This window comes from Numenius arquata, chromosome 27 (genome assembly GCF_964106895.1).
Source record: "Numenius arquata chromosome 27, bNumArq3.hap1.1, whole genome shotgun sequence".
NCBI lineage: Eukaryota > Metazoa > Chordata > Aves > Charadriiformes > Scolopacidae > Numenius > Numenius arquata.
Window position 1 is genome coordinate 1290496 of NC_133602.1, and position 69697 is coordinate 1360192.

General features: G+C 48.3%; 7 protein-coding genes across 8 annotated transcripts; 2 read left to right on the forward strand and 5 right to left on the reverse strand.

Moving 5' to 3' along the window:
• Positions 1-20045: 20045 nt before the first annotated feature.
• Positions 20046-20411, reverse strand: LOC141475964 (feather keratin 4-like). The gene has a single exon (XM_074164549.1). It carries the CDS (start codon positions 20409-20411, stop codon positions 20046-20048), a length of 366 nt encoding a protein of 121 aa, XP_074020650.1.
• A 1169-nt stretch (positions 20412-21580) lies between these two features.
• LOC141475986 (scale keratin-like) lies at positions 21581-31849 on the forward strand. 2 transcript variants are annotated; one of them, XM_074164572.1, is made up of 3 exons: positions 22083-22326; positions 31629-31716; positions 31780-31849. In XM_074164572.1, the coding sequence occupies exons 1-3, from the start codon at positions 22083-22085 to the stop codon at positions 31847-31849; spliced, it is 402 nt and encodes a 133-aa protein (XP_074020673.1). The 2 variants fall into 2 exon arrangements, with proteins under 2 accessions (XP_074020674.1, XP_074020673.1); XM_074164573.1 differs by lacking the exons at positions 31629-31716; positions 31780-31849 and adding an exon at positions 21581-21643 and having other exon boundaries at positions 22062-22448.
• LOC141475987 (scale keratin-like) lies at positions 26511-27044 on the reverse strand. Its single transcript, XM_074164574.1, has one exon. The coding sequence runs from the start codon at positions 27042-27044 to the stop codon at positions 26511-26513; it is 534 nt and encodes a 177-aa protein (XP_074020675.1).
• Positions 31850-34421: 2572 nt separating the features above from the next.
• LOC141475937 (scale keratin-like) lies at positions 34422-34862 on the reverse strand. Its single transcript, XM_074164513.1, has one exon. It carries the CDS (start codon positions 34860-34862, stop codon positions 34422-34424), a length of 441 nt encoding a protein of 146 aa, XP_074020614.1.
• Positions 34863-40315: 5453 nt separating this feature from the next.
• LOC141475930 (scale keratin-like) lies at positions 40316-40756 on the forward strand. Its single transcript, XM_074164502.1, has one exon. It carries the CDS (start codon positions 40316-40318, stop codon positions 40754-40756), a length of 441 nt encoding a protein of 146 aa, XP_074020603.1.
• Positions 40757-52592: 11836 nt separating this feature from the next.
• On the reverse strand, positions 52593-52949 carry LOC141475996 (feather keratin 4-like). Its single transcript, XM_074164584.1, has one exon. The coding sequence runs from the start codon at positions 52947-52949 to the stop codon at positions 52593-52595; it is 357 nt and encodes a 118-aa protein (XP_074020685.1).
• A 5708-nt stretch (positions 52950-58657) lies between these two features.
• Positions 58658-58993, reverse strand: LOC141475855 (feather keratin 4-like). The gene has a single exon (XM_074164400.1). It carries the CDS (start codon positions 58991-58993, stop codon positions 58658-58660), a length of 336 nt encoding a protein of 111 aa, XP_074020501.1.
• Positions 58994-69697: the final 10704 nt, after the last annotated feature.

A 69697-nucleotide genomic window follows, 5' to 3' on the forward strand; every position in this document is an offset into this window, starting at 1 on the left:
AGATCGTTGCAGCTCTCAGCGATGGGCTGAGGGACGGCCACGCTGGTCTTTGGTGGGCACAGGTCGTAGCAAGACATCTTTGTGTGAGAGAGCTGAGCCTGAAAGACAAGGACACAAGGAATGGTGTCATGAGCATGGAGGAGGTGCCCCAGCTGAGCAGCGTCCTGTTCCCAGAGCTGCCCTGGAGCTGGAGGGGCCAGAGCCACAGCCTTGCATGTACTGTTCACTGCTTGCCCTTTGCCCAGCCAGCCCTACGCAGTGCCCTGCTCTCTACACCCCTCCCCTTGCCCTTTCTCTACACACAGAGGCCACACAAGCCGTCCCCAAGAGCCTGTGCAGAGCCTGACTCTCGGTGCCACGGCCACGGGGCTCCTTCCTCTTCCCGCTGTGCATCAGCCTGCGCTGGCCATCCATGGCTGTTGCCAGCACGGCCACTGCTGTCAGAGCTCTCCTGGCCAAGGAGGCCCTACGCTGGCCCCTGCCACAGGAGGCACAGACCCACAGGCACCCACCTACCCTTTTCCTGAGCAGAGCGAGGCAGGAGCAGTGGATGTCAGTGCTCAGCGAGGCCACTGCTTTTATGCTGGTCCAGCGAGCGTGGGGAGGAGCTGGCCACGCTGGGGGCACGTGGCCCACGCCAGCCGAGCCCCTGCCTCCTCCCTGGGTCACACAGGGCTCTTTTGCTGATGCTGTTTCCTCAGCAGCCCCAACCCGCTCTATCAGCCCCTGCAATTACCCTGCTCGGGCGCTTGCCAGCTGCCACCTCATGGGCCAAATGAGCCCCACTCTCTTCTCATTTTCTGGCTGCGTAAGAGGGCACGCAGTGTGACAAAGGTTGACTGCAAGCGTCCTGCGTGCCATAGCTCTTTGCCAAGGGCTTGGTGTTAGGGTGGACCCGGGCCTTCTTTGCAGAGATACAGGGAAGTCCAGGGTCATGACGCTAGCCAAGAAGATGGCCTCCTGCATGACGTACGTTGTGTGGCTATTCTCTGCTGAGATGCAAGGTTACGAAATACCAAATGAAAGGCACTCCTCTCGGGCACTGCCTGCTCAGCACAATGCATCACTCGCTAGTCCAACATAACCGGCCTTTATGTGCCTGCAGGCATTGCCAATTGCCCTCTGCAAGTCTGGAGAAAGACCCCTTGTGCTCTTCCCCAAGGTGCATGGTGCAAGGAACACAGACCCGGACACTGCAACATGTTTCACAGGCTCTTGCCAAGCCCTCGCAAGTGTCCCTGCAGCCCCATTTCTGGGGCATGATGCTGGCCACGGTCATCCCTTCAGGTGCTGAGGACATGGGATCTCCATCTGATGCCTCAACAGCAACACCCCACCATGGTGCTGCCCGCTCTCATTTATCCCACAAAGCAAACAGTTGTGGAAAGACTGGGAAGCGGGATGTGCTGGTGTGGAGACGGGATGCTGACTCAGGGAGGGGCAGGAGAAGGACAGCCCCATCTTCCTCAGCAGGAGGGAGTGTCACCTCTGCAGATTGGCCCAGGTGGTGCTGAGCAAGGGCTGGGACAGTATAAAAGCTCTGCCTCTGCTAGGCTCTCCCAACCACTGCTCTGGCTGCCTTCTCCTTGAGGAACAAGGTAAGTCTGAGACTCTCCTCCTTCCTGCTTTCTGCAGCCCTGGCTCGTCTGCCTCGGGCACTCCCCTCTGCTGATCTCTTACCATCTCTGCCCTCTTGCAGAGCACCATCTGATCCCGCACAAAGATGTCTTGCTACGACCTGTGCCCACCAAAGACCAGCGTGGCCGTCCCTCAGCCCATCGCTGAGAGCTGCAACGACCTGTGCACCCGCCAGTGCCCCGACTCCACGGCCTTCATCCAGCCACCCCCCGTCGTGGTGACCTTCCCCGGCCCCATCCTCAGCTCCTTCCCCCAGCAAGCCGTGGTGGGCTCCTCCGGAGCACCCGCCTTTGGGGGCAACCTGGGGCTGGGGGGCCTCTACGGGGCCGGTGCCACCCAGGGCTCGGGGGGCCTCTGCACCTTTGGCAGAGCCTACGCTGCTCCTGCCTGCAGCCCTTGTGTCTTGCCCCGCTACACCAAGAAGCTCTGGGACACCTGTGGGCCCTGCTAGACCCACACCACACACAGGCACTGACCCCAGACCAACCGCCAATGCCACCAGCACCCATGTAGGGCTGAGCTGGTGGGCACATGGCACTCAGTAGTGCTGAGCAGCCCCAGCCAAAGCCCGGGCAGCTGGCAGTGTCGCACACCCTTGTCCCTTCCCTGCCCTCTTCTCCTGCCCTCTCTCTCCTCCCCTGTCCTTTCCTCTCATCTCTTGGTCGGGGCAGGAGCTTGCCCCGAAAGGCTGTGTGCGGCTGATGGGCCAAGTCCTCGGGATCTGGAATGTTGCACCGAGGGGTCATGTGGAGCAAGAAGCCATGCTCTGGGGAAGATCCCTCTGCCTCCCTTTGGACCTTGCATCCATCGTCTCTGGGTCTCGCCCACCATCTCTGTGACAATCTCTCCTTCCTGTCTGGGTACAATAAAGTTTTCCTGCATACAAGTCATGTCTTTCTAGCTCCTTGTCCCAAACTGAGAATACCGCGGGTTGCGGGGACCAGCTTTTTTGTGAGGTCACAGGCTGGTCTTGAACTTCCCAGGCTGGTTGAGGGTGGGCGGTTTTTGGAGAGGGTGGATGCAAGCAGCAGGGAAGGGAGAGAGAGGCTTTTCTTGGGCCTTGTTGGAGGCGGGGAAAGGGCAGAAAGCAGGAGAGGGGCTGGCACTGCTTCTTTGCCTGGCCTTCTCGGCTCAGCAGCAGCACCGCGTCTGCCAGGTCCCTCTGCTCTGGAGAAGCACGGCAGCATCTCTGGGCATCCGCACAGAAGAGGCTGGACCAGAGCCAGTGTTCAAGCCAGGACGTGGGAAATGGCCATGGATTGCTGGAGAGCTGTGTGTCAGTAAAGGCCCCGGCATGCTGGGGGACACTGAGGTGAGCATGAGCTGGCAAGGTGGATTATGGCCGAGGCAGCCAGCGGGGTGCTGGGCTGCATGGGGAAGAGTGTTGCTGGGAGGTGAAGGGTGTGATCCTCGCCCTCCACTCACCTCTGTGGTGCTGTGTCCAGTGCTGGGCTTCCCAGCACAGGGGAGATGTGGGGCTACTGGAGAGAGTTCAGCAAAGGACCACAGAGATGATGAAGGCACATGGAGCCTGTCTCGTCTGGGGAGAACCTGAGAGAGCTGGGACTGTTCCTCTTGGTGCTGTGGAGCCTCCGGTTGGGGTCTCATCAAGGTGCACACATGACTGAAGGTTAGGTGTTAAGAAGATGGAGGCAGGCTCTTTCCAGATGTGTCCAGTGCCAGGAGAAGAGGCAATGGGCACCAGCTGAAACACAGGAGGCTTCCCCTAGACACCTGAAACCACTGTTTTCACTGTGAGGTTGAGCAAGCTCTGACACAGGTTGCCTTGGGAGGTTGCGGAGTCTCCATCGTTGGAGACATGCAAAAGTCATCTGGACGTTTTGCTGGGCAGCTGGCTCCGGGTGACCCTGGAGGAGGGCGTAGCAGGAAAAGGTGTCCTGCAAAGTCTCCTGCTGCAAGAATCAGGATAGGATTTCTGTGATTTTTGTGTCTTCCTCACTGAACTGAGGAGCATCAGGTGTGTTTGTCTGTGCTGAAGAAGGGAAGGGAATGAGGAAGTGGAAGGAATAAGGGAAGTTGAAGGAGAATAGGGAAGGCATGAGTTAGGGGAAGGGAGAAAGGCACAGAAATGCAGGCAAAGTAGGAGGAGAAAATGAAGAGAAGATGAACGGGAATGAGGAGAAGATTAAAGGTAAAGGGAAGGAGCTTTAGGAGGCAAGTTAGACAAGAAGGAGAAGGCTAAGGAAAAGAACAACAGGGAGAGAAAGAGGTAAAAGAGAATGAATGACAGAAAAATGAAGGGGATACGGAAGAAGAGGAAGGGTCTTTCTGTCCCAGGGGAAGAGACGAGCCCTGGAGACACAAAAGGGGCTGGAGCCACGGCACAAATTTCTTCTGGCTGGCTCCCAGCCCCGGGCAGCCGTGCTCACGCACAGGGAGGCCGAAGGTCTGCAAACACCCCAGGGCTGCCTGTCCTGCAGGAGGGTGAGGGAACCTTGCAGCCCTTGCTGGCCTTGTGAGGAAAAAGGCAGAGGCAGGGGTAGGATGCAGGCTTGTTTTATTGACTGGAGAAAGACACATGAGGCAGAGGAAGAAGGTTGAACCCCGCAGGCTCCAGGAGAGGTGTTCCTTCAGGCTTCTGCCAGGCGGTGGTCATTGCAGAGACAAGCAAGTGGCCTGAGGGACGACGGTGGAGTTGCACAGCTGGGCATGGGCCAGAGCACGGCGGAGAGGTGTCATAGAGAGAGGTGCACGATGGGATAAAGGAGAGAAGACGTGAAGCTGAGTTGTGCCATGGACTGTGGGACGTGTGGGTGTGGGTCTAGCAGGGCCCACAGGTGTCCCAGAGCTTCTTGGTGTAGCGGGGCAAGACACAAGGGCTGCAGGCAGGAGCAGCGTAGGCTCTGCCAAAGGTGCAGAGGCCCCCCGAGCCCTGGGTGGCACCGGCCCCGTAGAGGCCCCCCAGCCCCAGGTTGCCCCCAAAGGCGGGTGCTCCGGAGGAGCCCACCACGGCTTGCTGGGGGAAGGAGCTGAGGATGGGGCCGGGGAAGGTCACTACAACAGGGGGTGGCTGGATGAAGGCCGTGGAGTCGGGGCACTGGCGGGTGCACAGATCGTTGCAGCTCTCAGCGATGGGCTGAGGGACGGCCACGCTGGTCTTTGGTGGGCACAGGTCGTAGCAAGACATCTTTGTGCGGGATCAGATGGTGCTCTGCAAGAGGGCAGAGATTGTTAGAAGGCAGCAGAGGGGAGCACGTGAGGCGGAGGAGCTGGGGCTGAAGAAAAGGGTACGCAGGAGGTGCTCATGCAGACTTACCCTGTTCCTCAAGGAGAAGGCAGCCAGAGCAGTGGTTGGGAGAGCCTGGCAGAGGCAGAGCTTTTATACTGTCCCAGCCCTTGCTCAGCACCACCTGGGCCAATCTGCAGAGGTGACACTCCCTCCTGCTGAGGAAGATGGGGCTGTCCTTCTCCTGCCCCTCCCTGAGTCAGCATCCCCTCCCCAGACCAGCACATCCCGCTTCCCAGCTTTTTCTCCCCTTTCCCCTTTGTGGGCTAAATGAGAGTGGGCATCTCCCTGTTGGGGGTGTGCACAACAGGAGAGAGCCCTAATTCTGCAGCTCATCGCTGCCTGCCTTGTGCTTTGCCCCGCAGAGACACCTCTTCCCTGTGCCTGCAGTCAGGAGAGTCCTGAGAGACAGCAGGGCCAGCCCAGTCTGGGACAGCTCCGTTCGTGCCACCAGACAAAGCTTTCATGTCCCCAGTAACACAGGATGAGCCTCTGCCCAGCACCGTCCCCCAGCAGTGGGGTTCCTGAGACATTTGCAAGAGCTGGGCACGAGATTGTGCCACGTCTCCCCAGATGGAGCTCTGTGCTCCTTGTACCATGTACCTCGGGGAAGAGCACAAGGCGGCTATTTCCTCCAGACTTGCAGAGATTGATGGCCAACGCCTGCAGGCGCATGGAAGCCAGCTCTGTTGGACTGGTATGTGATGCATCGTGCTGAGCAGGCAGTGCCCGAGAGGAGTGCCTTTGATTTGGCATTTCCTAAGCTCGTGCCTCATCAGATAATAGCCACACAACATAAAGTCAATAGGGAGGCCTTTGTAAGGCCACCTTCTTGGCCAGCACACCGACCCCGGACTTCCCTGTATCTCTCAAAAGAAAGACTGGGTCCAGCCCAACAGCAAAGCCCTTGGCGAAGAGCTATGGCACGCAGGACGCTTGCAGTCAGCCTTTGTCACACTGCGTGCCCTCTTACACAGCCAGAAAATGAGAAGAGAGTGGGGCTCATTTGGCCCATGAGGTGGCAGTTGGCAAGCAGGGTAATTGCAGGGGCTGATAGAGCGGGTTGGGGCTGCTGAGGGAACAGCATCAGCAAAAGAGCCCCGTGTGACCCAGGGAGGAGGCAGGGGCTCGGCTGGCGTGGGCCACGTGCCCCCAGCGTGGCCAGCTCCTCCCCACGCTCGCTGGACCAGCATAAAAGCAGTGGCCTCGCTGAGCACTGACATCCACTGCTCCTGCCTCGCTCTGCTCAGGAAAAAGGTAGGTGGGTGCCTGTGGGTCTGTGCCTCCTGTGGCAGGGACCGGCACAGGGCCTCCTTGGCCAGGAGAGCTCTGACAGCAGTGGCCATGCTGGCAGCAGCCTTGGACGGTCCGCGCAGGCTGATCCACAGCGGGAGGAGGAAGGAGCCCCGTGGCCGTGGCACCGAGAGTCAGGCTCTGCACAGGCTCTTGGGGATGGCTTGTGTGGCCTCTGTGTGTAGAGAAAGGGCAAGGGGAGGGGTGTAGAGAGCAGGGCACTGCGTAGGGCTGGCTGGGCAAAGGGCAAGCAGTGAACAGTGCATGCAAGGCTGTGGCTCTGGCCCCTCCAGCTCCAGGGCAGCTCTGGGAACAGGACGCTGCTCAGCTGGGGCACCTCCTCCATGCTCATGACACCATTCCTTGTGTCCTTGTCTTTCAGGCTCTGCTCTCCCACACAAAGATGTCTTGCTACGACCTGTGCCCACCAAAGACCAGCGTGGCCGTCCCTCAGCCCATCGCTGAGAGCTGCAACGAGCTGTGCGCCCGCCAGTGCCCCGACTCCACGACCTTCATCCAGCCACCCCCTGTTGTGGTGACCTTCCCCGGCCCCATCCTCAGCTCCTTCCCCCAGCAAGCCGTGGTGGGCTCCTCCGGAGCACCCGCCTTTGGGGGCAACCTGGGGCTGGGGGGCCTCTACGGGGCTGGTGCCACCCAGGGCTCGGGGGGCCTCTGCACCTTTGGCAGAGCCTACGCTGCTCCTGCCTGCAGCCCTTGTGTCTTGCCCCGCTACACCAAGAAGCTCTGGGACACCTGTGGGCCCTGCTAGACCCACACGTCCCACACAGGCACTCACCCCAGACCAGCCACCGACGCCACCAGCACCCATGACTTTGCGGGCACAAGGCACTCAGTAGTGCTGAGAAGCGCCATCCAAGGATTTGGCCTCTGTCTGTGTCACACACTCTTGGCCCTTCCCTGCCCTCTGCTCCTGACCTCTGCTCTCCTCCCAGCTCTAGGTTGGGGGAAGAACTGGACCCAAAAGGCTGTGTGGGGCTGATGGGACAAAGCCTTGGGATGTGGAATGCTGCACCAAGGGGACATGTGGAGCAAGAAGCCATGCTCTGCAGAAAATCCCTCTGCCTGTCACAACATGTGGCATCCAGCATCTCTTGGTCTTGCCCATGGTCTCTCTGAAAATCTCAGCTGCTCCTCTGGGCACAATAAAGGTTTCCTGCATGCAAGTCATGTCTCCTTCCCTCCTTTTCCCATGTTGTATAGGTACAGGGAGTGGGGGCTGGAAACTGTGGGAGGGGGTAAATATTCTGGTCCTGAGATTCCCAGGCTGGGTTAGAGTTGGCGGTTTTGGGAGAGGGTGGATGCAGGCAGTAGGCAAGGAAGAGGAAGCCTTTTATTGGGGCTTTCAGGAGGTGGGGAAAGGGCAAAAGACAGGAGAGGGGCTGGCAGTGCTTCCTCGCCTGGCCTTCTCAGCCCAGGAGCGGCACAAGCTCTGCCAGGTCCCCCTTCTCTGCAGAAGCACGGCATCATCTCTGGGTTTCTGCATGGAGGAGGCTGGACAAGAGCCAATGTTCAAGCCAGGGCTTGGAAAATAGCAGTGGATTGCTGGAGAGCTGCGTATCAGGAAAGGGCCCTGGATGTTCTTGGGGTTGCCAAGTTGAGCATAAGCTGGCAAGGTGGCTTGTGGCCAAGGCGGCCAGTGGTGTGCTGAGTTGCATGGAGAGGAGTTTGGCTGGGAGGTCAAGGGAGGGGAGCCCTTCCCTCTCCTTCCCACTGGCCAGACTACCCCAGTGTTCCTGTGTCCAGCACTGGACTCAACAGCGCAGGAGAGATGTGAGGCTATTGGAGAGAGTGCAGCAAAGGGCCACACAGACAATGAAAGGACAGTGATCATATCTTCTCTTGGTAGACCGCAAAGAGCTGGGAACATTTCTCTTGTTGCTGAGGAGGCTATGTGGTCTCAACAAGGTGCACACGTGACTGAAAGGTAGGTGTTAAGAAGATGGAGCTAAGCTCTTTTCAGAGGTGTCTAGTGCCAGGATAAGAGGCAGTGGGCACCACCTGAAGTACATGAGTCTCCACCTCAACATTCCGAAGCATGTTTTCACTTTGAGGGTGATCGAGCAATGGCACAGGTTGCTCTGGGAGGTTGTGGAGTCTCAGTCCTTGAAGATATATACAAGTTGCCTGGATGTTTTGCTGGGCAGCTGGCTCTGGGTGATGCTTCTTTAGTTGGCAGTGTGACAAGATGCCCTGCAAAGGCTGCTGCCACAATAATTAATCTCTGAATGTTGTGATTCTGTGTCTTCTGCATAGAACTGAGGAGCATTGAGTGTATTGGTCTTTGTGGGGTGTGAAAAGGGGATGTGGAAGTACAACGGGATGCAGAACTTTAGGCAGGAGGTGAAGGAGAAGATGCAAGGGATGAAATAAGGATAAAGGAGAGTGGAACCAGAAGGATTACAAAAAGGCAAAGTAGGAGAAGAATAGGGAGGGAAGATGAAGGGGAAGGAGAAGATAAAAATTTAGGGCAAGGAGCATAGGGAGGAAAGAGAAGGGGAATGAGAAGGAGAAGAAGAATAGGGAGAAGAAGGAGTGAAGAAGAGATGAAGAAGAGGAAAGAAAGTTAAACAGAATAGGGAAAAAGGGAAAGGATCTGTTTTTTCACAGGGCATGGGCAGAGACATGGAGAAACAGAGGGGACAGAGATCTGGCAGGAATTGATCCTGTCTGCCTCCCAGCCCTGGAGCTGGCCATCTCATGCATAGCAGGGTTGGATGGTCTGCAAACACTCCAGGGCTGAATATCCTGCAGAAGGGGAGGAGCCTGCATTCAGGCAGGACCCCTGGAGCTCAGCTGAAGGAGCATGGGTGGCCAGAGCTGGCAGGGCTGGGGGCTGTCCCCAAAGTCAGCTGGGCCTGGCTCTCCTGAGGCTGAGAGACTGAACTGGCATGCCTGGCGGGGACCACAGGCAGGGCGAGGGAGCCCTGCAGCCCCTGCGGGGCCTTGAGAGAGAAAAGGCAGAGGCAGGAGTTGGATGCAGGCTTGTTTTATTGACTGGAGAAAGACACATGAGGCAGAGGCAGGCAGGTTGAACCCCCAGGCTTCAAGACAGGTGTTCCTTCACGCTTCTGCCAGGCGGTGGCAGTTGCATAGACAAGCAAGTGCCCTGTGGGATGATGGTGGAGTTGCACATCTGGGCACGGGCCAGAAGAAAGCAAATACATGTCATGTAGAGAGTAAGAGGAAAGGATAAAGATGAGGAGGCGTGAGGCTGAGTTGTGCTGTGGGACGTGTGGGTGTGGGTCTAGCAGGGCCCACAGGTGTCCCAGAGCTTCTTGGTGTAGCGGGGCAAGACACAAGGGCTGCAGGCAGGAGCAGCGTAGGCTCTGCCAAAGGTGCAGAGGCCCCCCGAGCCCTGGGTGGCACCGGCCCCGTAGAGGCCCCCCAGCCCCAGGTTGCCCCCAAAGGCGGGTGCTCCGGAGGAGCCCACCACGGCTTGCTGGGGGAAGGAGCTGAGGATGGGGCCGGGGAAGGTCACCACGACGGGAGGTGGCTGGATGAAGGCCGTGGAGTCGGGGCACTGGCGGGTGCACAGGTCGTTGCAGCTCTCAGCGATGGGCTGAGGGACGGCCACGCTGGTCTTTGGTGGGCACAGGTCGTAGCAAGACATCTTTGTGCGGGATCAGATGGTGCTCTGCAAGAGGGCAGAGATTGTTAGAAGGCAGCAGAGGGGAGCACGTGAGGCGGAGGAGCTGGGGCTGAAGAAAAGGGTACGCAGGAGGTGCTCATGCAGACTTACCCTGTTCCTCAAGGAGAAGGCAGCCAGAGCAGTGGTTGGGAGAGCCTGGCAGAGGCAGAGCTTTTATACTGTCCCAGCCCTTGCTCAGCACCACCTGGGCCAATCTGCAGAGGTGACACTCCCTCCTGCTGAGGAAGATGGGGCTGTCCTTCTCCTGCCCCTCCCTGAGTCAGCATCCCCTCCCCAGACCAGCACATCCCGCTTCCCAGCTTTTTCTCCCCTTTCCCCTTTGTGGGCTAAATGAGAGTGGGCATCTCCCTGTTGGGGGTGTGCACAACAGGAGAGAGCCCTAATTCTGCAGCTCATCGCTGCCTGCCTTGTGCTTTGCCCCGCAGAGACACCTCTTCCCTGTGCCTGCAGTCAGGAGAGTCCTGAGAGACAGCAGGGCCAGCCCAGTCTGGGACAGCTCCGTTCGTGCCACCAGACAAAGCTTTCATGTCCCCAGTAACACAGGATGAGCCCCTGCCCAGCACCGTCCCCCAGCAGTGGGGTTCCTGAGACATTTGCAAGAGCTGGGCACGAGATTGTGCCACGTCTCCCCAGATGGAGCTCTGTGCTCCTTGTACCATGTACCTCGGGGAAGAGCACAAGGCGGCTATTTCCTCCAGACTTGCAGAGATTGATGGCCAACGCCTGCAGGCGCATGGAAGCCAGCTCTGTTGGACTGGTATGTGATGCATCGTGCTGAGCAGGCAGTGCCCGAGAGGAGTGCCTTTGATTTGGCATTTCCTAAGCTCGTGCCTCATCAGATAATAGCCACACAACATAAAGTCAATAGGGAGGCCTTTGTAAGGCCACCTTCTTGGCCAGCACACCGACCCCGGACTTCCCTGTATCTCTCAAAAGAAGGACTGGGTCCAGCCCAACAGCAAAGCCCTTGGCGAAGAGCTATGGCACGCAGGACGCTTGCAGTCAGCCTTTGTCACACTGCGTGCCCTCTTACACAGCCAGAAAATGAGAAGAGAGTGGGGCTCATTTGGCCCATGAGGTGGCAGTTGGCAAGCAGGGTAATTGCAGGGGCTGATAGAGCGGGTTGGGGCTGCTGAGGAAACAGCATCAGCAAAAGAGCCCCGTGTGACCCAGGGAGGAGGCAGGGGCTCGGCTGACGTGGGCCACGTGCCCCCAGTGTGGCCAGCTCCTCCCCACGCTCGCTGGACCAGCATAAAAGCAGTGGCCTCGCTGAGCACTGACATCCACTGCTCCTGCCTCGCTCTGCTCAGGAAAAAGGTAGGTGGGTGCCTGTGGGTCTGTGCCTCCTGTGGCAGGGACCGGCACAGGGCCTCCTTGGCCAGGAGAGCTCTGACAGCAGTGGCCATGCTGGCAGCAGCCTTGGACGGTCCGCGCAGGCTGATCCACAGCGGGAGGAGGAAGGAGCCCCGTGGCCGTGGCACCGAGAGTCAGGCTCTGCACAGGCTCTTGGGGATGGCTTGTGTGGCCTCTGTGTGTAGAGAAAGGGCAAGGGGAGGGGTGTAGAGAGCAGGGCACTGAGTAGGGCTGGCTGGGCAAAGGGCAAGCAGTGAACAGTACATGCAAGGCTGTGGCTCTGGCCCCTCCAGCTCCAGGGCAGCTCTGGGAACAGGACGCTGCTCAGCTGGGGCACCTCCTCCATGCTCATGACACCATTCCTTGTGTCCTTGTCTTTCAGGCTCAGCTCTCTCACACAAAGATGTCTTGCTACGACCTGTGCCCACCAAAGACCAGCGTGGCCGTCCCTCAGCCCATCGCTGAGAGCTGCAACGACCTGTGCACCCGCCAGTGCCCCGACTCCACGGCCTTCATCCAGCCACCCCCTGTTGTGGTGACCTTCCCCGGCCCCATCCTCAGCTCCTTCCCCCAGCAAGCCGTGGTGGGCTCCTCCGGAGCACCCGCCTTTGGGGGCAACCTGGGGCTGGGGGGCCTCTATGAGGCCGGTGCCACCCAGGGCTCGGGGGGCCTCTGCACCTTTGGCAGAGCCTACGCTGCTCCTGCCTGCAGCCCTTGTGTCTTGCCCCGCTACACCAAGAAGCTCTGGGACACCTGTGGGCCCTGCTAGACCCACACGTCCCACACAGGCACTCACCCCAGACCAGCCACCGACGCCACCAGCACCCATGACTTTGCGGGCACAAGGCACTCAGTAGTGCTGAGAAGCGCCATCCAAGGATTTGGCCTCTGTCTGTGTCACACACTCTTGGCCCTTCCCTGCCCTCTGCTCCTGACCTCTGCTCTCCTCCCAGCTCTAGGTTGGGGGAAGAACTGGACCCAAAAGGCTGTGTGGGGCTGATGGGACAAAGCCTTGGGATGTGGAATGCTGCACCAAGGGGACATGTGGAGCAAGAAGCCATGCTCTGCAGAAAATCCCTCTGCCTGTCACAACATGTGGCATCCAGCATCTCTTGGTCTTGCCCATGGTCTCTCTGAAAATCTCAGCTGCTCCTCTGGGCACAATAAAGGTTTCCTGCATGCAAGTCATGTCTCCTTCCCTCCTTTTCCCATGTTGTATAGGTACAGGGAGTGGGGGCTGGAAACTGTGGGAGGGGGTAAATATTCTGGTCCTGAGATTCCCAGGCTGGGTTAGGGTTGGCGGTTTTGGGAGAGGGTGGATGCAGGCAGTAGGCAAGGAAGAGGAAGCCTTTTATTGGGGCTTTCAGGAGGTGGGGAAAGGGCAAAAGACAGGAGAGGGGCTGGCAGTGCTTCCTCGCCTGGCCTTCTCAGCCCAGGAGTGGCACGAGCTCTGCCAGGTCCCCCTTCTCTGCAGAAGCACGGCATCATCTCTGGGTTTCTGCATGGAGGAGGCTGGACAAGAGCCAATGTTCAAGCCAGGGCTTGGAAAATAGCAGTGGATTGCTGGAGAGCTGCGTATCAGGAAAGGGCCCTGGATGTTCTTGGGGTTGCCAAGTTGAGCATAAGCTGGCAAGGTGGCTTGTGGCCAAGGCGGCCAGTGGTGTGCTGAGTTGCATGGAGAGGAGTTTGGCTGGGAGGTCAAGGGAGGGGAGCCCTTCCCTCTCCTTCCCACTGGCCAGACTACCCCAGTGTTCCTGTGTCCAGCACTGGACTCAACAGCGCAGGAGAGATGTGAGGCTATTGGAGAGAGTGCAGCAAAGGGCCACACAGACAATGAAAGGACAGTGATCATATCTTCTCTTGGTAGACCGCAAAGAGCTGGGAACATTTCTCTTGTTGCTGAGGAGGCTATGTGGTCTCAACAAGGTGCACACGTGACTGAAAGGTAGGTGTTAAGAAGATGGAGCTAAGCTCTTTTCAGAGGTGTCTAGTGCCAGGATAAGAGGCAGTGGGCACCACCTGAAGTACATGAGTCTCCACCTCAACATTCCGAAGCATGTTTTCACTTTGAGGGTGATCGAGCAATGGCACAGGTTGCTCTGGGAGGTTGTGGAGTCTCAGTCCTTGAAGATATATACAAGTTGCCTGGATGTTTTGCTGGGCAGCTGGCTCTGGGTGATGCTTCTTTAGTTGGCAGTGTGACAAGATGCCCTGCAAAGGCTGCTGCCACAATAATTAATCTCTGAATGTTGTGATTCTGTGTCTTCTGCATAGAACTGAGGAGCATTGAGTGTATTGGTCTTTGTGGGGTGTGAAAAGGGGATGTGGAAGTACAACGGGATGCAGAACTTTAGGCAGGAGGTGAAGGAGAAGATGCAAGGGATGAAATAAGGATAAAGGAGAGTGGAACCAGAAGGATTACAAAAAGGCAAAGTAGGAGAAGAATAGGGAGGGAAGATGAAGGGGAAGGAGAAGATAAAAATTTAGGGCAAGGAGCATAGGGAGGAAAGAGAAGGGGAATGAGAAGGAGAAGAAGAATAGGGAGAAGAAGGAGTGAAGAAGAGATGAAGAAGAGGAAAGAAAGTTAAACAGAATAGGGAAAAAGGGAAAGGATCTGTTTTTTCACAGGGCATGGGCAGAGACATGGAGAAACAGAGGGGACAGAGATCTGGCAGGAATTGATCCTGTCTGCCTCCCAGCCCTGGAGCTGGCCATCTCATGCATAGCAGGGTTGGATGGTCTGCAAACACTCCAGGGCTGAATATCCTGCAGAAGGGGAGGAGCCTGCATTCAGGCAGGACCCCTGGAGCTCAGCTGAAGGAGCATGGGTGGCCAGAGCTGGCAGGGCTGGGGGCTGTCCCCAAAGTCAGCTGGGCCTGGCTCTCCTGAGGCTGAGAGACTGAACTGGCATGCCTGGCGGGGACCACAGGCAGGGCGAGGGAGCCCTGCAGCCCCTGCGGGGCCTTGAGAGAGAAAAGGCAGAGGCAGGAGTTGGATGCAGGCTTGTTTTATTGACTGGAGAAAGACACATGAGGCAGAGGCAGGCAGGTTGAACCCCCAGGCTTCAAGACAGGTGTTCCTTCACGCTTCTGCCAGGCGGTGGCAGTTGCATAGACAAGCAAGTGCCCTGTGGGATGATGGTGGAGTTGCACATCTGGGCACGGGCCAGAAGAAAGCAAATACATGTCATGTAGAGAGTAAGAGGAAAGGATAAAGATGAGGAGGCGTGAGGCTGAGTTGTGCTGTGGGACGTGTGGGTGTGGGTCTAGCAGGGCCCACAGGTGTCCCAGAGCTTCTTGGTGTAGCGGGGCAAGACACAAGGGCTGCAGGCAGGAGCAGCGTAGGCTCTGCCAAAGGTGCAGAGGCCCCCCGAGCCCTGGGTGGCACCGGCCCCGTAGAGGCCCCCCAGCCCCAGGTTGCCCCCAAAGGCAGGTGCTCCGGAGGAGCCCACCACGGCTTGCTGGGGGAAGGAGCTGAGGATGGGGCCGGGGAAGGTCACCACGACGGGAGGTGGCTGGATGAAGGCCGTGGAGTCGGGGCACTGGCGGGTGCACAGGTCGTTGCAGCTCTCAGCGATGGGCTGAGGGACGGCCACGCTGGTCTTTGGTGGGCACAGGTCGTAGCAAGACATCTTTGTGCGGGATCAGATGGTGCTCTGCAAGAGGGCAGAGATTGTTAGAAGGCAGCAGAGGGGAGCACGTGAGGCGGAGGAGCTGGGGCTGAAGAAAAGGGTACGCAGGAGGTGCTCATGCAGACTTACCCTGTTCCTCAAGGAGAAGGCAGCCAGAGCAGTGGTTGGGAGAGCCTGGCAGAGGCAGAGCTTTTATACTGTCCCAGCCCTTGCTCAGCACCACCTGGGCCAATCTGCAGAGGTGACACTCCCTCCTGCTGAGGAAGATGGGGCTGTCCTTCTCCTGCCCCTCCCTGAGTCAGCATCCCCTCCCCAGACCAGCACATCCCGCTTCCCAGCTTTTTCTCCCCTTTCCCCTTTGTGGGCTAAATGAGAGTGGGCATCTCCCTGTTGGGGGTGTGCACAACAGGAGAGAGCCCTAATTCTGCAGCTCATCGCTGCCTGCCTTGTGCTTTGCCCCGCAGAGACACCTCTTCCCTGTGCCTGCAGTCAGGAGAGTCCTGAGAGACAGCAGGGCCAGCCCAGTCTGGGACAGCTCCGTTCGTGCCACCAGACAAAGCTTTCATGTCCCCAGTAACACAGGATGAGCCCCTGCCCAGCACCGTCCCCCAGCAGTGGGGTTCCTGAGACATTTGCAAGAGCTGGGCACGAGATTGTGCCACGTCTCCCCAGATGGAGCTCTGTGCTCCTTGTACCATGTACCTCGGGGAAGAGCACAAGGCGGCTATTTCCTCCAGACTTGCAGAGATTGATGGCCAACGCCTGCAGGCGCATGGAAGCCAGCTCTGTTGGACTGGTATGTGATACATTGTGCTGAGCAGGCAGTGCCCGAGAGGAGTGCCTTTGATTTGGCATTTCCTAAGCTCGTGCCTCATCAGATAATAGCCACACAACATAATGTCTTGTGGGCAATGGCATGTGGGAGGCCCATGTAAGGCCATTTTCTTGGCCAGCACACCGACCCCGGACTTCCCTGTATCTCTGCAAAGAAGGACTGGGTCCAGCCCAACACCAAGCCCTTGGCGAAGAGCTATGGCATGCAGGGTGCGTGCAATCATCTGTTGTCACTCTGCGTGCCCTCTTACACAGCCAGAAAATGAGAAGAGAGTGGGGCTCATTTGGCCCATGAGGTGGCAGCTGGCAAGCGCCCGAGCAGGGTAATTGCAGGGGTTGATAGAGCGGGTTGGGGCTGCTGAGGAAACAGCATCAGCAAAAGAGCCCCATGTGACCCAGGGAGGAGGCAGGGGCTCGGCTGGCGTGGGCCACGTGCCCCCAGCGTGGCCAGCTCCTCCCCACGCTCGCTGGACCAGCATAAAAGCAGTGGCCTTGCTGAGCACTGACATCCACTGCTCCTGCCTCGCTCTGCTCAGGAAAAGGGTAGGTGGGTGCCTGTGGGTCTGTGCCTCCTGTGGCAGGGGCCAGCTTGGGTCCTCCCTGGCCAGGAGAGGTCTGACAGCGGCGTCCATGCTGGAGCAGCCTTGGACAGACAGGGCGGGATGAGCTGTGTCAGGAAGAGGAAGGAGCCCCGTGGCCGTGGCATTCATCGCCAGGCCCTGCACAGGCTCTTGGGGACGGCTTGTGTGGCCTCTGTGTGTAGAGAAAGGGCAAGCGGAGGGGTGTGGAGAGCAGGGCACTAAGAAGGGCTGGCTGGGCAAAGGGCAAGCAGTGGGCAGTACAGGAAAGCCAGTGGCTCTGACCCCTGCAGATCCAGGGCAGCTCTGGGAGCAGGGCACTGCTCTAGTTCGGCATCACCTCCTCAGTCATAACAGTGCTCCTTGTGTCTTTGTCTTTCAGGCTCAGCTCTCTCACACAAAGATGTCTTGCTACGACCTGTGCCCACCAAAGACCAGCGTGGCCGTCCCTCAGCCCATCGCTGAGAGCTGCAACGATCTGTGCACCCGCCAGTGCCCCGACTCCACGGCCTTCATCCAGCCACCCCCCGTCGTGGTGACCTTCCCCGGCCCCATCCTCAGCTCCTTCCCCCAGCAAGCCGTGGTGGGCTCCTCCGGAGCACCCGCCTTTGGGGGCAACCTGGGGCTGGGGGGCATCTACGGGGCCGGTGCCACCCAGGGCTCGGGGGGCCTCTGCACCTTTGGCAGAGCCTACGCTGCTCCTGCCTGCAACCCTTGTGTCTTGCCCCGCTACACCAAGAAGCTCTGGGACACCTGTGGGCCCTGCTAGACCCACAGCCTACAGGACAACTCAGCCTCACACCTCCTCATATTTATCCCCTCCTCCTGCTATGTACATGACACTTCTTGGCTTTCTTCCAGCCTGTGTCCCGATGTGCAACTCCCCCTTCATCCCACAGGGCACTTGCTTGTCTCTGCAACTGCCACCGTCTGGCAGGAGCCTGAAGAAACACCTCTTCTGAAGCCTGTGGGGTCAACCTGCCTGCCTCTGCCTCATGTGTCTTTCTCCAGTCAATAAAACAAGCCTGCATCCAACCTCTGCCTCTGCCTTTTCCGTTCTAAGGCCCCGCAGGGCTCCCTTGCCCTGCCTGTGGTCCCCGCCAGCCACGCCAGTGCAGTCTCTCAGCCCCAGGAGAGCCAGGCCTGGCTGCCTTTTGGGACAGCCCCCTGTCCTGCCAGCTCTGGCCACCCATGCTCCTTCAGCTGAGCTCCAAGGATCCTGCCTGAATGCAGGCTGCTCCCCTCCTGCAGGATATTCAGCCCTGGGGTGTTTGCAGAACAGCCAGCCCCTCTATGCATGAGACGGCCTGTTCCAGGGGCTGGAAGTGAGGTGCAGAAACAGACTCTACAACTCCCGAAGAGTTATAAAGCAGTCATGTTTATTGCGGTGCCAGGTGCAAGGGGGTTCACTCCTCCAAACTTGCAAACCATGTTGTAAAACAAGCGTCTATTTATAATAAAAAGCGTACATATTCATTAATATGGGCTGGGTTATTATAATCAATTCTTAGAAAAGGCGTTACTATTCTAATTATTTCTAGGAACTCATTAACATAAGTCTCCTCCCCTTGTTGTCTGCGTACTGTTGTCCGGTGGTCGTGGGTCGGGGTCTTCTGGAGAAAGGCTCATAGTCTTCTTCATCTTCATTCTGCACCTTTGGTTTAGAATGCTGACCTGGCTGGACCCCAAACTGCAGAACTGGTCCCAACCAGATGGATACTTCACCCAGACAATCGGGTTCCTCCTTAGCGTGCAGGCTGTTCCTACTATGTTATACATTGTGCTTACAACACAAGGCCAGTTCCTTATCTTGGAATGCTGGGCTCCGAGCTCTGTTTTTTTGTCAAGCTGTACTAAATCTACACTAATGATGTTTAACCATTCATTCTCCGAATCAGGAGCCAGACAGGAGCAATTCCTGGCACATCTCCACCCTCTCTGTTTCTCCATGTCTCTGCCCATGCCCTGTGAAAAAAAGATCCTTTCCCTTCTTACCTATTTCAATTACCTTCCCTTTCCTCTTCTTCATCTCTTCATCACTCCTCCTTCTTCTCCCTATTCTTCCTCTTCTCATTCACCTTCTCTTTCATCCCTGTGCTCCTTACACTTAACTTTTGTTTTCTCCTCCTTCCCCTTCATCTTCCCTCCCTATTCTTCTCCTAATTTGCCTTTGCCTAACCGTTCTGGTTCCACTCTCCTTTACCCTTATTTCACCCCTTTCATCTTTTCCTTCACATTTTGCTTAAAGTTCCACATCCCATTCTACTTCCACTTCCCCTTTTCACACCCAGCAAAGACCAACACACTCAACGCTCCTCAGTTCTATGCAGAAGACACAGAATCACAGCAATCAAAGCTTAATTATTGTGGCAGCAGCCTTTTCAGGGCATCTCATCACACTGCCAACTCAAGCAGTGTCACCCAAAGCCAGCTGCCCATCACCACGTCCAGGCAACCTTTGCATGTCTCCAAGGATGAAGACTCCACAACCTCCCAGAGCAATCTGTGCCACTGCTCGATCACCCTCACAGTGAAAGAAGTGCTTTGGGGTGTTGAGGTGGAGGTCCCTCTATTTCAGATGGTGCCCACTGCCTCTTGTCCTGGCACTGCACACCTCAGGAAAGAGCCTGGTTCCATATTTTAATGCCTTCCCTTCAGTCATGTGTGCACATTGATAAGACCCCAGAGCCTCCTCAGCAACAAGAGCAATGGTCCCATCTCTCTCAGGCTCTCCCAACAGAAGACAGACTTCATGCGCCTTCATCATCTGTGTGGCCCTTTGCTGCACTCTCTCCAGTAGCCCCACATCTCACCTGTACCGGGGAGCCCAGCACTGGACACAGCACCGCAGGGGTGGCCTGGCCAGTGCTGAGTGGAGACAAGAAACTCCTCCCCATGCAGCTCAGCAGACCACTGGATGCCTTGGCCACAATCCACCTTGTAAGCTCATGTTCACCTTCACGTTCCCCACAACTCTCAGGGCCTTTCCGGACAAGCAGCTCTCCATCAATCCACAGCCATTTCCCAATCACTGGTTTGAAACCTGGATCTGGTCCAGCCTCCTTTGTGTGGATGCTCAGAGATGCTAATGTGCTTCTGCAGAGCAGTGGAACCTGGCAGAGCTGGTGCTGCTCCTGGGCTGAGGCCAGGCAAGGAAGCACTGCAAGGCCCTCTCCTGCCTTCTGCCCTTTCCTGCAAAGCCCACCAAAATGCTTACTTTCCCCTGCCTGCATGTGCCCTCTTCCTAAACTGCCAAACCTCACCCAGCCTGGTAATCTCAGGACAAGCATTTCTTCTCCCACAGCTCCGAGCCCACAGCCCCTAGGGTCTTCCCAATTTTGGTCAAGGAGGGAAGTAGACATGGCTTGCATGCAGGAAACTTTTATTGTGCCCAGAGGGGCAGGAAAGATTGTCAGAGAGATCGTGGGCAAGACCCAGAGACAATGGATGCCACGTGTTCCAAGAGTCAGAGGGATCTTCTCCAGAGCATGGCTTTTTGCTCCACATGACACCTTGGTGCAACATTCCAGATCCCGAGAACTCGGCCGTCAGCCCCACACAGCCTTTTGGGTCCAGCTCCTATCCTGTCCCAGAGCTGGGAGGAGAGGGCAGGGGAGGAGAGCAGAGGTCAGGAGAAGAGGGCAGGAAAGGGACAAGGGTGTGTGGCACTGCCAACTGCCCAGGCTTTGGCTGGGACTGCTCAGCACTACTGAGTGCCCTGTGCCCACACACTCAGCCCTACATGAGTGCTGGTGGCGTTGTTGGTTGGTCTGGGGGTCAGCGCCTGTGTGTGGTGTGGGTCTAGCAGGGCCCACAGGTGTCCCAGAGCTTCTTGGTGTAGCGGGGCAAGACACAAGGGCTGCAGGCAGGAGCAGCGTAGGCTCTGCCAAAGGTGCAGAGGCCCCCCGAGCCCTGGGTGGCACCGGCCCCGTAGAGGCCCCCCAGCCCCAGGTTGCCCCCAAAGGCGGGTGCTCCGGAGGAGCCCACCACGGCTTGCTGGGGGAAGGAGCTGAGGATGGGGCCGGGGAAGGTCACCACGACGGGAGGTGGCTGGATGAAGGCCGTGGAGTCGGGGCACTGGCGGGTGCACAGGTCGTTGCAGCTCTCAGCGATGGGCTGAGGGACAGCCACGCTGGTCTTTGGTGGGCACAGGTCATAGCAAGACATCTTTGTGCGGGATCAGATGGTGCTCTGCAAGAGGGCAGAGATGGTAAGAGATCAGCAGAGAAAAGCGCCCAAGGCAGAGGAGCTGGTGCTGGAGAAAACGGAAAGGAGAAGTGCTCACAGACTTACCCTGTTCCTCTAGGAGAAGGCAGCCAGAGCAGTGGTTGGGAGAGCCTGGCAGAGGCAGAGCTTTTATACTGTCCCAGCCCTTGCTCAGCACTACCTGGGCCAATCTGCAGAGGTGACACTCCCTCCTGCTGAGGAAGATGGGACTGTCCTTCTCCTGCCCTTCCTTGAGTCAGCATCCCCTCCGCAGACCAGCACATCCTGCTTCCCACCCTTTCCTCCCCTTTCTTCTTTGTGCGTTAAATGAGAGTGGTCATCTCCCTGCTGGGGGTGCTGTTGTCATGCCACCAGACTGAGCTCCCACTCCATAAACACCTGAATAGAAGCCCCTGTCTAGCATCATGCCCCAGAAATGGGTCTCTTGGGACTCTTGCAAGTTATCACATTAGGCTCTGCCATGTGTGCCCTGTTTGGGCTCTCTGCTCCTGGCACCATGCACCTCGGGAAAAAGGAGGAGTCTCTTTCCCCCAGACTTGCAGAGATTGATGGCCAACGCCTGCAGGCGCATGGAAGCCAGCTCTGTTGGACTAGTGAGTGATGCATCGTGCTGAGCAGGCAGTGCCCAAGAGGAGTGCCCTTGATCGGCATTTCCTAATCTAGCCCCTCATCAGATAATAGCCACACAACGTATGTCATGTGGGCAATGGCATGTGGGAGGCCTTGGCAAGGCCAAGTTCTTGGTCAGTGCCATGATTCTGGACTTCACTATGGCTCTGCAAAGAATGTCTGGATCAGCCCCGAGACAGGGCCCGTGGCAAAGAGCTATGGCACGCAGGACACTTGCAGTCAGCATTCATCATGCTGCGTGTCCTCTTACACAGCCAGAAAATGAGAAGAGAGTGGGGCTCATTTGGCCCATGAGGTGGCAGCTGGCAAGCGCCCGAGCAGGGTAATTGCAGGGGCTGATAGAGCAGGTTGGAGCTGCTGCGGAAACAGCATCAACAAAAGAGCCCCGTGTGACCCAGGGAGGAGGCAGGGGCTCGGCTGGCGTGGGCCACGTGCCCCCAGCGTGGCCAGCTCCTCCCCACGCTCGCTGGACCAGCATAAAAGCAGTGGCCTCGCTGAGCACTGACATCCACTGCTCCTGCCTCGCTCTGCTCAGGAAAAGGGTAGGTGGGTGCCTGTGGGTCTGTGCCTCCTGTGGCAGGGGCCAGCGTAGGGCCTCCTTGGCCAGGAGAGCTCTGACAGCAGTGGCCGTGCTGGCAACAGCCATGGATGGCCAGCGCAGGCTGATGCACAGCGGGAGGAGGAAGGAGCCCCGTGGCCGTGGCACCGAGAGTCAGGCTCTGCACAGGCTCTTGGGGACGGCTTGTGTGGCCTCTGTGTGTAGAGAAAGGGCAAGGGGAGGGGTGTAGAGAGCAGGGCACTGCGTAGGGCTGGCTGGGCAAAGGGCAAGCAGTGAACAGTACATGCAAGGCTGTGGCTCTGGCCCCTCCAGCTCCAGGGCAGCTCTGGGAACAGGACGCTGCTCAGCTGGGGCACCTCCTCCATGCTCATGACACCATTCCTTGTGTCCTTGTCTTTCAGGCTCAGCTCTCTCACACAAAGATGTCTTGCTACGACCTGTGCCCACCAAAGACCAGCGTGGCCGTCCCTCAGCCCATCGCTGAGAGCTGCAACGAGCTGTGCGCCCGCCAGTGCCCCGACTCCACGGCCTTCATCCAGCCACCCCCCGTCGTGGTGACCTTCCCCGGCCCCATCCTCAGCTCCTTCCCCCAGCAAGCCGTGGTGGGCTCCTCCGGAGCACCCGCCTTTGGGGGCAACCTGGGGCTGGGGGGCCTCTACGGGGCCGGTGCCACCCAGGGCTCGGGGGGCCTCTGCACCTTTGGCAGAGCCTACGCTGCTCCTGCCTGCAGCCCTTGTGTCTTGCCCCGCTACACCAAGAAGCTCTGGGACACCTGTGGGCCCTGCTAGACCCACACCACACACAGGCGCTGACCCCAGAGCAACTGCCAGCACCCATGCAGGGCTGAGTGTGCGGGCACGGGGCACTCAGTAGTGCTGAGCAGTCCCAGCCAAGGCCTGGGCAGTTGGCAGTGCCACACACCCTTGTCCCTTTCCTGCCCTCTTCTCCTGCCCTCTGCTCTCTTCCCTTGCCCTCTCCTTCCAGCTCTGGGATAGGGTAGGAGCTGGACCCAAAAGGCTGTGTGGGGCTGATGGGCCGAGTCCTCGGGATGTGGAATGCTGCACCAAGGTGTCATGTGGAGCAAGAAGCCATGCTCTGCAGAAGATCCCTCTGCCTGTCACAACATGTGGCATCCAGCATCTCTGGGTCTTGCCCACCGTCTGTCTGACAATCTTTCCTGCCCCTCTGGGCACAATAAAGTTTCCTGCATCTATGTTTTTTGTCTTTCTCTTCTTTTTCCGAAGTTTGTTGACCGCAAACCGTTAGAGGGCAAATGCTGGTCTCTTCATATTTCTCCAGGCAATGTCCTATGTCTTTCCATACCTTGGGGAGAAGAGGTGATCCCTCATTTTTCCTTTTCCAGGTCCAGATGAATGATGCTCAGCTCAGGGAAAATCTTCTTTTATCTAATTGGGGAGAGGAATGATTCAGCTGTAGAAGTGTAGCAATAAAGTGGGAGCAAGTGAATTGACTATAGATGTCTCTTCACTAAATGTGTGCATACTTAAATATAACTATTTGTACAGGAATATTTTTTGGCCATAATATTCATACATTAGTGTTTAGTATCTCAGCTACTGTTCACAGTCTTCTAGAAGAGGAATGATGCTGTCCTCTCTCTCTCTAAAACTTTCTACTTCTACAAAAACTGCTACCGTTATCATCTTCAGGGATTTTTTTACTCCCTGGCGTCAGAAGCAATGACAGATGATCTTTTTCTTAGTTTTACTCAAGATGACCCATCCCACAATATTATTTTACCACTTACTGTGATATGTGTGAAAGTGATTCACTTGAGATTAGTGCCATTCAGATTTCTTGGATTCACCTTCTCTTTTGTTGGGAGGAAAAGGGAGATTGGGTGTGCTGTTCACCTTGTTTTCACAGGTTCTGCTTATATTACCACCACTTTTTAATAGTCTGTATTTACAATGGATTCACCCAAGAGAATGCAGTCTCCCGATACCTTAGTATCACCCCTGTTTGGTGCTACTCAGAGAATTTTTCCTCCTCTGTCACTTCTTTCTGATTATAGCCCGTGTTACACCGGATCTTTTCTCCGTAGTCAGCAGGTACACGGCTTTGCGCTGTGTTAGTGAAGATCCTACCGTTACCATTCCTCCCATCAGTTAAGCCATCTCGTTTTTCCAGTCTTAAAGTCTGATTCCCTTCTGTTTATTGCCACTCAGCTTTACGTTATCAGCACATAAAAGAGTGCTCCAAAATTATGTGCTAATGCCATTTATGCAAACAAATAATTAGAGGTTTTGAGACTGATCCTTGAGTGACCAATGTAGTAAACTCCCTCCATTCCTATAACTCCCATATAACATTAGACACTGACAGAAAGCGTATCTCTATGCACTATTTTGCAATCAGACATGAGCTCACCCTGAACAGGCTTCCAGCCCAAATAGAAGCTACGTAATCATGTTAGCTGCGTGCTAATAGCTCTCACCAATCTTGTTATCTTGGGCTAGGCACTTGCTCTCTGACACAATACACATTTAATTGGGTGCTGGCTGGTACCTGCCTGACACTGCCTCATTGAGATAGTCAGTGGAAGGAAAAGTTGGCAGTGGGAGCTCAGGGGTTCAGCTGTGATCATGTATGAATTCCTCTGAAGTACCTCTTAGAGGCTGCTCGTGAGAGTAAGGGTCATAGAATCATGGAATTATCCAGGTTGGAAGGGACCTTTCAGACCATTGAGTCCAACCATCAACCCAACACTGACAAAAAATACCACTAACCCATGTCCCTCAGCACAACGTCTGCCCAGCTTTCAAATACGTCCAGGGATGGTGACTCAACCACTTCCCTGGGCAGCCTCTTCCAAGGCTTTATAACCCTTTCAGTGTAAAAATTTTTCCTAATATCCATCCTAAACCTCCCCCGGCACAACTTGAGGCCATTTCCTCTTGTGCCATGGCCTGTAACTTGGGAGAAGAGACCGACACCCCCTGGCTACATTCTCCTTTCAAGGAGTTGTAGAGCACGAGAAGGTCTCCCCCTCAGCCTCCTTTTCTCCAGGCTGAACACCCCCAGCCGCTCCTCACAAGTTCTCCAGACCTTCTTGTGCTCCAGATCCCTTACCAGCTTCATTGCCCTTGTTTATCCTGGCCTCAAGCAGAAGAGAAATGGAAATGACACCAGGCATCTGTGTTTTGCAAAGCTGTTCCAGGAAGTGCTCTTGCCTGGAGCAGTTGGGAGGAAAGAGGGCTTTGCTCAGCACAGGAGAGGCACCTGAGCCAAGGAGACACAGGGCTGGTGTGGCACAAGCCAGGAGGTTGGTTGCTGAGCTCCTGGGAATTCATGGCAGCAGTGTCCTTGCCTCAAGCCATGTGAGGACGGAGAACAGCAGGAGGGACAGAGAGCCATTTCCTTGTGCCCAAAAGCCTTTCTCCAACTCAGTTGCCTGGGCTCTTTCCACAACCCAAACACTAGCAGGGCAGGAACTGGTCTCTCAGCTGGGGTCTGCAAGATCCAGTCCCTTCCCAGACCCCCAGACCTTTTCCCAAAAGCCCAGGACCATGAGTGCAGGCAGTATCGGGACAGGGAAGAGGAAGCAGTCAGAGAGAAGAGAGCCTTTCATTGAAGGGCTTCTTTTTGGTCAAAACATAAGTATTTGTTAATCTGTAAAAATAAAACAATATTTTCTTAAAATAAAAACGAGATTCATGAGTACTATGGACTAATTTTCATTTCAACTTGTTCATACTTATAGCACACAGCCACCTGACATCCAGTTACATTTGGGCAGAGGCATTGAAATTGCCTGTTAAAACCAGACGTACTAATCCACGACAGTGGCAGAGGGTTGAGACCAAGAAATTGTACATTCATCCACGGAGATTTTCTTTGAAAGAGCCTCAGTGAAGTAATAGGTAAATCCTCTGTAATGCATTAGTTCATATTCTTTTCTCTTCACCCTGATGACTTATACTCAGCCAAAACTTCCCTGAGGCAACTGTTATCACAGCAGTGATTAACAAAAAAAGACGAGGCAGTCCTTCATCTTGGCTCATCAGATACCTATCTTAAAAATTGTTTCCCATTGTTTACCTTCCTCCTATTGTTCCTTTTGAGAATATGCTTTGACAGAACTTGAGGCCACATTTTTTTACCTTGCCTTTGAACACAGTTTGATGATTTCTAGTACATCAACTGGGAAGATGTAAAATTCAGAGGAATTCCAGCACTAAATTAACTAGTGAAAAAAAATAATGGACTAACTGCTGAAAGTCTGGCAGAGAGAATAATTAGTTTAGAGGAAATGATAATTCCAGCTCATAGCAAGGAAATACTGGGCAGATAGGTTGTTTAGCAGGACTGCGTGGCCAGGGCTGGGGACTGTCCCCAAAGGCAGCCGGGCCTGGCGCTGCTGGGGCTGAGAGACTGCCCTGGCGCAGCTGGTGGGGACCACGGGCAGGGCGAGGGAGCCCTGCAGCCCACGCTGGGCCTTAGGAGGGAAAAGGCAGAGGCAGGGTTTGGATGCAGGTTTGTTTTATTGACTGAAGAAAGATACATCAGACAGAGGCAGGCAGGTTGTCCCCCAGGCTTCAGAAGAGGTGTTTCTTCAGACTTCTCCCAGGATGTGGCAGTTTCAGGGAGAAGCAAGTGTCCTCTGGAGCAATGGAGAAGATACATTTGGCCATGGCCAGGGGCAAGTAAGAGGAGATGAAGCAAACGAAGAAGGAAATGAAAAGTGTAATTTATAGAGTTATTCTGACTCCACTGTATTAAGTGGAAGTCTTTTAAGCTCTGCCCCTTACTCAGGAGCTCATTTGAGGATCAAGACTGTATCATGCATTTCCCAGTTGTTCTTTAGTCAAGGGATGTTTCCATAGGATTTAGCAGGGCCCACAGCTCCCACGGCGGTACCTGCTGTACTGGTAGGAGGAAGGGCTGCAAGAGCCAGAGCTATAGGATCTACCAGAGCCATACAGACCCCTGTAACCCAGGGAGCCCCCCCCGAAGCCATACAGACCCCCACAGGCCAGGGAAGAGCCCCCATATCCGTACTGACCCCCGTAGCCCAGGGAGGAACCATAGCCCCCATAACCCCCCAGACCTCCGTAGCCGCCCAGGGAGCCATAGCCGCCCAGGGAGCCATAGCCGCCATAGCCAAGGGAGCCACCAAAGCCCCCGAAGCCACCAAAGCCCCCGGAGCCACCAAGGATGGGGGCTCCAGAGGATCCCACAACGGAACCCTGGGGGAAGGAGCTGAGGATGGGGCCGGGGAAGGTGACGACAGCGGGAGGTGGCTGGATGATGGTGGTGGAGTCAGGGCACTGGCGGACGCAGGGCTCGTTCCCGCTGTCAGCGATGGGCTGGGGGCGGTAGACACCACCGGCGATGGGGGAGCACAGGTCGTAGCAAGACATCTCACAGGGATTAAGGTTGATCTACAAGAGTCGATTTTACCAAGTACAAAACATTATTTGCATACATAAAAGTGTTATAGAGTTCACTGCATTTCCTCAGACAGGAGTGCTTTGAAGTATACCAATTTACTCGTGTCTATTAGAAATGAAAATTGAAGCAGAACAGCAAAATTGTTTGCTCAGATGTTGTGGTGAGTCAGTGGATCGGCAAGGACTGGGACTCCAAGAGTGGAGTGTGTTGTTATGTGTGATTTCATGACTCTAACTCCTCATTCCCACTGATCTCCTTTTTGCTGAGCCTTGTGAGAACAGGGATTATAAGTCATTGTCTATTCAGATTTTACTCAGTAAGTTGTTTGATGAGACCATTACAAGGGAATTGCAAAGATTATTGCCCCCATTTCCAAACATTGAATCAGGGCACTGAGATATTTGCAACTAGCTCAACACCACACTGTCCTGATTCTGGGCTCTGAAATCTTTGGAAAGAGTCTCACCCTAAAAAACTTGCCCCCATTAACATGAAAACCCCAGTGCTTCATCTGTCAACTCCTTAATTCCCTCCAAGACCTCTTTTTCTTTTAGGTAAATAAGTTTCTTACAGAGCCTTTTCAACACCTCTCAATTCCTCTCTGTGTCCTCCTCTATCTAAGCCAGCACCTGATCTCTGGCAGTTTTCATGCCCATTTATCTTGAATTAATGTAAAAGCCCCTTGAGCGATCTGTAATAGAATAAACTGGAGGTAAAGGGAGGTCTGCTTCTAAGCTCAGCATTTCCCCTGTGAACCATGAAGATTTAAACTTTTCAAATAATTTCCAGTTGCCCATATAAACAAAGAGGGAAGAGGAATGCATATTGAGCTAGTCAGAGAATTTCTTCAGCTGTTGGAAGTGAACTAATAACAAACTTAATTTTCTGCCTTGTCGAGAAACTTTCAGTTTGCTTTGAAATTCAATGCCAACTCCGAATGCAGAGAATTGCTGTCTTAAAACTTATAATAATTTTTCTAAGCTTCACCTTTTCCCCTAACATTGTACCCACTAGTTCTTAATGAAAGACACCATCCCAGATTAAACTGTAGAGCAAAGACCTATTCCAATAGCTGTAAAGAGCAGATTCAGACTTACCTGATGCGTTGAGAAGAACGAGTGAAGAGAAGAGGATGGAAGAACCCTGAGTAGAGAGAGCTTTTATACAGTTCAGACTGCCTGAGGGATGAGAAGCTGGTTTTGTGAATGTGGATCTAATTAGTTGACACAGCACATTTTTTGTATTGATAGCTCCACAAAGTGATGAAATTGTTGCGCTTTCTGGTTTTGTTTATTATTTGATTTCAATTATCACGTAACATAGCACGCGCATTACTTCACATAAGGTTCTTTCATCTAAAGGAGTGATAGGCAAAATGAATGCATCTTTCATCCTAAAACATGATTCATTAAATTAGTATCAGTTTTCTATTCTCTTTGGAGTTGCACCATGTAGTAAGCTGCTTATACACAAATCCTCTTTTGTTTATATATTCTTCTTTTGCTTCTTCTTTGCTCATATGCCAATGATGCCCAGACATTTATCAGAAATAACCTCCTGCAAGGTGTTGCTTTCAAAGTCCCTTATACAAGTTTTCTCTCTTCTTAAAGATAAAAAACAGTCTATCGTTAAATTCTCAGGAGGGTGGGAAATATTTTTTGTGTGTTTCAGTTAATTTCCAAGATGTGATGCAATTCATATTGGAATCCATGGAGGATTCTCAATACTCTCTGAATCAAATCATATTGTGAGCATTCCCAAACACATAGAGGCAGATGTTGAAAATGGCCTTAGGTTTTATCTACCCTCAAACCACAGCTTCAAGCTGAATTTAGTTCTGAAAGGGGAGATACTTATATTTAATATAAATGTTGGGACTTCTGTCTTAAAGACTATTCACAGGTATTAAAGAATTTCTGTGACTCTTATTTCACTTGCATATCCAATAGATAAAAGCACCTTTTAGACATCAAAGTGTCATTGAAATGACATCAAAAAGTGGACAGATTCCCAGTGAACATCAGAAGTCATAAGTAGTCAAGGATACTCAAACTTTCAGCTCAGTTTGATCCAAAATTTGGGGAGGGTACATTTTCCTGAAGTTTCCTTTAATTTCTAGCCTGCTCTGCAGGAGGCCTTAATCCTGAACTACACCTGATCTTGCAGGTAATCCCGTCATTGAGGGCATCTGTCAGTAAGAGCAATTATGAGGTGGGAATCCGCTGGGAAAAGAAAATGCTGGCTTTGCTGAGGTTTCTTTCTTTGTTTATGCCATTATTGTAATACTGTATCATTATCAGGGTTATCATAATCATCAACGTAGTTATCTTCAGACCACATATTATTTCTAAATTATGAGCTTTTCCAAATCTGGAGATACGTGTGGAGATTTCCTGAACAACAATACTGAAATAGGCCATCTCAAAGTTTTACGAGGACATTCCAAGGGAATTTCAGATACCTCAAGAACACTCCTTACAAGCTTGTAAATACTGTGTCATAATTATGTAAAAAGTATGCCTGGATGCATACGCCCCACTATTATCAGGGATTATCACATTAAAATAGGCAAGTTAAGGTCATTTGGGTTTCTTGCAATTAGTTCATGTTTTATAACACTTTTTGGACCTTTCTTCTTTTGATTTTAAAAATAAAATCTATCTTATTTTTTATTAAAGTGCACAATGGTCCAGAAACAGAAATCTACTTATGTTAATGGAACTATTAGCCAAAAAAACTCCAAACCAAACCAAAAAGCCAGGCTACAACAGGGTCTGTCTTCATTGTGTCAGGGCTAGAATCTCTTTCAGTAGCCAGGTCTTATCATCTGATTTACTTGCTTCTCTTAGTCCTATGTTCTTAGATACATCTCTCTAACATGTAACAATAGGAGGAGAAAACATGATAAAATATAAAGGAAAACAAAGCTCATGAAAAAACTCAGAAAAATCAGTTTCCATAGACTTGTGGCTGCCAGCTGAAATATTTCTGTTCCGGGGACTGAAAGACAACTAGTAGAGAACCATCCAAAAGCCATTAAAAGATGCTCCTGATAATTGTGTTTGCCTTGTATTGAGTAGCTGGATGTAGAAGTGCTAACTAAGCCTGCGGAAAGAATGTTTTTACCCTTGTTTTTTGTCTCCAGCCTTCATTTTGAGATCCTAAAAGAAATTCTATCTTGTCTCCAGGTACACCCTTGACTACACTAAAGACCTGTAACTGGACAAAAGAAGTGACTGTCCTCCAGTCACCCTAATTATGTTGGACCCTTAAATAAATTAAGTCAGTTTACTTCCTCCCTTAATGCTAAAGGGACCAATGGAATAATAAAAAATAATTCCACATGTAAAGCCAGGAGATAATAGAGAGGCCTGTGGTGGAATGTGCATGTCACGCTATGTGTGGGTTTGAAGTGCCTGCAATGCACAAACAATAAGCAAAAACAATTTCAGCACTTTGAGGAATTACGTGTCCTACAATTTGGGGATGGGACCTAATTATGAACTCACGCACAGGATGCCTAATGTCCTCCAGGCAATTGACAGAGCTGTATAAAAGCTCTCTGCAAGAAGTCTTTCTATCCACTTCTCCCAACTTGCTCGTCTTCGTGAATTGGGTAAGTCTGATTTCTCTCGAACTTTGCTAAACTCAACTTGCTGTCAAGAACTCAGGATTTTAACTTAGGACCAAGTCCTTTTCTGTTACTGCCAGGCTGCCAGTGATCTGTAGATTTTTTGCTGCTAGAAATAATGTTTGTTTTCTCATTTGTTACCAGGGCCTGTAAAGATAGGCTCCAGAACAGGGGCATGTCAACCAGTTTTGAAGTCCAAACTTGTAGCATCTTAGCACTTCAAAGAACTCCTTGACTATTTTAGGAGATAAAGAACAGTTCATATGCATGGTTGTATATGGCTGCATTTAGCAGAGTTCTGCAGAGCTCAAAACAGGAAACATCAAACTTATTAAATAGAAATCATCAACCAATAGTACTGTAATTGTATAAAATTAACTCATCTGGAAATACCAAAGACAGAATTGAAAAGCACATGACTTTGTCATACTAAAGTCAAAACTTGCCTCCAGGTTACAGATTAGGAAGAACAGTAATAGAAAATATCTTCATTTCTCAGATTTATTACTGATACCCTGTTAGACTGCTTCATCATAACCTAATGTTTGATATTTCTTTGCTCTTAACCGCAATGGCTACATTTTACAGACTGACTTCCATCCCTGCAAAATGTCTTGCTATGACCTGTGCTCCCCCATCGCCGGCGGTGTCTACCGCCCCCAGCCCATCGCTGACAGCGGGAACGAGCCCTGCGTCCGCCAGTGCCCTGACTCCACCACCGTCATCCAGCCACCTCCCGCTGTCGTCACCTTCCCCGGCCCCATCCTCAGCTCCTTCCCCCAGGGTTCCGTTGTGGGATCCTCTGGAGCCCCCATCCTTGGTGGCTCCGGGGGCTTTGGTGGCTTCGGGGGCTTTGGTGGCTCCCTTGGCTATGGCGGCTATGGCTCCCTGGGCGGCTATGGCTCCCTGGGCGGCTACGGAGGTCTGGGGGGTTATGGGGGCTATGGTTCCTCCCTGGGCTACGGGGGTCAGTACGGATATGGGGGCTCTTCCCTGGCCTGTGGGGGTCTGTATGGCTTCGGGGGGGGCTCCCTGGGTTACAGGGGTCTGTATGGCTCTGGTAGATCCTATAGCTCTGGCTCTTGCAGCCCTTCCTCCTACCAGTACAGCAGGTACCGCCGTGGGAGCTGTGGGCCCTGCTAAATCCTACAGAAATATCTTAAGTTTGGTATAACCAACAAATGAGTTGGGACGGTTTCATGGCTAAAGTGGTCTGAGTCTCCACTGCTCTTCTCCAAGACCAGGGAGCCGTACCCTTTCAGCCCCTCTTGAATTTCTCCTCTTAACTTCTACTTTCAGTTTCTGCCTCAGTGCTTCTCCTGTCACCTCTCCATATTGCCTGCGGGAAAACCTGTAACAAAGCTTCTCAAAATGGTTCCTTTTTGTTCAAATTAACAGCTAAGACTCAGGAAGCAAACAAATAATCAACCATACCTGAATGTATCCCTGGCTGGAGAACAGTTTCATACTTGTTGCAGACTCTGAAAATGTATTCTTTTCCTCATTAAAAGTTTATTGCATCAAAGTTGCCATGTTCTGGTGTTCTTTTCACATGTTTTTACCCTGGTTATTTGTTTTAGGAGAAGTCTAATCCATGCAGCTGCCAATAACAGTCTGAACTATGTAGATGAAAGTCCTGCCTCAAAAAAATCAGGGCTTTCAAAGGGACAAAAGCAGCGTGAAGCCCTCAGTGCAGAAGGAACTACTGTCCTGCCCGCCCCATTTTTTAGGGAAAGATTCTTGACATTTTTGGGGAATTTGGCTTCTTGGTTGTACATCCACCAGTTACAAATTAGTAGTGGTAGAGAAATGAAACAGTAAATTACTAATTTTAAACTCCTTCCTAAAAACATCAGGCTTCAGTAAGTATTTCTTCCAGGTAAGGCTCTAATTCATCTCCTTGAACTTCAGGTTCTCCCTCAAATACTTAAATTGTGTCCTCAGTAATAGTCTTTGCAGAAAGTCGAACTAGTTTTCTGTCAAATATTGAAAGAAAGTTTTCTGGACCATACAATGGAACTTTTAAATCTGAAGCTTGGGTAATGGTCTTACTGTATAATCATAGAATCATCTAGGTTGGAAGGGACCTTCAAGATCATCTAGTCCAACCATCAACCTAACTCTGACAAAAAAAAAAAAAAAGGAAAAACAAAAAACCCAACCAAAAACAAAAAACAAATAAACAAACACAAAAGAAAAACCCCAAAACATCACTAAACCACGTTCCCCAGCACTATGTCAACCTGTCTTTGGAACACCTCCAGGGATGGTGCCTCAACCACTTCCCTGGGCAGCCCATTCCAATGCTTGATAACCCTTTCAGTGTAAAAATTCTTCCTAACCTGAACCTCCCCTGGCACAACTTGAGGCCGTTTCCTCTAGTCCTGTTACCTGTGACTTGGGAGAAGTGACCGACCCCCACCTCTCTATACCCTCCCTTCAGGTAGTTGTAGAGAGCGATAAGGTCCCCCCTCAGCCTGCTTTTCTCTAGGCTGAATAAGCCCAGCTCCCTCAGCCTCTCCTCATAAGACTTGTGCTTCAGACCCCTCACCAGCTTCGTTGCCCTTCATGAAATCTAAGGTGTTGGATGGTTTTTTTGACAGAAAACTCCATACAGCTGCCTATGGGCTGATCCATCTGTGCCAGCAAGAACAGCTGGAACTGACAGAGCAGAGTTATGGTGCCTGGAAAGCTTAAAAGGTAGAAAAAGTCACAATCCTATACACACATCCTGAACACCGTTGTGCTTCCCAACTCTTGCACGGGAAATTCTCACAACAGAACCCCCCATTTTCAGCAGTTCTAACTTTCAGCCTCTTCCTTCATATTCCTCATCTAAAAGGTCCATTACATAGAGTCTACCCACCTCTGAGGCGCTCTTTTCCTTCTTGCAGGTCCTCCAACCCTCTCCCTCTCAGCAGCTCCATCCCAATACCCTTCACCACTCTCTCCCCACCTCCCTAAATCCCTTCCAGCTCAGGACCATCCTTCCCACCTGGGGGCGTCATCTGCCATCCTTTGCCTCATTATCTGCTCTGAATCCAAACTCAACTGAGCCACCAGCTCTGCTTTTGCTATGATCATCAAAGACCTTCAACTGGCTCATTACGAAATGGAGGTTTAGCCTGTTTTCTTTCTAAACATGATGTTATTACTGTTGTAACCAGCTGGGGAGGGGAGAGTCCTGCTCCCAAATGTGTGCACTGATTTCACTGCCATTTCAGCTGTGTGTTTGAAGTCCAAGCCTCATCCTATGTAAGGGTGATATTTTTCCCCATCTATAGTGAGGAAAATTGTATATCCATAGCAGAAGAAATTCAGACTGGGAGTTGAGTTGTTAGATGCAGAGTAGAGTCACTTTAATGAGAAATAGACATTTACAGAAAAACATTGTAGAATATCAAGAATATGCATCAGCGTGCAGCCAAGTCTTTCCATAATCATTCTTCTTCAGTTGGACAGTGAAATGCCGTTTTATAAGAAATTAAATTATTTGTTTTACCCTACCCATTATACACACAGATGGAAAAAAAGCCCAAAAGACCACAAGTAAAGGCTGAAGAAATTAAGGATGTGCTATGTGCTCCCAGCTCCACTGCAGTGGGGTGGCAGTGACCAGGACTTCACAACATCTCCTTTGGGACCACAGCTGTGGACCAAGATCATATCTTGCAGTTGCCGGTTATTCCTTACTCAGGGGATGTTTCTGTAGGACTTAGCAGGGCCCACAGCTCCCACGGCTGTACCTGTTGGACCAGTAGGAGAAAGGGCTGCAATTGCTAGAGCCATAGCCTCTACCGTAGCCATACAGACCCCTGTAACCCAGGGAGCCGCCATAGCCCCACAGACCCCCATAGCCCAGGGAGGAGCCGTAGCCCCCATAGCCCCACAGGCCCCCGTAGCCCCCGTAGCCGTAGCCCCCATAGCCATAACCCCCATAGCCCCCAAGGACGGGGGCTCCAGAGGATCCCACAACGGAATCCTGGGGGAAAGAGCTGAGGATGGGGCCGGGGAAGGTGACGACGACGGGAGGTGGCTGGATGATGGTGGTGGAGTCAGGGCACTGGCGGACGCAGGGCTCATTGCAGCTGTCAGCGATGGGCTGGGGGCGGTAGACGCCGCAGGCGGTGGGGGAGCACAGGTCGTAACAAGCCATCTCGCAGGGATGGAGGTGAGCTGCAACACACACCAATGGTTAGAAGTAGAAGACAAAGATTTCAAAATTCAAGAGTTTATATTAAAATAATGAGTCTAGTACAGGATTTTGAGTAAATAAGCTGAATTCCCATTTTCCAATCATAATCCTCATTTTTCAAAAAGCAGATTTTTGAAAATTCTCTAAAATGTCTATACACCCAAAAGCATGTTGTCCCTCACAAATAATCTGCAAAGAACTTAGATATATTTTTACAAGTTAAACTGAAAACTGAGAAGCAAAACCAGAGAGAGCAAAGTGATTTTGTCCAAGGGCATTTGATGAGTCAATAGGAAAACTTGGATTTGGGTTCAGCAGGTTTTTATGAGATGTAGTTTATATATAATTTAATTACAGTAGCTTCTTCTTCCCACTCACACTAATTTTGCTGAGAGTTGTAGGAACAACAGATTATAGGATTGTCACTGCCACTCAGAAAGGCATTTGACAAGACAATAAATGACAGATGGTGGTGTTATTATCCCAATTCCCACCTCTGCAACCACTGTATGGATACAGCCTGGACAATTTCAATATACATAACATTTTAGTCCAAAATGTCTTTCAAAAAACTCATTTCAAATTATTAGTCCCAGGACAAACCAGTACTCCTTGGTAAACCCAAGAATTCAGGCTACATTCTCCTCCCTAAATTTAGTTATTTTCTCCAAGGGTGATTTTACCCTTCCTCACTCACTATGTCCTGTAAATCCTTAGCAGGGTTCTGAGGAGGAATAAAATAAAGCAAGAAAGAAAAGGACAGCCCGAAGCTTTGCTCTACCAGGACAAGACACAGAGCTTTCTCAGGTGCATCGCTCGTTCATCTCAGGCTGCATGAATGGCTTCAGTGGTGATGCCCTTACTAAATGTTGAACCTCATATGCAAATTTTGGAATAGGCTAAATGCATTGAAGTAAGTGTCACAGAATCACAGAATATCTCAAGTTGGAAGGGACACATAAGGACCATTGAATCCAACTCCTTGCTCCTCTCAGGACTACCTAAAACAAGACGAGATGACTAAGAACATCATCCAGCCACTCCAGGGTCCAGTGTTTCCAACACTGAGAACTCCGGAGGGATCCCCACATCAAATAGGTGCATCTGCCACCCCAGAGCCAGCATGAGCATCTCTGTCCCAAGGCAGTACAGATACACTCAAAAGTATGGATAGTGGACATCAACCAAGTCATCAACCAAGTGGACATCAATCAAGTTTAAACTAGCACTAAAGAGAGACATTGATAGCAATAGAGAAGAATCAGACTTACCCAAGTCTCCAAGAAGCCAAGGGAAGTGTTTGGAAGAGCTATGGGAGAGAAGAGCTTTTATATCAGAGCAGCTGGAGGTACAAGATCAACACTGGCTGCCAGCCCCGATTTCAAACACGTGTAAAACGTCAAGATGATGAAATCACTGTGTTCATTATTGGAGTTTATGAGTCCTTTCAAATTTGTTTGTAGTAAGTACCTAAACATTACTTTAGATTATAGAGAATTCTTTCATCTTGTGACGACTTGGGGAAAATAAATACCTGGCGTTATTCCAGCCACTTCCTTGAAATTACAACAGAAATTACTAAACCAGCTCCTCTTGTATTAACACCTGGAGAGCGTCTCATGGTTTTATCAGAATTATATACTACTGTCATGGACAGGATTTTTGTTTAAGTCCATAAAATTCACGTTACAACCTGCCAGGATGGAAGTTAAAGACTATCAACAGGATATGCAGGAATGTTGGAGGGTGGTTTCTGCATGTTTTAGCTTCCTCACCTACAGTTGGGGGACACAACACCCTTGATGATGTTTTCCAGCAGTATTTGACACTGGCTGTAATGGGGACAATTCAGCTCAAAAGAGCAGTAGCAACTCCAGGGACCTTCAGACTCTAAATAGAGCTTATGGGGAAATTGAAATTTAACCTTGAGCAGAAAAAAATGGTGAAAACCTTAATTTTGGAGTGTTGGGAACTCTTTTGAGGCAGATATGAAATGAGTTAGTTTCTCCATCCATCAGTCACTCAAACAGTATTTTTATATATTCTCTTACAAAAATGTGGAGGGCTAAATCTGAAGAATTTCACGGAGAGGAAAGGAAGCCTTTATCTTCCTGAGGGCTGCTTTTGTCTTTTAAGAGAGAAACAAGGAATGAGTTTCTGACATTAACTAAAGCTACAAAGGGATCGGAGACCCCAAAGAGATGTTTTCCAGATATCATTGGTTTGATGTTGTCAGTACCAAGGATGGTATTTAAGAATGTTTAATCGACCTGAGGAAATCTAAGCTTTTTCAGTACAAATGGATCCTCTGGTGCAAAAATTGTAGTGTAACAAACAGAAGCACTTTGAATCTCAGGCTTTGAGTCCCAGGAATTCATGACCTCCTGCAACACACTATTGTTGCTGCAAGCCATAAGTCCAGAACTGGACTGAGCTGGAAGTTTCTGCAAACAGGCAACAATTATGAATATGGAACACACCACGCAAAACAAAGGCTGGTTCTTCCCTTGTTTACAGATGTGTTATTTTAATATTGCAGACTCTATGCCATACATTATCTCTAAATTATGAGATGGGTTTCTCAGCCTTTGAGGTGGTTAGAAGTTTTTTTGGACAATAGTATTTTCAAGCTTCCAGGGAACAAGTCTTTTCAAATGCCGCAAACTATCCACTAATGGTTTGAGAACGCATTCTTACAATTAGATTAAAGGTATGTGCCTGGATGTAGGTGCCTAGCAATTATGGAATGACATCACATTCAAATATGTAAGTCAAGGTATTTGCGTCCTTGGTATAATCAGCTCATGGCTGAATACTGCGGATTTGTGCATCTTCAGGATTTTTTTGATGAAGTATACACTTTTAAATAAAATATTGCATTTCATAAGCTGTATAATTGGTGTATCTTTATCATTCTCAGTTGCACATCAGACCACAGAAACAGAGGATTTGATTAGTTTCTTGAGATGTTACAATTCTACCAGTGATCAGCCTTTATTCATGTAAATGATTTTTCTGTCTCTATCGTGGGGTATCTCCAGATAACTTTAGCAAGCTCCCACCAGTCACATTTCACTTAATTTCCTTCCTCACTAGTCTTCAATTTTACTGATCTGAAGACGGAACTAAAGATGGATCCCTAAAGGGTTCATATCAGGAGACAGAAGACTGAAAAATGTGGGTGACAAATGCCTGACAAAGAAAGTACTTTGCGATATTGAGAACAGAAAAGGAAATACCAGTTTGCCTCTAGATTCCAAATTGGGTTGAAATACAGTGAGAGAGACCCGTTAGAAAAATCTGAGTGGTTTAAAAGGCTGTTCTATCTCTGCTTTGTACTTAAAATAGTCCAAAGGACTTGACAGTGTTTGAGAAAGGAACATGAAGGGTAATCCACAGCTGGATGCACAACAAAGAGAGCAAGAAGTGTTTCCCCAAGTCATTCATTCATTAGATGAGGCCAGAATTGTGTTCAGGAGCAAAAACCAAACAAGAGAAAACCATTTAAGGACCAGAGGATGTTTTCTGTGCCTTCCTTTGGCTGCAGTATTGGTCTTACATTAAGTAGCTGAGGGTGCAAATGATAAAGATAAAAATGACGACCACCAAGTTGCTCTAATGAACCCCATTTTATCTCCAGGTGTCTTACAGCCTGGATTTAATGGAAAAAATCTGTGCGCATCAAGTGACCGCAGCCACGCAGTGAGCAGCCGGGTTTTGCCGTTAATAATGGAGAAGCTGAGGAAGAGTGTTAATATAATTCTTGTTGTAACGCCAAGGATGTAAATGGAATGATAACAGGAATGAATATGACAGGTAACCATTTGAGATGAAAGAGGCTTCTGTGATGAAATCCACCGATCATCTTTCACGAGACTTCGAACCAACAAATAAACAAATAGTCAGCAAAACTTTGAGGACCTACGTGTCATATTAGTGTTGGGTTTGCCCCAATTATGCACATGCACAAATTGCACCTTAGGTGATTCCCATGATCTATGGAATTGTATAAAAGCTCTCCCAACTCAGGGCTCTTCACTCCACTTCACTCCACTTTGCTTGCTTTATTCACCTCTGTGAACAGGGTAAGTATCACTCTACGTGATCTCTTTCCTAAACTTTGAGTATCTCTGTTCTGCCAGTTTTAACTAAGGTTGGAATAATCCACAAGTATTCCAAAATTCTTAATGATGTTGGATTATTTCACATGATTTTATTTTTCTTATTTGGTGTTGGACATCCATATATTTATGGATTTAAAATGGTAAAACTAGGTTTTTCAAAAATTATTGTTTCCTGTTAATGCAAAGTTGAGCTATCAAAGCAGCTTCCAAAACATCAACAGAAGGCTTGTTCAGTTAGTAGGAATTTCTTAAGGATTTTGCATGTAAGTTTTTGATATATCTCTATGTATATGTATGTATTTGTTGAGGGGACAAGGTTAACCAGAGAGAATGTAGAGGTATTGTCTAGAGAAGTATTGTAAACCAGATGAAGCTAGGAAATTCTAATCTACCCTTCACATTGTCCTTGCTTTGAGTGGGGAGCTGGACTAGATGACCTCCAGAAGTCTCTTCTAATCTAATATTTTATTGGTTCTAGTGGGAAAAAAAATTGTTCACAGGTGGTATTGATTTCTAGTCCTTTCATGGGTTTTCTTTTAGAGTGGACCAGATCCTATGGCAAAAATCTTTCTGAAAAGCTCAGATCCCAGCACACTTACCTGGAGTAGAAACCAAGTCCTAGATACCTGAGAGCACCAGTTTCCCATCTGGGAAATCAAATAATCTTTTCACCCACCCTGTGACTCTCAAGCTACTTTGTAAGCAATTCAGGGCAGGGAATGCCTTATTTAATCCATGTTTATAGCAGGTTCAGCATACTGGGAGTGTGATTTTAGCTGTTGCTTCTGGAAGCATGTTATAAGTCAAGATGCCAGAATTGTTCTTCCAGCTACCCATTAATTTACCACGTGAGCTGTGCTGGTTGTCAGGTTGCACTGCTTTGGTTTTGCTAATATAAAACAAACAAACCTTTTAGACACGGATATTGTAAGGCTGGCTGCAAAGTATAGTGGAAGTAATTTGCAAAGTAAAGTGCTGAATAATGTTTTTACAGTGTTTGACAGTGGGGTAGAACAAATAACTGCTTTTTAAAGGGAGTCAAATATAAGAAATGAAGAATGAGACCATTAGAAGAGATGACTGCTCAGAGCACAATCTGGGCAATGCTGGTTTCCAAGAGGGAGAGATGTCACATGGGAAGGACTGCAGACAAAGAAGGACAATCGAGACCTGAAAGATAAAGTCATTATTCTAGTCCGTGTGGCCAAATTTCAAACTCTTTTTCCCATTGAATTTGTGTCTTTTGCTAACTCATTGGTGTGTGTTGCAGCTCACCTCCATCCCTGCGAGATGGCTTGTTACGACCTGTGCTCCCCCACCGCCTGCGGCGTCTACCGCCCCCAGCCCATCGCTGACAGCTGCAATGAGCCCTGCGTCCGCCAGTGCCCTGACTCCACCACCGTCATCCAGCCACCTCCCGTCGTCGTCACCTTCCCCGGCCCCATCCTCAGCTCTTTCCCCCAGGATTCCGTTGTGGGATCCTCTGGAGCCCCCGTCCTTGGGGGCTATGGGGGTTATGGCTATGGGGGCTACGGCTACGGGGGCTACGGGGGCCTGTGGGGCTATGGGGGCTACGGCTCCTCCCTGGGCTATGGGGGTCTGTGGGGCTATGGCGGCTCCCTGGGTTACAGGGGTCTGTATGGCTACGGTAGAGGCTATGGCTCTAGCAATTGCAGCCCTTTCTCCTACTGGTCCAACAGGTACAGCCGTGGGAGCTGTGGGCCCTGCTAAACACAACAGGAAAATCCACTGAATAATATCCAAGTGAAAAAACAAAACGCAGATTCACCAGTGAGCAGATGAGTGACAGCTTTGGGCAAGCACTCACTGGTCCTGTTCAGTGCGGTGACTTCTGCATGCTCTGCACCTCTTCTTTTTTCCCTTTGACTTCTCTCCTGATGTCTTCATGGGTTCAGTTCCTTGCTATCTTCTGCTTTATCATCCTGGTGACTGAATGCAGTGAAACATTTAACAACATCTTTCAAAATGCATTTGACTGACATCTTGGATGTACATTCTTGATATTGCAATGTATTTTTGTTCTTTTCATTCTCATTAAAATTCTGTTGCATCATTTAAAATAACCATGTTGTGATTTTGTGCTTCTCACCCATTCTGAATTTGCAAACTTTTCTGGAGAAAGCTGCCTGTTGTACTTATGGCTGCAATAATATTGTGCAAACCCTGCCCACATAGTGAAAGTCTCCATGAGGAGCCCTTGCTAGGCCTGTTTCACCACAGAATTGCAACAACACGGTCACAACATGCTGGCCATAGGTGAAGAGCAGCCTTCTCTACACATCGCTGTATTTGAGTCCCCCTTTCATAAGTTTGTGAGATAATTCTTTGGACTACAAGTGACTGTTCACCCTCCAAAAGTTAAGCTCTTCCTTATTCCCCTGCAGACTTCTAATCCAACATTGTACAAATAATTTTACCACCGCAGCTCTTAATGGAAGATCAGTGACTGATATGAAATGGATTTCAGATTCTGGATTTCTCTAGCACAGACCAGTCTAGATCCATGCTATTTAATTGTCTCACTCTCCAAAATTTGGGCTGTGTGCACATGATACATCTCCAAAATCACAATAAGTACCATGCGCATAATTTCACAGTATATCTGATTGAGTTCCTGAGTTTTGGAATCCTTTGGTTCTTTTTGAGTTCTATTATTAAATATAAATAGAATTTCTGTAAATATTATACAGGTAGACTAAACCTGAACAAAAATACTGCACCATCCATGGCATATCTTTTTAGATTATCATAAAGCATGTAACTATCTCCTGATTCATGCAGATGTTTATCTCACAAGATAGTTTTCTTTCTGTGGTTCAGCTGCCAAAAGATCTTAGGCTATATATTTTGCTACAGTAAGAAGTACAGTTAAAATAATGTATCAGTGTTCAGAGAACATCTGACCAGGAACTGAAGGCAGAATATGAAGAAAGAAAGGCAAGAGCTGCTGTGCATGCCCAGGTCCACGCTCTGTAACTGTATGGTGCAGACAGCACTCTTCTCAGCACTCATTCCCTAAAAAATCAGCTATAAATCCGCCTTTTATGTGTTTTTATTTAGTTGTCTCTGGTAAATTGAATAGCTCTTCCAGCAAGAGCCACAGCTTCCACAGTGGTATCCAGTATCAAAACAACAGCCAGAAGGGATGTTCTACTTGCTGCCAGGACCTGAAAATCTGTAAGAAAATCTGCCATGATAAAGACTATGATAACAATAGCTCCTGTAACAAAAAGAGCCCTTAAGACTGGCTGCTAACAGAGACACCGCTATGGTGTCCTGAAGGAAGGAACATCTGGGCTGTAAGGTGGTGACAACAGATGGTGGCTGAGCCAATGCCCTCAGGTCACGGCAGTCAGCTCCTTCCAGCTCTTGGTGTTGAACATGAGTTGGCCAACTGGAGACATGGCTAAGTGTAAGCATAACACAGCACAAATTCCCCTGGAACAGGAAGAAAAGCTGAGATCTCATGGAAATGGGAAAGTCACAACAGTCTGGATCCTCTGCAACACAGAGTTCCAGATCCATCCCACCTAATTGTAGCCACCCACCAAGATCTACTTGCTGCTGCAGATGTAATTCCTCAACTTTGTACGAGGCCTGGAAGAAAAATGATTTTCAAGTGATGGTTAATCATTGCTTAGTGGAAACATGGGAATATAGAAGGTCACAAGCTTCCTCAGACAACTGGAAAACCAAGTAATTAATTATGAAGAGGACTTATCCTCTGTTAACCATGGCTGCGACTGAGGCTGTTGTGGGGCAAGAAAGCCATTTGTAGGGCTACAGTTGGGGTTTTGGTACCTGTATAACAGATTATAAACCTGAGGTTTGAGTTAGTGGAGAGCAGACAGCTCCTGTACAATCCATTGTGGAAAACACCAGCTTCACCCTTAAAACCTGCATATAACATTACCTCCTCATAAATGACAAAAGAAGACTAACTTAAATTTACAGAAAAAGAACAGTTTGATGTCTAGAAAACAGCTGGCTCTGGGAAGAAGGTGGCAAGAGAAGTAAACAGAAGGTGGTTTTCAGGAGGGACTTTTTATACATTTCCTCAAACTGCCTGAAGAACCTGAGACTCCCATTATCACCAGCCCACATTTATCACCCATGGTTCACCTCAAAATGATGAAACAGTTTTGCTCAATATTTATGTTTATTAGTTGGTTCAAATTCTCACGCTGCATGAAATGCACATTACAAAACAAATATTTCTTTCATCTTAGCACTTAATTGGCAAGATTCATTCCTGATAACGTTCCATTAAACACATTAGAATGACAGGAGGAATTATGCTGGCTTCACTTATTTACCTCTTCTTTTATTGTGTGACATAATGATGGTGGCTTAAATGTTAATCATAATTGCCATCTGCTTCATGTGCAGGTTTTCTTTCCATCCTTCCTTACCTATGCTAGATAAAGTAGAATTGGCAGAAAACATGGTGTCTTTCTTGTGAAATCAGCAACCCTTACACAAAGTTCGAATAAGGATTTGGACATGACCATCTTCCGTTTTTCAGGGGAAAAATCAAAAGGTACATTGCAAAGGACTTTTTAAAATAATCCAAACCCATGCCTTGTCTCCCAGACTACCCAGTCATTCGGTTTCTTCATGTTTTAGATGCAAATTCATCGGTCACAACAAAGGTAAACAGTTTCTTAGCCAGATTAGAGGCAACTTGTTAAATATATATATTTTAAGGAAGCTGAGCGTGTGTTTAAAACACAGAAGAAAGGTAGACCATGCACCATTACATTTGGAAAGTCCTAGGAAAAGCTTTCAAAAGATGATATAAAAGAAAGTCAAATATCGGATAAAAGATGGTAAAAGAATATCAGCTTAAATCCTAAGGTCAGAACTCATGAGCTGGTAAAGGGAACAGGAAGAGTGCACTTGAGCAGCACAATTTAATAAATATATTTCAAAATGCTGAGCTGCTTGAACCTAACCACATACTTACATTACAATAATGACGCGCCACTTCATGCGTAAACTACTAAGGAGGGTTTGGGAAGTGCTTAAAAATACACACAAAAGATATTTGAACACCCTTTGTGAGTATTATTGCTCTTGTGATCCCCTAGGGCCATCACTAAGTCAGGGGAAAAAAAGCACCTCATCATTTACATATCACTTCTGGTAGAAATGTTGCAGTGTTCATTAAATAACAAACCAATTCATCAGCAAACGATGATTTCTGAGGCTGGACCAGGCACTGCTTATTACACAGAGTTTCAGAATACGGGAATATGGGTGGGACGCACGTCATCAAACCTTCCCTGTTTAAAAGCTGGGTGTTTCAGTTGAGCTTGTCTGTCTCCAGAGTCAATGAAAGCAAAATTGTCATGTTTTGAGGGTGATACCAATTCTGGGAAGGTAAGCGTCTGAGACAGGATGAATTGTCTTGCAGAAACTCTTGTCCCACCCCACTAAGTATTGGGGAAGGCTGAGTAATTTCAAATGACAAAGCACTTGAACTCTTGGCAGTGAAAATTGGGCTCTGCAACAATACGCACTCTGCAGGTCATGTCCTGCTGGTCAGGTGTGAGAACCCCTCCCGGGCCAACAATCGGACTGGGACACAACATCAGGAAAGAAAGAAGAGGAGAAAAAAATACATCCATTGTTGCAATAATGATTCCTCAGATAATTCCATCGTTTTTCCTGCCACTTACCCAGTAATCTGGGAAGAAGCACTGAAAAATGATTTCTGTGACATCTTCCAGTGAAACTTCGGTTCAATTGCTTTGTAAAGTGAAGGAGTAGATCCAAAACAAAGAGGAAATGCAGACTAAATGAAGATAGTGGTGGACAGAAAGACATAATTTCAAAAGAAACTAAGAAATTTGCGCCTGCTTCACCACTGTCCTGTGTTACATCCTCCTTCGGAGCTCTGCAGTGTCAACACAGAGCTAGTAACTATTAATCTGTTTGTATTTGCAGTCATTCCACATTTCTGACCCTGCGAGATAATCTCTGTCTGTCTTGGCAGATTCCACGTCAAAAAATAAGGAAAAAATACTGATATCCCTTCAGAGAAAACTTTAACCTTTGGTTTAAACACCGTCTCAGGTACTCAAATGCTGTTTTCTGCTCATCTTGCCAAGCAGCAAGGAAAATTCAGAATTCCTAAATCAAAACCCTTTAGACAATATCTGTGATTACCATGGGTATGGGACCTCTCTCCTGTTTTGTGGCTGTGGGTGGGAAAGGGATCGGAAGGTGCCTTCCACCTCACCAAATATTTCGTTGCAAAATGTGAGTAGATTAGATTGCAGCCTTGATCTAAAGCACTTAAATCCAAACGTGTATATGACAGCAGGTTATAGCTCTGATTGAAATCATTACGGGAAGTTAATGACGGAAGTGCTAAGTAAATAGAACCAGTTTAATTCCTCCTGCAATGCCAGTGAGCGGGGCGGAATGATACCAGCAACGAAGCTGGTCAATTAGGCTTCAAGATGAAAGAGAACTGGTAGCTGGAATGTGCCTATCATGCTCTTCAGAGATTTAGGGTGATTTTGCAAACAGCAAGCAAAAACAGTTTCATCACTTTGGGAAGTTACATGCGTTACAGTTTGGGGCTGGTTAGTGATTATGACTTCATGTGTGTGCCTCAGCCCCCCCAGGCAATCCGAGGTGCTGTATAAAAGGAGCGGGTACACAGACCTATTCCATCTCCCTCTCCTCACACTCTCCTCTACAGCAGGTAGGTCTGATGCCATTTCATTTCTTTCTAAATGCCAGAATGTCTTTTCACCACAGCTTAAAATCCTACTCACTGTTATGACACTAGAGTCTTTAGGTCTGTTTTTTGATTCTCTTCCTTTTCTCTCCTTTTTATTTTTCTTTGTTGTGTTACTGGTAGGATTATGGAGTCAAGACCAGGGCTTGAGGCATTTATTTCTCTGTAATTCATATTTGGGCTTTCTTGTACTGTTAGCAGATTGAAAATGTAGGATGGCATGACCTTTAAAACACAGAATTCTCCTGTACCATTTCAGTTAATGATTGAAGCAGAGAGACATGGCCATACCCTGAGCTGTTTAATCACCCAGCTGAAGAAAGAGCATTATCTACATGGGAATTTTTATTGCAGAATAATCCTAGATTGTATTTAGTTTTTATGGATAGGTAAAAACTAAATCCTGCTTATTTTAAACCCAAGTTATTTTCACCAGAGACAGTAATAAGGGGAGATGAGTGGTGATATGATCCAGTGTCTTTGTCATATGTCCCTTTGTAAATCCAGATTCAGATTAGCTGTTCAGATACACTGAGTTCAGTGATTTGATTCTCTATGATTCAGAGCTCCTTTATGAGCAAAATAATCTTTCCCATTTTTTACTGGAAAAGGTGCTAAGCCACAAGCCTTTGTGACCAGACATTTAGCTGAAATGGTAGTTTGCAAACTGTATTTTAACCTGTTGCAGGAAATCAGCTCCTCACATTTTACCAACTTGCTCTGCAGTCTATATGAAATTACACTCCTATGCCAAGAAATATTTGGATAGAAATATTTTATAGGGTATATGTATTTATTACATCAAATATATGTATCCGTCCTCAGGCTCAAATGCTTTGGGGATCTTACCACAGGGATTACAGGGATTGAGAGGACATAGAACTAAAAGGCAAAAGCTGAAAGCATATTACCCCAAAGAGCTTGAAAAGAAACAGGGAGCAGGAAAGGAGGAGGAAATGTGTGGTTAAAGAGTGCCAGGTGCTTGATTCCATCCCATCTCTCCCAACCCAAAACCTGATTCTGTCCCCTTCGGTGTAACGAGGATGTCAGCTCTAGTGTAGCTCCTGCAGCTCCTGGCTTCCAACCCACATCCACCGGGGAGGAGCGCTGCTGTCTTAGTAAAAAATGTGCTGCTGACGCTCTGGTGCTGAGGGAGCGAGCATGATTTTTTTTAAAAGAAAGAAGCAGCAATTTCAGTGGACTTGGCAGATGTGACAAGTGCAGGGATTACTGGATGGGGAAGATCAGAGTGATGCTGATTGACAGGAAAGTTTGTGAGCAGCGCCATCAATTTTCCTTAGGCATCAGGGGATCATTTTGCCTGTTCCCCAACAACCCAGCACTAAACCTTGACCTGTTGTTCCAGTAGATCTTGTGCTTTGTTTTCACACAAATCTGTGCTCTCTGTTTCAGAATCACCTTCATCCCTGCAAAGAAAGATGTCTTGCTACGATCTGTGCCCCACCACCAGCAGTGTCGCCTGCCCCCAGCCCATCGCTAACAGCTGTAACGAGCCATGTGTCCGTCAGTGCCCTGACTCCACGGCCATCATCCAGCCACCCCCCGTCGTGGTGACCTTCCCTGGCCCCATCCTCAGCTCCTTCCCCCAGCAAGCTGTGGTAGGCTCCTCCGGAGCACCCGCCTTTGGGGGCAACCTGGCGCTGGGGGGCCTCTACGGCGCTGGGAGCCTCTATGGCTATGGGGGCTCTCTAGGATATGGGTCTCAGTATGGATATGGGAGTTCAGCCCTCTCCACGCTTGGCAGCGGGTACTGCAGCCCATACACCTATCGCCGGTCCAGCCGGTTCCTCCGCAGCAGCTGTGGACCCTGCTAGAGGCAGCAGAGAGGTCTCAGAAGAGCCGCACATGAAGGTCCAAACGCAGAGCAATGAGGATGGGGGTTGAGCGTTCCAGCCGCCCTGCAATGGAGCTACTGCCACTTAGCATTTCTGATCTTTCTTCTATTTTTGTTTACCCTTCAGTTTCTATTGTTGCCTGTTCCGGCTTTCCCATTTTTTTAAAGCATCTGTTAAAGAACCAGCCTGTCCTATATGGACATCACTCCTAATGACAAGTATCTTCAGCAGCAGCTGCACAACAGACTGAAGGAAGCCAGCTGAGGACAGCAATACCTCTGAACAGGACACTTGTTGAACATTCTCTGACATTGTCTTGAAACAGATTTTTCATATTCTGTGTTATCTCGCTTTGCAAACATAAGCATTTCTTGCTCATTAAAGTTTTGTTGCATCACACAGCAGCCTTCTGGTTTCCCCTCCTCCCTTCATCCCCATCTTGGCATATCATCCCATGGGCAGGACCAAGCTTCCCACTAAGCACTATGGCAGAACCTTTTAGCACCTTTAGACTAAATTTACACAGTGTCACATGTTTCCATAATGACCCTCCTGAGTAGCAGTTTCCACCATTTGAAGCTATGAAAAGTTTAAAATAACATAGTATCTTAGCTGCTATTATTTAAACGTGATTTCAGTGGGGCTTTCCCATGAGCATCCAGCCAGGGAATTGTGGGTTTCCATGGTGAGCTCAGCATGACCACAAATGCCACCAAGGTACTGCCCAGCAGAGTACTTTCCAAACATAAATTTACACGTATAAATGTACAGATATAAATGCTCAGCACTGTCTACAGCACTGACATTACTCACCAGTACTTAAACTCCAGACATCCCAATCAGCTAAGACTTCTTCCTCCTTGCAGCCACCAGCCTTTCCACCCCAGTAAGAAAGAGGAACAATCCCTGTTCCCTCTAAGAAATAACTGTAGTACAGTCTCAGGAGCAGTAGAGACTTGGTCCTAAGCTTCTGGTAGTGCAGCCAGTTCAAATTGCAGATGAGGCACGTTCAGTGCTGTGCCAACAAAGAATAAAGCCAATCCCTGCCCTCAAGTGCTTTTCAAAGTGAATAAACAAGACAAGCGAAGCATGAGCATCATTGCTCTTTTCCCTTTTTTGCAAATAGGCATCTTTTACACAGAGATTAAAGGCCGTGTTTTGCATGCTGATAAAAACATTAGTAAATATTTTCCCCAGGTGACAAAGGAATCGCTTGGCAAAGCCCAGAACTCTCTCCAATATTCCCATCTAACAATTGTCGTACAGTCTCTTTTTCCAGTTTTCTATTCCACTTGCTAGACCAGGTTTGCTTTTCACTTTTACTCTCATGTCCTTTAGGAAAAGAGGAAAATAACTGAAAATAATTTTAGCTGAAAGACTGTACACGGCATGGCCAGTAGTATACAGGACATAGGAAATTTAACAGATCATAGAATCATGGAATGGTTTGGTTTGGAAAGAAGTTTTATACACCAGCTAGTCCAACCTCCTGCCACAGGCAGGGACATCTTTCACTAGAACAGGTTGCGCAAAGCCCCGTCCAACCTGACCTTGACCAATTCCAAAACCCAGTGACAACAGGATTCAAGACATGGTTTATTATAATTCATTTTCTAAGCAAAAGGGTAGAATGAGATTAAAAAAAAGATTCCTTTCTTCAGGTTTCTCTGATAGAGCATTTTATTCCAAACACCTGAAACATTCAAGTTCGGATACCGTAACAGCAAAACTGATAAAAGGTAGACTGCGAGTAGTGACTTTGCTAATTCCTCCAGAATCAAATCCTGGAAGGAAGCTGGCACTCAGCAGGGCATATTTCTGGTTCTGTTATGTTGAGCCACTGCACCTGCAGGCTATTTACCAGTGGTGTGAGTCTGAAACACATAAAAAACCATTAGGCCCTGGTAGTGACTAAATATTTAGTGAATCTGCCTATTTAAATCAACCATGAAAGGCTTAACTCCCACAGATATCTGTCTTGAACTGTAATTTAGTGCGTGGGGAGGACATATACTTCAGGCTGTGTTTACAACACCTTTATGAATCAACTTCTGATTGCATCTCATTTACCAATAGCGTTACCTTGTACTGGGATATAAACACATGCTCAGAGCACAATTAGACGAGAGAGAGGAGACTGTAGTGACCTCTATAGTTCAACATGAGACACTGTGATTTCATTTATTGTTGCTTCCTTGTTCTTGATAATTACTTGTTTCCCTGATGCAAAGAAGGAATGGGAGTCTGAGTCGCTCGTGTTAACAGCCTGGACTTCCCGTGGCTGACCAGGAACTACAGGACACCTCACAGTTAGACCTGATCTAGTTGAAGATGTCCCTGCTCATTGCAGGGGGGTGAATCAGAAGACCTTTAAAGGTCCTTTCCAACCCAAACCGTTCTATGATTCCTTGTGATCTTTGTGTTGCAGTGGCAAACAAGCCATCAGAATCTCAGCATTGCTTCCAGATTATCAGAAGGAGTCTCCTTCTCTGCAGATATTGAAAACCCTCCTGGATGCATTCCTGTCCAACCTGCTCTGGGTGAACCTGCTTTGGCAGGGGGTTGGACTAGATGATCTCCAAAAGCCTCTTCCAACCGTGACCATTCTGTGATCATGATAAAGAGCAAGCTTCATTTTCCTCCCATCTCATATCTGCATGTGGTGTGACCTGAGATGCATTGGGTCTGCCAGTGAAAATAGGTCTCTTCTCTTTTATTGTGTTCATCTGTGATTTCACTTACATGAAAGCGAAATCCCAGTTCAATCTGCTCGGCATTTGGGAAGTGGCAGATTGCTGATCTGGAGCAGTACAGAGTAATGGAAGGTAGTGGAAGACCTGTCCTTTGGTGTTTGCTCTGGTCATAACATGCAAATTCAGGCTGGCAGATGACAATCAGCAATACAAATTTTGCAGTTCCTGCCCTCCAAAGGAGTCTGTATAGGTCACTTTACCAAATAGAGGTGTTGTGGAGTGCTACGTCTCCAAGCACCATGCAAAGTCAGCAGAGTCCATCGACCAATGAATACAAACCACAGGGATCTATTTGTGGTCCAGGCTCTAACTCCTAGCTGCCACGTGTGCCTTTTCTGCAGTATAACAAGTACATAGGCGGAGCAGCTTCAGCCAGGTCTGCTGACAACACCCACACTGAAGGATGAGTGACTGCACCCTTTCACCGTAGCAGGAGAAACTGGCTGCTATTGCAGGTCCAGTGCAAGATAGGTAATTCTACCGTTCTGTGTGGGATGAAAACAAAAATCTTGAAAAGCGGACTTCTGTAGTGATCAACACCATAGCGTTGTGTCTTGAAAACATCTGATCTGGCTGCTTTAGTGCTCTGCATACCTAGTCCTAGCGACTCTGAGAACAATCATGCAGCACATTGGAGACGAAGGAAGCATGAAAACAAGACGAAGCCTTCAGACACATCCTGACAAGAAAGAGGTGTTGCCTGGCTACCTCATTGTAGCCTCATCTCATTTTACTTCGTTTTACAAGTGAAGTCACACCTCCAAGTTATTACCTTTGAAGTTATTACCACATACTTGGTCCTGTCCAAACAAATTTCTGCAGCGTGAGATGGGGTTTGCCTGGAATGAGCCTGCTCAAGCGGAGGGAAGTTTGTCAGGGCATTACTGGTATTCACAGGAACAGCAGCTTCACATGGGGAAGAGCAGAAGTGCTGAGCAGTGTCTGATGTCTGGCCCATCCCAGTTGGCATTGCAAGCTTAGGATGGGGTGAACGCCTCATAATAGCTGTGCTAATTGTATGCAAATTACATCAGTAGAAAAACACCTCTACAGGACATACTGGGCAGCCTGGAACCACTGCTGTTGAACAGAGAAGTGCTGGACATGCCCAGTATCCACAATCATCTTTGTGTAGCCTGAAATTTAGGTCTAAAATTCCCAAGATGGAAAATATTATGTGGCATGAATGATATGTGTTGTTCTTCAGGGAAGACTCAAGAATTATTCTTTTATTTATCTTAACTGGGGCTGCCAGGTATTTAGAGGTATTAATTGGAAAGTTCAAAGAACTCATAGAATTTCAGCAAAGATTTGCTATGCAGTTAAAAATTCCTGTTGGCTATTCAAAGGAAAATTCTACCCACAGATCGTTACATGCTATTTTTAAACAATGAAAAATATCACAAAACCAACGTATAGGGATATAATTAAATTGGAGCCTCGGGCAAGGAGTGAGACACAGGGAAGATCTTCAAAGTCACTTGTCTGCTTAACTTTCTTTGCTAACATGTACCAAACACATGCTGTAACCACACCTGTCCTGGAGGAGATTTCAAACCTAGTTGTAAGGGTTACAAAACATGTTTATCCAGCGTGAAATTACTTTTGAGCAGAAGGCAGTCATTATGTTCGCTCCTGCTTAAAGGACCTGGTCACCTTCCAACTTTAGGCGTTGAAAGAAAGCAAACACTGTCATGTTTTACTACAGGGATTAATACTCACCAAGAGCAGTACATAAACAGAAAATAGGGGGAAAAAAAAGACAAGAAAGTTCAGAATTTTGATGCACAATAATTTAATGAGAAAGTAAGAAGTAAAAGATCTTCTTGAGAATGAAAAACACAGGGAAAATATTGCCGGGGTCTCATTAGACTGCAGGCAAAGAATTGTTCCAGGGCTATGCATTCCACATACATTACTCTTTCGTGCCACGGGAAGACTTAAACAATCTTGTCTCACTTTCAACCAGCTGAAGATCCTTGATATAACTAATTCAAGGCCATTGTTATCATGAGCCACTGGAAAGAACAGTCAAAAACCTAAATTAAACCATTAGCTTGAGAATTGCATGCAAGTATGATTTTCAGAGATGCACAGTTCATGCTCCAGGAAAGGAGTGGCAGTAACAGGGTTGTGGAGGCACATCTTCCTCGATGTTGGGTGATTGCTTCTCATTCACTGCATATTTAACACGGTCTGCAGCTCCCAAAACCATAAGCACTGGATCCATAGGAAGAATATGGCCTCCCATAATTGTACAAGCTCCGAGAGCCATAGGAGCCACTGGCACCCAGAGAGCTCATGGATCCAACAAAGCTCCCAATGCTGGATGGTGCTGAGCTGCCCACGATGCTCTCCTGAGGGCAGGAGCTGAGAATGGGGCCTGGGAAGGTGATGACCACAGGTGGTGGGTGGATCACGGCTCTCGAATCGCCACAGGATGTAACACAGGGCTGGTTCCAGGCGTTGGCCATGGGCTGCGGGCAGGCCACCTCGCAGGGTGCAAGACAGCGGGAGCTGATCATCTGTCTGTAGGATGACATCTTCTGAGAATGGAGATAAATCTGAAACATACAACACCGGGACAACACAAGGTTAAAAGCTCAGACACCAGTATAATGGAGATTGTGCTTAGAAGAGAAAGAAGATAGCAAGAAGACCAGAAGGAAGCTGAACATTTCAGTTTTATCTCAGCATCCATGTTCCTTTTCTCATCTTCCCATGCCTCTTCCTCTCCTCCAGAACAATCTCGGTTTCTTTTGCCTCCTACTTACGGAGCCAATTTGATATATAAAAACATCATTAACAATCAAAGAAATTGTGCATTTGAACTCAAGCTGTCCTCCTATCCCATTTCTCCTTTCCTCCATTCCCTTTTGAATCTCACTTACTGTGACACTTGGCCATTTCTTTTATAAGTAACTGCGGAAAAGAAGAGAGACACTGCTAGCACTTTGTACAGTAACATCCTGTGCTGGTTCTGTGCCACCTGTAATCATCACAACTCTATGAGGCAAGTCATTGTTATTCCAGCTTTAAGGAAGAGGTAACTGAGGGCTAGAAGTGAATGCATTGCCCAGAGCTATTTGGTGACGTAAGAGGAGAGACGGAGCTAAAATCCAGGCGAGCCTGGCTGTTAATGGCAGTGTTATTCCCCAATCTTTCAGATGTTCCAGTTGGCACCAGGGCTCCCCTGCATGTTCTGTACAGAGATAAAATAAGCAGCAGCCACATCCCTGAAGAGCTCATAAAGAGAGTTTGCTTGGCAGAATATCCCATGTTTGGGTGGGAAAGCAGTGTCAGGGAGGTTTCCAGTATAACTGGGACCCCTGTGAATGTGGTCCCAGCAGAGCTGCTAAAGATGACCAGGGCGACAGATGACTGGCAGAAGTAGGAACGGTGCATAATTTTGTGAAGCCATTCTCTTTAATCATAAGATCACTTGATCACTCAAAAATTATTTGTAACTCCGCTTGGTCTCTGTCCTGCCTTACTAAAACCTATACAATGAAAGGCTAGGAATAAAGAAAAGAAGTAAAGTCCTGACCATAACAAGTACATGATGCAACGCATGACAGGCTTCAAATTAATTCAGATATAATTGCAAAGAACAGCACAAAACGATATTGCTAACAGTGGCTTCCTAGTTCAGTCTGAGAGTCAGAGTTAACTTTTCTCAGTAGTCACAAGTTAAAGCAAGCAAAGTAAGGCAGATTCATTTCCTGGAGGAAATAGGAATTCACTAAAACTCCCTATAAGTAAGTGTGCAAATCCCAAATTTTCAACTGCTCTGAAAACTCTTTTCACTGAATTTCACTGAATTTTTAGAGTTGGAAGGGACCATAAAGATCATCTAGTCCAACTCCCCTGCCGAAGCAGGATTGCCCAGAGCATGTCAGAGCATGTTACTCAGGACTGCATCCAGGCCGGTCTTGAAAATGTCCAGAGACAGGGACTCCACAACCTCCCTGGACAGCCTGTTCCAGTGCTCTGTCACCCTCACCGTAAAGAAGTTTCTTCTCATATTTGAGTGGAACCTCCTATGTTCCAGCTTGTGCCCGTTGCCCCTCGTCCTCTCACTGGCAACCACTGAAAAGAGTCTGGCTCCCTCCTCCTTCAACCCACCCTTCAGATACTTATAAGCATTTTCCTGCCTTTCTACAGCCTGCTACTGAATGAGTAGGAAACAGCTTCAGTTTTCACACATTTCTAACAATCACGGTCTTGCTTCAGTTAAAATCCCACATTGTTACAGCAACATATTAATAACAATAGCATCAGGCTCCCACTTACCCTCTCACAGCAAAGAGCAAGTCAGGAGAAATGGTCAAAGCAGCCCAGAACTGGGAGCGCTTTTATGCTTTTTCTTGGGCAATCGGGAGGGTATGAAACATTCTTCATGTATGATGTCCTAATGAATTATCAAACAAAAACTCACTCCACCTGTAACTGCCCCAGATAATGCAACTATTTTGCTCAGCCATGGTGATTACTATTGCATCCTTCTGATTACTCTGGCAGTGTAACTTTTTTTTTTTTATTGCTTTTTCCTATTTCTCCGATTGCCTCATGGAGGAAAGATTGCTCAGGAGTTTATCCATAAACACAATATGCTGATGTACTCAAGATGCTACCCCACTTGTCCAAGTCATGCCCCAGTAAGAGGGCATTGTGCAATTTATTCCATCATACCCATGCACATTAATTCCTATGACTCTGATATGAGGCACATTCCACTCCATAGACACCTTCCTCACGAGTTATAGGTTTGGAAATGGGAAGTGTTTGTACCCATCCTCCTGGCCAAGAAACAAATGTAAAGCACACAGCCCACTTCACACTTTAAAAGAAACCTATAAGCAGGGAGCTGCTCTTGTCCAGCCTTGGCATGGGGGAGAGGAGCCTCAGACAATGATATATTCATGTCCTGCTTTCATTCTCAGAGACACCATGGGATCATCGCTGAAGATCTCAGGGCTCCTGAGTGATGGACGATTCATGGTTTGGGATGAAACAGGTCAGGGAGTGAAGCCATGCATCACCCTAGAGAAATCTTGGGCTGGAATCTTAATGTGCAGTTTCAGCTGATGCGGAAGATTGGTTGCTTACTTCAGCAGATTTCATCCTCACAACCAGTACCTTGTCCACAGTTCCTCAGTTATTTACTGATAAAACTATTTTCATTAGAGTCTACTCACTTTGTGCATCCCAGTTGACACAATTTATAAATGCCTTTTTAATCTCAAGAAGATGAGTTCTTCCCCTCTAAAATCCATCCCCTTCCAGGGAATTTAATGTTCAATGCCTGGTTTTTGAGGAACCTTGAGACTTCTATTCCAAAATGTTAAATTTTTTTTCAGTTTGTCCATTGGCATTTGGTAACTGTTTCCAATACTGCGGTATAATGCTGTACAGGTGACCTATGAAAGAAGATTGAGGAAACCAGTGCTGCCTTGGGATTTTCCAGTGCTGCCTTGGGATTTCCCACTGTGCTGTTTCCTAGCAATGCCCTGCAAAGCTACTGATCATTTATGGTAGACAATTCACATAAACGAGAAACAGGAATAGAAACAAAGGGAAGGAGATGTTGTGGGGAAACAACCCACCCCATCTGCTCCTCCTGCCCTAACCACACCTGGTTTCACTTTGTCTGGAAGCAGGTGATGACAGTGATGACAGATACCCACAGATACCTACAGATGAATCACATCAGTCTTAGAGATGCATCCCTCTTCTAACCATCCTGCCCTCTTGAGAGGTCAACGGGAGCAATATACTACTATAAATCCTGCTGACACCCCAAACTGCTTCTTTTGACTCATGAATGCTTTGCTTTTGTCATTTTACAGACCCACAAAGTGGCATCCCGATGCCATCTTGATGTTTTTGCCCATATAATGGAATTTTCATGTACTTTACCGACTTAAACCATTCACAGCCATTTTTCCCAGTGCAAATATGGTAGAGTGAAATATTCTGAGACAAATAGCTCTTGACAAGCAAAGTTAGTGTGACATATGGATCCATTGTACATGAACAACCGTCAGACCCATTTACTAAATTAGCATAAAATATTTTTATCTCTATCAAGCACGTAATTTTATTGTAACACCATCAAAAAAAGACATTCAAATGTATCTACAAAAGCTTATATAAATTGATTTTGGATTATTTCTTTACAAACGTGACTAAAAATGCTTCCTGACTAGCTTGGATGAACATCACAAAGGGACATCCGTCGTTTCAGTTCATAATTGAAATCCAAACTCTGCTCAGGACACCCAGGTATTTCTGTGCAGTTCTCCCAAGCCTGTGGTGGACAGCTTTGAAGGCACCCATCCAAGAGCACATCTCACATGACGTGGGTGGAATTTGTCTCATCTGGCAACACAGCACTCCCAGGTTGTACTGGCGCGTCTACTACACCCTAGGAGGAGCCAAATAACAGCACCCGAGCAGACGAGCCATCTGAGAGAAGGAGAATGCAACAAAAAAAGAGTAACTGCCAACAAGGAGGGGTTGAGTAGCACTTTCTGTCTGAAGAACAGTATTTCAAAGTTCTTAAAAAATAATATTTATGCCCTGGTATGACTATACTTCGAGCCAAAAAGCATGGTTGCTGTCAGTGTTGACACATTAAGCTCTGTTGCTGGAATGGCCTCAAAACCTTGCTGGGACCGTAAAATGTGTTCGTTGGGATCACGCAAGACTCAGCACTGCGCTCTTGTGGCTTCTCTGAGAGTGTGACTCAAGCCAAGTAAATCACAGTTATGTCGGACACCTCTAGACGAGGTGAATTCATGTCTCCGAGCAGAAGTGTTGGCATATCCTCAACTTGTATGAAAATTGCGGTGCCACTTCTGGATCAGAATTACTTGTGCATATCTGTGACCTCCCAAGATAACATTGCTGCCACAATGAAAGTGTCCTTCTGTGGGGGTATCGGTTTTATTTCTGAGATGACACTAAGCTGTCCCCAGTTTGGGAGCAGAGAGGTTCTCCAGTTTCCAGTGGTTCCTTTCTTGGAGGCTTTGATTTCTTAAAAATCTTCCTTAAGTATCAAAGCTGGTTGTATAATTGTGATGATATGACTGTGTAACAACAGACTTTTCTATCTGAAATAAGTAGAATAAAACCCACCAGCCCAATCAGGCACAGGATGTCACCTTAATGCAGTCAGCTACTAAAATATTTCCAGACTATATTCCCCTGCATCCCAAAGACATGATTTTTTTATTTTCTTAAAAACCCTGTGTGCAAGGTTCAGCCAGCTCCCTGTGCACAGTGACAACATGAATATAAAGTGAGGACAAAAGTGGATGTATTTATTTGAATATAAAAAATATATCTATGCTAAATGTTGGCATATACTAACCCTAATAACAACAATCTGCATACATATTCTTCGACTGAGTCCTGAAGTGCACATACTTCCCAGTGAAGAAATTTTTATGATGGCATTAACCCTGTAAAATGTTGATTCTGGTTCTAGCTACTGGGAAAGAGGAATTGTGCATTGCGGAGAGCATATCCTGGCCCTATGCACTTAGGTACATTTATAATCATCAACTAATCAAGGAATGGAAAGGAGAGGGGTGCGAAGAAAAGTTGGAATAAACCAAAAAGAAAATATTAGGATGCAGCATGATTTTTATTAGGAACAAGAAATGACATTTACACTAATAGCAAAAAAAAAGGCGGCAAGTTTCCAGTTTCTCAGACCTGATTACAAGCAATTTGTCAATATGGAATGAATGTTTCATTCAAGGTGCTCTTTCTTCCCTGTGGCCAATCTAATTTTGCCAACCAAGTTCTGCTGTGCAGCAGGCAGGAAGGCTTTGTTCAGCACAGAAGCATAATGCACAAGAGAGCAAAGCAACTTCCCTGATATAAATTTTATTACATTATCTGGGTTGAAGATGAAAAACAGAAAACCAGTACATGCGTTCATAGAGAGGCTGAAGCACAAAATGACCCCATTTCTCACCCGTACTGTCAGAATGGAAAACACACTTTTTGAGAAACCAGTGCAAGTTTGCAGCAAGAACATCACGAGCAAAAAAAAAAGCATAAAAAGGACAAACAGAAGAGTGGTTCCCACGGGTGCTGAGCAGCACCCATAGGTCCCAATGGATTAGCTGGCAGTCATGTGCTCCCAAGACTTTGGAGAACTCCTCAGCTTGGCTGCACGTCCAGGTCTTGCTGTCAGCTCCAACGCTGTTTCTCCTGCCATCCACATCTTCTGCCAGGCTTAGCATGGCCCACAGCCCCCATAGCGCTGGCTCCAGAGCTGGCCAGAGGAGGAGGAGCAGGAGGACAAGGAGCCCCCGTAGACAAGGGAGCCCTGCAGACCCCTGGGGCGGCCCAGCTCAACTGGGGAAGAGCTGCCCACAATGCTCTCCTGAGGGCAGGAGCTGAGGATGGGGCCTGGGAAGGTGATGACCACGGGTGGTGGGTAGACCACGGCCCGGGAGTCCCCGCAGGAGGTGACGCAGGGCTGGTTCCAGGCGTTGGTGTAGGGCTGCGGGCAGGTCACCTCGCAGGGTGGAAAGCAGCGAGAGCTGAGCTGCTGGCTGGAGAAGGACATCCTGTGGGCAAGGAGCTGAACCTGCAACACACCAGGGACCCTCAGTCAACCCACTGTTCATGACCCACCACGCTGACCACCCAGCAGCAGGGAGGGCTCAGGACATGCCATGTGGAGTGGCTCCTCTGAGGTCTCGGTGCTTCTTCTCTCTCTTTCTCTTCCCCCTTCCCTGCCCTCCTTCCTCCCTCCCACTCTCCCAAGTCAGCCACCCCAAAGTGACCTGTGGCAAACAAGCTGGAGATAATCGATTACCAGATTTAGCAGCAAAACTTACTACATTTACCAAAGTCTGTGAAAAGAGTGCATTTTCAAGGAAAAAGAGGCATAAGCAAGATGAGTGTTTCTGAAAGATTCAGTTAAACCTACTCAAGAGCGATGCTTTAAGTCAGAAAGAATAAGTGGGGTCAAACTTACTCAAAACACCGAAGAGGAGAAGTAAAGAGCAGTCGTCTGAGGCTGGCCGCGCTGTGAGCCCTTTTTATACCGTTTCTCGGCTGCCCACTGGTCTCTGACACCTCCTGAACAAGATGTTAATTAGCTCCCAAACACACAGATTACGCATCACTCCTCCACTCCTCAGTCATGCAAATAGTTTCCTCACTGTTATCAAGTATTACTCAGCTCAGGTTTCCCTCAGTGTCTCCCAGGTTCTTCCTTCTTGGAAATTCCCCAGCTTTGCAGTATATCTATTTATTATTATTTTTTTTTCTTACAGATACTGAAGCTTCTCTTTCTGAAGTTGTTTTCATACTCTATATTCATTACAATGTTTTAACTCTGTATATATTGTTACCTTCCTGGGGACCATTATTGATTTTTCTAGGGGAATATTAAGGAATATGCAAGAATTTTAAGCCCTTTCCTGTCCTGGTGCAGGTCGGTGTTGGGACACTGAATCATTGAGGACACTGCAAACACCCAAGCGAGGGTCCAATGCAACTATCTCCCATAAGAGTCAGGATTTTAGTGTTCAGTTCCCTCCGCTTTCAGCCATGGCCCCTGGGGTCTGCTTTTGCAGCAGGGTCTCTCCTTGGGGACAAAAGGAAGCACATGGGGCTAAACCCCAACCTCGGGTGTCCTGAAACACAGAATAAAGCATCCCACTGCCCTGTGTGGCTCTTAAGAATTGTCTTGCTCCATTCTATTCACATCCAAGTAAGAACAAAACCCCAAACGTCACTATTTTGATTGTTACTGAAACATTTTCCTCACATCAGACACAGAGTCATAATATCGCCTCAGCCAGAAGGATGTGCCAGCCTGCATAAATCGGGGCTGTGGTGTGGAGGCTTCAGAGGGACATGGGAGGGAATAGGGAGTGTAGTTGTGGTTTTCTGTCCAGAGGTAAAAGAAAATATAGATGATTTGCAAGAGTTCACAAACCAAATCACCTCTATGCTTTAGGGGGCTGTATCAGATGTGTCCCGTAGCTGGGACGAGGAACAAGGCAGATGGGGTAAATCTCCCATCTTTATTCCGATTATAAGCCCTACAGTGTGTCAGCTCAGTATCAGCAGGGATTTCGAGAAGAAAATGAGCCCCCAGTGCATGGCACTACTTGTGATGCTGAGCAGTGCATGAAAAATACTGGCTGCGTGGAGCAATTGCATAAATCAGGTAGTTTTCCAGCATTTTTGTCACGCTGGCCAAATCAGCAAAATACAGCAGGAAGTGAAACTGCTTCAAAAAGTTTAAGGAAGAAGCAAGAGGGTGTTGGAAGAAACTGATAATTGATAATTGTCCAAAGAGGAATAAAACAATCACAGAAGCTTGGGGAGTGACATGCTTTGTTGTGTTTTGTAACAGAAGAACCCTGAAACACAAAGGATGTCTCAACCCCCCCAGGCAATCAGGAGATGGTATATAAGGCCTTCTGGCTCAGACATCCTCAGATCACAGGTCCTCGCTTCTTCTCCTCGTTGATCCAAGTAAGTCTGATCCCTTCATTACCTTTTTATCTTTAGATTTGGGTTATTTTTTTAACCAGCTTCTGCACATGCAGCCTGAATCACGATGGTGTCAGCCCCAAGCTTTCCATGAAGACCTTTTTCCTTGATGTGCTCACTGGCAAACAGGGTAGCTGTAGATCTGTCCGTGCTGCTACAGCAGGTCCAAGGGGTTCAGCCAAGATGGGGGTCAGCCCAGGAGCTTTTACTCTTGAGCTCAGGGTAAACTGGCTGGTGGACCTCGGCAAAGAGTCTCAGCTGGCTTGGGCAGTGCTTATGGTGTGGTGAGCCTGGGAGGGAGGAAGGATGGTCAAGCTGGATGAGGCTTTGAGCAACCTGGTCTAGTGGGAGGTGGAACTTGATGATCTTTAAGGTCCCTGCTAACCCGAACCATTCTGTGATTTTATGAAGGAGGGCGGGAGGGGGGAAGAGAAAGAGAGAGAAGAAGCACCGAGACCTCAGAGGAGCAATTCCTCATGGCATGTCCTGAGCCCTCCCTGCTGCTGGGAGGTCAGTGTGGTGGGTCATGAACAGTGGGTTGACTGAGGGTCCCTGGTGTGTTGCAGGTTCAGCTCCTTGCCCACAGGATGTCCTTCTCCAGCCAGCAGCTCAGCTCTCGCTGCTTTCCACCCTGCGAGGTGACCTGCCCGCAGCCCTACACCAATGCCTGGAACCAGCCCTGCGTCACCTCCTGCGGGGACTCCCGGGCCGTGGTCTACCCACCACCCGTGGTCATCACCTTCCCAGGCCCCATCCTCAGCTCCTGCCCTCAGGAGAGCATTGTGGGCACCTCTTCCCCAGTTGAGCTGGGCCGCCCCAGGGGTCTGCAGGGCTCCCTTGTCTACGGGGGCTCCTTGTCCTCCTGCTCCTCCTCCTCTGGCCAGCTCTGGAGCCAGCGCTATGGGGGCTGTGGGCCATGCTAAGCCTGGCAGAAGATGTGGATGGCAGGAGAAACAGCGTTGGAGCTGACAGCAAGACCTGGATGTGCAGCCAAGCTGAGGAGCAGGGCTCTCTGACGCAGTGGGAACTTATGGGTGCTACTCGGCACCTGTGGGAACTGCTCTTCTGCTTGTCTTTCTCATGCTCCATTTGCTTTTAATGTCAGTTTTCTCAAAATGTGTCTTTTTCATTCTTAGAGACCAAATTACTGATTATATAAAATCTGTTTCTCACTGTCAGAGCACTAAAGCCCATGTATCACTGAAAACTGGTCCGTGTCTGGTTTTAATTGTTTGGGAGTATGCACTTTTTTCTTTGGTAGTTTTTTATTTTGATACCCATATGTCTAATAAGAAAGATCCATAGATGTCATCTTGCACTGTGATTTGTTCAGTCCATTTGAAATGTGAATCACAAAAGAACAATGTCCTGAAAGTGAATCAGTTTGACGCAGGCTATTTTGTTGGCCCTTTTTTAAAACACTGGGGTCCATCTTGTATTTTTTCTTTACTTTACTCCCAATAAACACTTATGATTGCATCCAAACAACATTTATCTGTTTGCTTTCTTCTCTGTTTTGGGCTAATGCACCCTCTGCAAATAAATTAAATCAAGCCATCTCCTTATCTTAGAGATCTGTAGATGAGTGTTATGCTCTTACAGACAGTGTTTATATAATGTCTATGGATTCATTCCTAAGGAAACTCTGCTTACACCATGCAGACCTTCCCTGTGCCCTGATTTCATCTTTACAAGGAACCAGGTGTGAGACAACTGCCCAACCCTTAAATTACATTTTCCAGACCTGTGCGAAATACTAAATAGCCACTCCAAAAGTACTTTAATAGCTCATCCCTACTTCCCCTTCCTTTCCGTGAGGTTTTACCAGAACTATTGTAAGTCCATACACCATCAAAAAATTAATAAGGGAATATTAGATTATGCTGTGATTCTATATAATGTAGTGAAGTAAAGAAATAATATTAGACAGCGCACAGCAGCAGAAGGAACTTCCCAGAGATACTAAATTAGCTAGTGCTGAAACCCCAGTCTGAAATACAGGAAACTTGAATTCGCTTCCCTACTCTACACTTTCATATCCAGCTTTCAGAGATCATAAAACTGCCTCAGCTGGGATCATAAATGCCCAGGAGCAGATATCTTTTGCTGGCTTCACTTCTTATTACTGTGCAAAGCAAAGGAGCCTCCTGGCAGAATCCTAAGAAACGGGGAAGCAGAAATTGGAACCTGAAGAAGGTCAGCAGAGTCACATTTCAAAGAGCAACTTAGATGACCAAAAGAAAACTGCAGTAAAAGAAAGTAGATAGAGACAATTCTCAATAAATAGGGAGCAGTAATCTAGCAGTGCCCAGGGACCAGCTGGAAGCAATAAAAAATTGCTTCAGGGTGAATAGGGCAATTAGCCAAGCAGCCCCTCAGCTGCTGCTCGTTGTTACATTAACCCTATTTAGCAGAGCACTGAGCAGCACCTCCTCTTTTCCTCTCAGCACCTCACTGGAATTGTGGAACTGGACTATCATATAGTGTTGTAAGTACAGGTAAATGGGGAGGATTGAGCGTGTGATGAAGCTGACTTCTTCATCATAGAAGAATGCTTCTATGAAGCTGAAGCCTAGACAGCTGACTATGTTTCCCTATGGACAGCTGAATGTTGCCTGTTCTGTCTGCCATGGCTGGTGTGTTTGGCTGGTGGCTACTTTCCAGTAAGTGTCTTGCACTCTCCTGTTATACTTCCTGTGTACCTGTGGCCGGGCATGAAAATAAGAAGGCTTTCTTCCGTTCCTTGTATAATTTTCTGTCTCTAGTAGTTTTCTAGCAGTGCAAGCTGCTAGAGGTGCAGTGTGAGGTCTAAAGAAGACATACAACGTGGCAACGCTCACTGCTGAGCAGAGGACTAAGGGGGTGGCTGGAATCAATTAAGACCTTTGCTCTCTCCCTATAGGGCTTAACTGGGATGGACACACCAACACTCTACACTGGAGGTTCTCTCAGTTGTGTTATCTCATAAAGACAGACAGGAAGTAAAACCAGGATGCTAAAATTATGATGCAGCATGATTTTTTTAATGGATAGAGGAAAGTTTACAAGAGCAAAACATGGATCCTCCAGAAAAAGAGGAATTTGAGGCTTTTACAAATGAGTTTTCTTGGTTCAGGAGGCTTCATTTCAAGCACAGTCTTCTTTTCTTCTCTCATAGCTATAAGTTTGACGATGCAGTCCAGTTCTCATCCATTAACACAGCTCTTGAGTGACATCTGGCAGTGTCAAGTAGGAGAAATCACAGTATACAAACTCTTCTGTTATACTTCTTGTACAATGTTATTAGGTTGAATGTTGAAGGAGTATTAATGCATTTGAAAATTTGGACCGTGAGAAGAATAGAGGAACACATTTATAGCTAAAAGAGGAGAAGTACATAAGCAGGTATAAGAATAAATACAATGTAAAGCGTTAGCAAGAATCAGCCTTTTTATGTCAGCATCTTAAAAACCCATCTTACTCCTGAGTTTGGATCTTGCATTCAGTATCCTGACTGCTCTTGGTGCAGGAATACTCCTGCTGGGTTTGGGAGGGCTCACACCTTCTAGAGCGATAACCACTGAACCTCTGAGAACAATAAGGGTAGGAGAACTTGCTCTCCTGTGATCCACCATAAGCAAAAGAGCCTCTATAGCCATAAGATCCCCCATAACCAAATGAGCTCCCGATGGCAGCTGGTGCTGAGGATCCCACCACACTTTCCTGAGGGCAGGAGCTGAGGATTGGCCCAGGGAAAGTGATGACAACAGGAGGTGGGTAGACTATTGCCCTGGAGTCACCGCATGATGTGACACAGGGCTCATTCCAGGCATTGGCGATGGGCTGTGGGCAGGTCACCTCACAGGGTGTGGAGCACTGGTAGTTGCAGATCTGTCTGTGGGAGGACATGGTTCTGTAGTGGAAGTGGATCTGAAACAGAGAAGGGCAGAAGATCATGTGTAAAGCAATTCAATTGTAGCTCAGACGTTTATGTTCAGACACTTAAGCATCTTTAATGAGGAAGCTGCCCCCTTGAGTACTTTCCTGAACAGAGATGATGTGGCTTCATAGTCCTAATGCTCTCTTCCACCTTTTAGTCATGCTGTTTGAGTTCGTCTTCTGCCCTTGCCAGACTCAGCTCTTCCTAACCTTCCTCTCTACATCAACCTACACTTCTGACATTATGTGCCAGAACATATCCCCAAAGGGTTACATCAGAGACAGTGCTCAATTCAGTTGTGCTCTCTTGTAGAGGAGCACAAACATTTCTGTACTCCACGAGACCAATGGCCATTTCACCCAGCCCCCTTTTCTCAGTAATTAACCAGTAGGACAGGATTTACAGGACCACCCATTGCACAGGGCTTCAAAACTGAGCTTGACCTTCTTCTAAAGTCAAGATAAAGCTGCAGCTCATTTCTGTACCAGCTTTAGGAACTAGAAGTTGTGAATCCTTGAAGCCCTTAGCAAGGACTTCAATATTCCCTTGAGAAGCTGGATAATGCTAGCCCCAAGCTCTCTGCAGAAGAAGTAAAGCTGCTTTTCCAGAGAGGCCAACCCTGCTACGGCCATGGCAAACACTAATGTAGCATTCAGCTAGAGTTATCACTAAAAGAGCGTATGAAAAAGGCACAAAGAATTAAAAACTTACTCAAGTCTCAGAGGAGAAGTCAGGAGAAGCTGTTGAGAGAGACGTGAGCAGCATGTGCTTTTATACTGCTGCCCGGATAGCCTGGAGGATCTGAGCCATCCTATGCCCATGATGTTTGATTAGATTTGAACCAGAAGCGATTACACGTAATGCCTCACAACATATAATCATTTTGCTCACTGTTTCCAGTCATCAGGCAATTCCCAGCTTCCCTGTACACCTTGCTACGTCATCGCTCTCTCAACTGATCACATTCAGATTCATTGGAACTCCAAAACAATCCCCAAACCCTTCTGCACCAATGAGAGACAGTTCAGTTCAGATAAAACCATCTGGTTGACAACGGTATTATATTTTATTATTTTTATATTTTAAAATCCACTTGGAGATGGGAAACAGACTGTAAATATTAACCTTGGAGCTCCAGGGTGCAAGTCTACTTATTTTGCCTGCTTTAAGTACCCACTTCAGCTGCTCAGTCAGGGTCTGATGTGGTGGCACTCCCAAGCCAGCAAATCTGTGCAGTTCACGGTAAAGCAGAAAATGTGCATTTAGTTAATGCATAGTAGAAATGCTGCTGACTCTAAATTGCACTCCAGACCTGTAAGCATTTCTTGGATAGATCTTGTCAACCCAAGAGCCAGAGAAATGGGCAATTTATGGCCTGAAGAGAGGTTTCACTCAGACTTGGCTAAGAGCTGCTGTTTATTCCCTTCCTTCATTTCCCCCCTCCCTCATCTTTGCTTTACAGTTAGCTCTGTGTGTACTCTGGGACAAACTTATTTCCAAATTTAGGTGCCAGACCCTTATCTGCTCTAACTGAATATGACCCTACTGAATTTAGCGGGTCTCAGTTTATATTATGCTCTCTCTAATGATTTCAGCAACGTTTCCCTAAAACACTCGAACTCTGTAATGTTGCATCTAGCTGTCCCTCCGATGCATGGCTTCACTCCAAGACTCAATAGGTTTCAGAAATGTATTTTGAACTGGTATTTCATAACTATATATGAGGTATTTTCCATATTTGTATTCTTGGCCACAGGCAGCCTTGTTTTCAGAAGCCAGTGGCACAGAGCGCTTTTCAGGAGGGAATCAGAATTTATTCAAGATATCTCAAATTGAGTGAGAAAATCAATGGTCTTTCTAGAAGATATCTTTAAGAAAGATGTCAGTGATCCTAAGAAACTAATAAATGCTTCAGCCCTCAACTTTTTCTGTGGCCCATACAGTGCAGGAGACAAATGCAGAGAGGGGAAGACCCATCTTTTTGTATTTATTACCACTACCCTCTAATAGGATTCTTCAGGGCAAGACTAAGTGGCAGCGACCTGCTGGCCATCAGGGTTCAAGTCCTTAACCAACACAGCAATTGGGCAGGAGGCAGTTATCTGGGGGGGAGCCACAGGGTCTCAGCAAGTAATGAATTGCAGCAATAAATTCCATTGGGCATTATTGTGGCATCACGAACCACGAAGCCTAATACTGCTTAGGACAGAGAAGGATGTAAAAGGCAAACAATCACAAAAAGGGAGCTTGATTCATTCCCACTGAAAACCAACAAAGGGAGTGGATTGATACCAGGAAGGATCTGGTCATTGAAGTTTTGAAAGGAAGTGAGCCATGAGATGTAACATTGTGTAACAACGTGATGAAGGAGGGAGCACCAGAGTAATTAGGATAAGTCAGATTTTATTTTTTTTTGCATCATCAAGATGAGCTGAATATGCAACAAATTTAATTGGCAAAGCAGCAGATCCTCAATGAGGAAGATTGTTTCATAGACACAAGGAGTTCAAGAAAGTAGAAAATAGTGCTCAATTGTAAAATCTTTTCTTGACTCTCCTCTTGTCATATGTCATATCTCCTCTTAGTCCCTGCCAACTTGGCTAAGATTAAATTTATTTTATAGTTTCCCAAGTACTGAAATGCAGATAGAAGAGCATCTTTAATTATTAATTGTATATTCTGTGGAAACCATGATTCTTGTAAGAGTTTGCCATAAATCTCTCTCCAGGGAAGCCCTTTCTGCCTTTTCAACTTGCAACAGTCTGTGAAAACGCGTTTATAAATTTATAAATTACTAGGTGGGGACTTCTATGACAGAAGAAGATTGCTTAGAGTGCCCTCTTGCTCTTAATTTCACATGGATTAATCTTTATACATAATATTGAAATAGTTTCATAATTCCTAAACCTGAAAACATTTTGCTGTAGGTCACCCTATTTTTGTACATTCAGCTTTGGTAGAAGGTTGTGAGGATCCTCAGCAGAGTGTCAACTCGCACACGCCTGAATTTTCTCTGTGTAGAGAAGGAAGGATTTCTCTATGGCCAATTTGCAGTGTATCATCACCTTTTAATTAAAGTCCATACACTGACCAGAAGAATCAGAAGCAATTCAGGGGTGTTAGGTGGGTGCAGGTGGTCTTTAATCATTTAGGTTTGTCCGGGGAAAAATAGAAGATGTCAGAGACATCAGAGATGAGGTGTCTGACCTGTGCCATAGACCTGTGACAACTCTGCTGGAAATCTTCAGCTGACGCTGCGAGATGAACAAGGAATACTCTATCAAAATGTGCAACTAGGCATTATTTCTCCAGAGGTTTCACGGAAAGACAGCTAAGGATTACGCAGCATGAAATATTATTTCCGTCTTCAAAGCACCAGAGTGGCTCAGCTGCACTGAGTAAATCCAAGCAGTCCCTGCCCTCTGCTGAGTTTTGTGGAGTGGCAGAGGAAAACCAGATATCCCTGCACGAATACCCTATTTTCCCTGTTTATTTTTCTTAATCCCAAGGTGTTTATCTCTTTCAGTGATTTCATCAAAATTATTGAAGGAAATGCAGGCTAGAAAAATAAACAGCAAAGAACAAAACAAAAGTAGAATTAGCAGAAGGCAGGAAGCTGATGGAGACACAGATTGCTGGGATTTGGCATGGTCTGCTTTGCTTTTTTCTTCCTTCTGGCTTCACCCTGAAAGAATTTCTTGCTCTCTTAAGTGATCTTGTGGACTTAATGGTGACAGATCATCTCCTCTGAGTGAGATCTGGTGCGTGCAATGCTTGGCTGCATCAGTAGCCTCTCCTTGCCCTTTGTGACCTTTCTGTAAAATTGTCTGACCTCCTGTTTTTCCTTCCTCTTTTTTTTTCTTTTTTTTTTTCTTCTTCCATATGGAGACAGGTTTTCTACCTTTCCTCCAGCCTGGGAGGACAGGACCTTCTGCTGAGGGTAAAACCCACACAAATTCTAACTGTAGGGATGGCAGGAATAGGCACACCTGTATTTTCCTTCCCAGCTCTTCCTCTGAATCAGACTGATGCGACAACAAACACTTTGCCCTGGTGTCTCAATCGTCTTCCCTGTGACAACCACCTGGACCACAGGGGTGTTGTGAAAATGCTGTCTTTCAAAGTGTGTGCCGCATTCCTAACTGTGTAGTCTCTGGCCGGGGCATGCCACACCTGTACCCGCCTGGCAGCCAGCTCTGTGAAGGGTGCTGTGCCTGTGGGACTGGACACAGGGCACTTCCCAGTGGGATTCCCTCTGTGGCTGGTGTCCAAAAGACAGACAGATGCACATCCCATCATCCCTATGTTTTGTTACTCATCACAACGACATGTATGCCCTGAGAAAGCACCTTGGGTGCCTTTGGACCTGTGTACTCCAGGGCTTTTAGGAGCTGGAAAAACATCACCCATTAGTGGTGATGCACTCACCTGGTAGCCAGCTCCATGTGGGGTGAGGTGCCCATGGGACTGGGCACAGAGCATTTCCCAGTGGGATTTACTCCATGGCTGGTGTCCAAAAGACAGCCAGACGCACATCCCACCAGCCCTATGTTTTGCTACCCATCACAATGACAGGTATAGTGTCCTGGGTGCCTTTGGACCTGTGGACTCCAGGACTTTTAGGAGGTGGACAAACATCACCCATGGGATGGGATGTAGAGGGAACAATAGGTCTGACAAACCTCTGTTTGAGAGATTTGAGAAGATGCTGGAATTCTACCACTGTACCCATGATCCGTGCAGTGCGCTACACTCAGCATTGCTGTATTTGGTTTCCAAGGCCATATAGAGAGCCGATCCCTTGAAACAAGGCATCAGCCCACTGCAGCCTGTCATTTT

What these genes read in the sequence shown, in the direction of transcription:
- LOC141475930 (XM_074164502.1), top strand. Translation starts at nt 40,316, where the DNA reads ATGGCTTGTTACGACCTGTGCTCCCCCACCGCCTGCGGCGTCTACCGC.
- LOC141475937 (XM_074164513.1), bottom strand. Translation starts at nt 34,862, where the DNA reads ATGGCTTGTTACGACCTGTGCTCCCCCACCGCCTGCGGCGTCTACCGC.
- LOC141475986 (XM_074164572.1), top strand. Translation starts at nt 22,083, where the DNA reads ATGTCTTGCTACGACCTGTGCCCACCAAAGACCAGCGTGGCCGTCCCT. An exon ending in GGGGGGCCTCTACGGGGCCG is followed by an intron (nt 22,327 to 31,628) that starts GTGCCACCCAGG and finishes GCGGCTACGGAG; the next exon opens with GTCTGGGGGGTTATGGGGGC. An exon ending in TCCCTGGCCTGTGGGGGTCT is followed by an intron (nt 31,717 to 31,779) that starts GTATGGCTTCGG and finishes TAGATCCTATAG; the next exon opens with CTCTGGCTCTTGCAGCCCTT.
- LOC141475855 (XM_074164400.1), bottom strand. Translation starts at nt 58,993, where the DNA reads ATGTCCTTCTCCAGCCAGCAGCTCAGCTCTCGCTGCTTTCCACCCTGC.
- LOC141475987 (XM_074164574.1), bottom strand. Translation starts at nt 27,044, where the DNA reads ATGTCTTGCTACGACCTGTGCTCCCCCATCGCCGGTGGTGTCTACCGC.
- LOC141475996 (XM_074164584.1), bottom strand. Translation starts at nt 52,949, where the DNA reads ATGTCATCCTACAGACAGATGATCAGCTCCCGCTGTCTTGCACCCTGC.
- LOC141475964 (XM_074164549.1), bottom strand. Translation starts at nt 20,411, where the DNA reads ATGTCTTGCTATGACCTGTGCCCACCAAAGACCAGCGTGGCTGTCCCT.